The sequence below is a fragment of the Amyelois transitella genome, chromosome 22 (genome assembly GCF_032362555.1).
Source record: "Amyelois transitella isolate CPQ chromosome 22, ilAmyTran1.1, whole genome shotgun sequence".
NCBI classification, from domain to species: Eukaryota; Metazoa; Arthropoda; class Insecta; order Lepidoptera; family Pyralidae; genus Amyelois; species Amyelois transitella.
The window spans coordinates 1,345,209-1,417,297 of NC_083525.1; the positions used below are offsets into that span (position 1 = coordinate 1,345,209).

The 72,089-nt window shown below is 36.1% G+C and overlaps 1 protein-coding gene and 1 non-coding gene across 2 annotated transcripts; one reads left to right on the top strand and one right to left on the bottom strand.

The window, feature by feature from the left end:
• The first annotated feature begins 25,277 nt into the window (after positions 1 to 25,277).
• Positions 25,278 to 25,350, top strand: Trnam-cau (transfer RNA methionine (anticodon CAU)). Its single transcript has one exon. It is a non-coding gene; the product is annotated as a tRNA-Met (tRNA).
• Positions 25,351 to 36,169: 10,819 nt separating this feature from the next.
• LOC106133263 (uncharacterized) lies at positions 36,170 to 55,329 on the bottom strand. The gene is made up of 3 exons (XM_013332930.2): positions 55,174 to 55,329; positions 38,379 to 38,462; positions 36,170 to 36,467 (listed from the first exon to the last, which is right to left on the bottom strand). The coding sequence occupies exons 2-3, from the start codon at positions 38,443 to 38,445 to the stop codon at positions 36,304 to 36,306; spliced, it is 231 nt and encodes a 76-aa protein (XP_013188384.1). The 5' UTR covers positions 38,446 to 38,462; positions 55,174 to 55,329; the 3' UTR covers positions 36,170 to 36,303.
• Positions 55,330 to 72,089: the final 16,760 nt, after the last annotated feature.

Below are 72,089 nucleotides of genomic sequence, written 5' to 3' on the forward strand. Positions count from 1 at the left end.
GAAAGAGATGCCAGTCAGTAGGCACACATAAAACAGTCAAATTCGTTACTCGTGATCTTCTATGCCCTCTTAATAGTAATCAAATAATCTTCAAAGCATAGACAGTCATAATGACAGTAAGAATAGGAAGTGTAGCGCGCGTAGCGAAGCGTAGCGTAGCGGCCACAATGGCGTCGGCGACACAATAGTCGCGTGTCGCGTGACAGGCGGACAATTGACGTGACCCAAACTTACAGGATGATGTCACTAATATATCCATATGCCATACATATATTATTCAAAAGCTTTTCAAGTACATACTAAATTTGTTAATTTGAAAAGTATGCAAAAAGATCAATTCGATCATTAAGCTAAACGGAGAATATAAGTATTTTCAAGATTGTTGGCTCTGTCTATCCCACAAGGGAATTTCACATGAAAGTCGTAAAGGTGTTACAATTAAAATTTGACTGTAAAACGTCATGTTTTACATACATACATACGGTCACGTCTAGGTCCCTTGCGGGGTAGACAGAGCCAAAAGCTTGAAAAGACTGAATGGCCACGTTCAGCTATTTGGCTTAATGATAGAATTAAGTTTCAAATAGTGACATGTTGCTAGCCAATCCCAAGTGTGTAAGCCTATCCCTTAGTCGCCTTTTACGACATCCATGAGAAAGAGATGGAGGCCTTTGTATTGGTGCCGGGAACCACACGGTCATGTTTTATTTCTGTCAAATACTTTTAGACCACTGAAGCTCTTACAATTTTAAATCAACCTGTATACACAAATCTCCAGTAATCTACCTCCATTCAATATAACGAGAACAACCTGCCTCGTCGGTCACACATAGCTGGCCACATTCATAAGGAGACTATTGGGTTTCTGCACTTATATGGGTCACTGGCTTTGCCAGCTAGTGTCAAATGTCAACATACACACATACATATTGTTAGCATACTAAATTATACAATCAAAATTCCTTTTCTCAGTCCTTTCTTTAATAAATTACAATAATAAATACATACATACTTGATCAAATTAAGGATGGTAACGGGTCAGGTCAAAAGTACCCGAAACCGCCGAGCTTGCATGAAGAGAGTAATGAATGTGGATGAAGCGAAGGAAGTATGCAGAGATCGTGGCAAGTGGAAAGAGGTAGTCTCTGCCTACCCCTCCGGGAAAGTGATTTTTATGTATGTATGTATGTAATAAATACATCTTGTAGTTCGAATTCCTTATTTTCAATGACACCAAAAAACGCGGCTAAATCAAACGTCAAAAAGCCAAATCAGTATTGCCAACACATGACAATAAAATACTACTTTTTTATAATGTTAACAATATCATCATAGTCACGTCTTTATCCCGGACAGACAGAGCCAACAATCTTGAAAAGACTGATAGGAAACGGCTGTTTGGCTTAATGATGGAATTGAGATTCAAATAGTGACAGGTTGCTAGCCCATCGCCTAAAAGAGGAATCCTAAGCATATAAGACTATACCTAAGTCGCCTTTTACGACATTCATGGGAAAAGGTGGTACTATTTGCCAGGACGTCCTTAATTTGATCAAGATATGTTCGTCTAGGTCTTCCCACCCTGACCTTTCCTTCCACACTTTCTTAAAGTAAAAAAAAAAGATATCATCTCAATAAACACACGGAAGACCGTTCCTCATCAAATAACCATATCGTGGGGATTTAAAAAGTAGAAATTAGCGTAAAAGACAAACAGAGCTATCCGCGGGGCGCATCAATAATAAATAAGCCGTCTTCTTTAGAAATTAGCCCGCATTCGGGGGGTTAAACAACGAGCGAAAGAAAAAACGTATTTTTTTTGTACACCAAGCAACCCTGAGGGAAATTCTGTATAGGAACTGGTATTGACGGGAGCGTCAGAGATATATAGTCGACGTTGCTAGAAGGGACATGAAAGATTATCATTGAAAATATATTCACCATTAAATGTCGCAGTAAGATACGTGTGGTTCCCGGCATCAATATCAATCAACGGATAGGTTCGCTTCGTCTCTTTCCCGTGGATGTCGTAAAAGGCGACTAAGGGATAGGCTTATAAACTTGGGATTCTTCTTGTAGGCGATGGGCTAGCAACCTGTCACTGTTTGAGTTTCAATTCTGTCATCGAGCCAAACAGCTGAACGTGGCCAATCAGTCTTTCCAAGACTGTTGGCTCTGTCTACCCTGCAAGGGATAATATGTATGTATGTAAGTCATCGTACAGGACAATGACAATTATAACCAACAATAAATCGGTAGACACGCGCCATTACCGAATATGTTCTAGCTATCTAATTAAATGAGTTAATATGACCTGGATATCAACCACCGGTGCCGTGTGGTTCCCATCACCAATAAAAAGACGAATAGGACCACTGTAGACACCCTTCTTGGTGTACGCCATAGCAACGGGTGTAGGTACTCAACCTAGCACACCCTTTTTTTGTTCAACAATTTCATGGCAAATACTATTAAAAATAAATTATTATGCGATGTCACTTCCAGCCTCCTTATCAATTCCAGCCCCCAAAGAATAAATGAAAAATGAAATCGACTTGGAAAATTTAATATTAACAGTACAGAGGCAATTTGTCTGTTGATTAAGTATTGCTTCACTCAGAAACGATTTGCATTGATTGTCCTTTGATATTTAATTTTACATACATAATTACGTATAGTCACGTCTATATCCCTTGCGGGGTAGGCAGAGCTACTAATCTTGAAAAAGTGATAAGCCACGTTCACTCGCCTCGCCATTATGTTTTAATTCTATTCAAAATCTTTAATGAATATTATAAAGTACATCAATTGAATTACAGTTAGAGTTACAGCCGTCCAAGGCATCTAGCTGAAATAGTTAAAAACCTTTTGTAGTTTTGACACTATTGCTGCTAAATGTCCAGTTACTGTAATTATAATAAATAAATAATGGTTGTGTCAAACAACATAAGGATAATTTTTCAATCCTTTAGTCGATGTGTACCTTTCGAAAATTCAAAAATTTTATTCAATATTATGGGACACTTCATATCACTTAATAATTGTCATATCTTTTGGTTAAACAACATTGGTTGACGTCAAATAAATTAATTAAAACTAAGTTTACTGCCGCTCCCAAAGCGTCAGTGAAGAAGAAGCGGTAACAAACTGCACTGCAGCATTTTCTTCTTTCTTTCACACCTTATGATTCGTCAAATCCTTTATCATGCGAATCACTGTGATTTGGAATTCTCTCCCTCTCATCTCTCTTCTCCGATACATATAACTTGGGGATTTTCAAGGCAAGAGTTAATAGGCATTATTTGAGTTTGAGTACACTACCTTAAGCCTCGTCTTGATAAGATACTCGTAGAACGAGCAGGCTCAAATTATTACAAAAATAAATGAATAAATAAAAGATTAAAGTTTCCTAACAATTTTAAACTTAAAAAAAAATCTCCATCGCTCAGAAATTAGACTCAATACATTACAATTCTTAGCTAATTTTAAATTTCACGAAATACTTTTAACGTCCGTCAAAGTGAGTAGATACTCAAAAAACGCATCCAAACAATAGTAAGCCCGAAGGGAAATGTTGTAAAAAAATTTAGCAATCTGTTGATTAGCTACTTTTTATTTTGGGGGCGACATTAAACACAGATTAATCGACCCTCACAGTCCCATAGGAACCTCCAACTTGAAATTATGCTCAAAATTAACGACAGTTTAAAAAATTCGCCCCCGAGCCGTCCAGACTGCATTGAGCTTCATTTTTGTATCTGTTTTGTACTAGTGCTAGCCGTGTGGTTCCCGGCAGCGATAGAAAAAAGAATAGGACCACTCCATTACTTGCCCATGGATGTCGTAAAAGACGACTAAGGGATAGGCTTAAATACTTGGGATTCCTCTTTCAGGCGACCTGTCACGATTTGTATCATTGGGCCAAACAGCTGAGCGTGACCTATCAGTCTTTTGATGTCTGTTGGCTCTGACTGCCCCGCAGGGGGTGTGGACGTGATTATATGTTCATTACAAAAGTTGCATTTGTATAGATATGTCGTCTACGTAGTGCCGTAATATAATATTTCCTCTTATAATAGTTGTCACTATTATAATCCTTAGCAAAATTAACAAGCTAACTGCCACAAGCTTTCCCAAGATGAGGTTCTCGATTGTGCCTAATAATAAAATTAAATTAAAAAAAAAACACCTTTATTAACCTTACTCGACACATTCATTTTATTAAAATCATATTGATGTCCCTCTCAGCCGTAACCTAAGCCCAGAGCTCTCACTAAACTGGTCTTATCAACATCAAAATTAGCCGAAATGAATTCGTATCGAAGTGCTCAAATATTTCGACATCTACTTGTGCATTTTTTTCAAACATTAATTCCCAAGATGGATTCAGGGAGGGTGGGGGCGAGTTGTCATGTTTCCCGCTGTTTTTAAGTACTGGGTTAGGATTATTTTGTTTATGAGCATTGTTATTGAAATTTTTGACACGAGTGTACTCATCCGATTTTAGGAATTCTTAAAATCATCTTTTATATTCATTCATATGATCACGTCTTCCCTTGCTTGGGTAGACAGAGCACGCTCGGCTGTTTACTGTGTGCAGGCTTCCTCACTATGTTTTCTCACACTGTAAGAGCATCGGTTAGTATTCAAACCAATGTAGGTACATAACTTCAAAAATGGTCATTGGTACATGGCCGAGGTGTGATTCGAACCTGTGCCCCACACGTATTTCAACCGCACCTTAAAGATTCGTCCACCGACGCTCCAAACATAAAGATATACTTACACATTAATTAATTTTGAAACGATACGATATATTTAATATCTTTAATTATGGCAGTTAAATCCACAGCCTCTATCACAACGCTCCTTTCAAATACGGAAAGGAATTAGAGGCAAAGATTTTTCGCCACATTATCATTAATCCTGGAGAGAACGGGCGAACGTAATCGACCATGAAGAGGAGCATAAAAATTAACAAAAAAACAATAGAATTAACATAGAAAACATCTGCGCCTAAAATAACTGCTGGGGCGTTACCATTGGTGCGCAAAGGTTTGGTACCTACGACTTTGTAATTTTTGATAAAAATCTATTTATTTATATTTTTCATTTAAAAACTGACTGTATTGCTGATAATAATACGATAGGAAAGTAAATTGAAATGTTTAATAAGATAGAGACAAATATGAAAAAAAAATATATATATAAACTGAGTCAAATCCATCCGAGAAGAACTTTTTATAAGTATATTTTTAAATATAAAAAAAAACTGTTAATTACCTATGCAAAAATAATTAACTTTGAATTAAAACTAAAGTCATATAAACATTCAGTTAATGTTTAAGAAGTCATTTAAAATGATCCTAACATCAAATTACTTTCGAACAGGAACCAATAGTAGCGGTGTTCCTTATAAGGAAATCCAACCGCATTGATTCCTCTCCTCACACCCCTCGGGACGAATTTATCTGGCAAAAAGCAATAAACATTAAAAATAAAATGGCGGATCCACCCCCGATCGTGTCATTTTGCTTCCTGCTATTCAAGGGGACACAGTGGCTTAGACTTTTGTAATGCTTTAGAGAGAGTGCTTCTACCCTTTGTGGTAGTGTGGGTATTAAAAGCATCGATGTATTAGGCTTTTGTTACGTAGGATATTTTTGTTTTGATATTTCAAAGCGATATTAGTGTAAAAAATATGTTCTTTGATGACTTTTATAGTTCTTAACATGGTAGTTCCCCAAGGGTCAATATTGGCACCTGCGCCAGTTTTATGTAAACTAATAGTTGAACAGCAGTAGCTACGTCCTCGTAAATATAAACATATTTTACATTCCGTTTTATTTTGAGGAAATTTTAAAGGTTATTTACTGTCCTACTTTTTCAAGGAACACAAATACCCAATTTCAGCTTACGTTGTTTATCCAGTGAGTCCTTATTACTCAAGGGGTTTAGTTGGATAGTAAACCCTGAAACCAGCAATTCTTCGATAATAATACATACATACATATAGTCACGTCTATATCCCTTGCGGGCTAGACAGAGCCAACAGTTTTGAAAAGACTGACAGGCCACGTTCAGCTTTTTGGCTCGATAATAGAATTGAGATTCAAATAGTGACAGGTTGCTAGCCCATTGCCTAAAGAAAGTTTATTAGCCTATCGGAACGAGATGGAGTGGTCCTATTCTTTTTTTTATATTGGTGCCGGGAACCACACAGCACATACTATAGTATTAAATATACGAGTATTTAATACTATTTTTTTCAAAAGAATTATAAAGTTTTCAAGTACCTACTACAAGCAAGTGAATAAGGTGGTGATTACATTTCAAGCAGCACGGATGATTGAAATACCACCCCCGTAGAGGGTGATTTTTAATTAGGAGTGACAGATATTGTGCTGTAAGATTTTATGACTCAATTGGATTTTTCCAAGTTGAATGCAGTTAATTGCACGTTTAATGATCGTTAGACTTCCCCATTAGGTTATATCTGCATCTGATTATAACGGTTCCTGTATTAAAAGATAGGCGATAATTATTTTGGAATGGTCCATTGAATTTTTTGGAAATTTAAAGGTTTGGAGTATGGTTTGATTAATTTGTAAGATTTTGAGAGGCTGTATAGCGCAGCGGAAGTATGCGATGTCCAACCGCTGAGGTCTCGGGTTCGACCCTTAGGCAGGTCATGATGAATAATGAACCATTAAATACTTTTTTTAAAGAACTACGTTTAAACATACATATTTCATGAAGTCTTTATCCCTTACGGGGTACATAAAGCTAACAACTACTTTTATAACATAAATTAATTGTTATCTCATTATAATAATAAAAAAAAATTCCAAATTTAATGTTTTTTTTTTAAATTATTTTATCAAGGTTATAATTTTAAATTATAGTTAAAAAAGTCTTTCGTTAAATATGAAAACAAATTCACGCTGTTTAAAAAAAAATTTTGTCCAATCTTGATTCCAAAAAGATTTTATTTACATATTTACTTTGTAGATAACTAAATTATAATGATATTTCTAAATAGATTAGGTATTATAACAAATTATCTCGAATCTATTTATCAGTATGACACATGCCCCATAAAAGACAGAAATAAGCAATGTGGCCGGCAAAGATAGTGTTGGTAATAATACTATGACAATAAGTGAGTCCAATGGCGGTCAAAGAATTAAAGCATTACTAGATATGACCCTGCTTTTTAGATATTATTAGAAATTTTCGAAGTCGCCCAGAATGAGTGCAAACTAACATATGAATGTATACTTATATTATAAAGCTGAAGAGTTTGTTTATTTGAACGTGTTAATCTCAGGAACAACTGATTCGAATTGTGAAATTCTTTTTGTGTTGAATTGACCATTTATCTAGGAAGGCTTTAGGCTATATAACATCACGCTGCAACTATTAGGAGCGAAGAAATAATGGAAAATGTGAAAAATTATTAATCCTTGAAGTCTTCAATGATGCCCAATATAATAACTATTCCACGCGGACGAAGTCGCGAACACAGCTAGTTATACAACATAAAATGTCTTAATACATACAGCATTGCAACCGTGTGGTTCCCGGCACCAATAGAAAAAAGGCTAACACAAAAATAATTTTTCATTTTGAACCAATAGTACCTGAGATTAGCGCGTTCAAACAAACAAACTCGTCAGCTTTATAATATTATACCTAGTATAGATAAATAAATTTTCGCAATATAGGTAAAGGAAAAGCAAAACACAGAACTCCTTCCATCAATACTTCTTATTAAAGCCCCTGGGGGGGATGTTCTCGGTATTAATATATGTTAGCGAGACAGTAATGACATCGGTCGATTACCGAATATTGGAAAATATTGCCGCTCCGGTCGATATCAGCGTTTTGGGATCACGGTAAAATGGAGGGAAAGCTATTAATTTCGGACGAAGACGCGTCGTGTCGTTATTTATAATTATAGACGCAAATATACTAATACTAAAGCGCGCGACTTCGTCCGCATGGAAACCTTATCAATCCCGCGGGAACTCTCGGATGAACAGTAGCTTATATGTTATTCTGGGTCTTCAGCTACCTACATACCAAATTTCATCGTAATCGGTTCAGTAGTTTTTGCGTGAAAGAGTAACAAACATACTGAGATAATATGCGCCCTGTGGTTTCCGCCACTTTGGAATAGAACCACTCCATTTTCTTAAGGATGTCGTAGAAGCCGATTAAGAGGTAGGCTTATAAACTTGGGTTTCCTCTTATAGGCGATAGACTAACGATCTATTTGAATCTCAAGCCTTAATATCAAAACGTGGCTTTTCAAGGTGTCACAAAAGTAAGGAGTTCTGAAAGATTGAATAAAAATTTGACAGGTTGCTAATTCATCGCCTAGTAGAAGAATCTCAAGTTAATTAGCCTTTGTCACCTTTTACGACATCCATGGGTAAGATGTGGTCCATTTCTAAAATGCCTACAGCACCTAACCTATAACCAAGCGGCAAAGAATGAATGAAAACTTGATTTGGGTGTCCAATAATTACCTTAATAATAAATTCTAATACATCCTCTCCTATGCCATATGAAACATTGCCAGATATAATATCTAATAAACACCCCATCCCACACATCTTTACATTAATATAACCCTCTAAATCATATATTAGCGGCAAAATAAGTCTAATGGCCGACTTATAATCAAAGAAAGGAAGGTCTGGTCTACTACACGTGATAATAATGCATGTGACTTAGTGTATAAGCGGTAGCGATTACCATTATCCCACAAACACTCATGGCTGTACCAACCTTTCGATGATATAAGCCGAATCATGGAAGGAGTACGCTGTTCTCACGTTTGCTGTAAGCGGTAGCGTTTATAAAGATCGCCCGAGTTGAATAAGGACCTTTATATTTACCAGCAGTGTAGAATTATTATCACTCGATTTCATTCTACAAATATTGCATACATTCACATAGTCACGTCTTGAAAATACTGAAAGGCTACGTTCGTGACTATTTGCTAATAAATATTGTCACATAACATAATGATGCGATGTTACCCACAAAAGTCTACCCAGGTGGCAGGCTCCTGACACATGGACCAGTCGCAGTATTATATTAGCGTAAGACAAAGATATCGTAACCTAATTAATACATACAAACATATAATCACGTCTATATCCCTAGACTAGGGTAGGTAGCACCAACGGTTTTGAAACGTCTGAAAGGCCATGTTCAGCTCTTTTGCTCAATCATAAAACTTTACCTAATGAAAGGTACAAGAAATTAAAACTTTTGGCTAACATTTGAAGGGCATACGAAAAATCGCTTCCGAGTCTTTACTGTGGCACAACCATTAGTTTCTAAATTCTACCTAAGAAAGGTACAAGAAATTAAAACATTTCGCAAACATACTAAAAATCGCTTCCGCGTCTACACTGTGGCGTAACCATAAGTCCAAATAAAGGGGAGGCAGGACAGGGTGGACATCAAAAGCGTTAAGTGCGCCTTTGCTCATCGAATCCCATTTACGCCCCTTGCGATAAATAAGATTACGTTTGGTTATGTATTTTTGTTTGGCGTCTTGCGAATTTCGATATACAGTTATCAAGATTATTTGATTGTTTGTTGTTCCATTACACGCAAAAATCAGTGCCGTGTGGTTGCCGGCATTTTGGAATAGGACCACTCAATCTGTTCCAATATTGTCGGTGGTCGGATCGGAAAGGTTAAAATGCGTGATGCGCAGAATGGCACAGGTTCGAATCGCAACTCGGCCATGTATTAATGACTACTTTCGAAGTTATGTACATTAGTTTGAATACTAACCGATGCTCTTACGGTGAGGGAAAACATCGTGAGGAAACCTGTACATTCAGGAAACTGGATGTGTAACCACAATCGATTTAATACGGATTAGAATTCTCTGCAAAGGTTGCGGAGATCAGATGGAAGTCGCTTCGTATAAAAACCTGACTCACACAATCCAGGGTCCATGGTCAAAGGGATACCCCGGGCTCCTCCCTAGAGAGGTGTGGATGGAACCGGGACTAAAGCCAGTAGGAAGAAGAGAGTATAGTTGTATACTTAATATTTATAAATTTAATTTGAATTATTTATAATGCAACATTATAATAGTCATATCTTTTTACAAATTATTACCGAAACGGGATAAATGCTTTTTATTTCATTAATTGTATGTTATTTGCTGCAGTGTAGTTTCCGCCGTTTCTTCTAAGTGAGAGCGTGAGGCGCAGAAAGGCAAAGGTTCGAATCCCACATTGGTCATGTGCCAATGACTATTTTTAACTATTTCAATGTTATGTACATCAGTTTGACAACTGTGACACAACTCACGGTGTGGGAAAACATCGTGAGGAAACCTGCACATTCAGGCGACTGAATGTGTAATTAAGGATCCAATTCGGGTTAGGTTTACCTGCAAAGTTTGCGGAGGTCAGATGGGATTCGCTTCGTGTAAAAACCTAACTCTACCAATCCAGGATCCAAGGTCAAAGGCAAACCTTGGGTTAATATCTATTTATAAACGGAAATTCATCGTTTCTGAAAAAATGTGAATCAAGTTTCCTAGCGAGAGAGGTGTGAGTGTACATTTCATACAATAATGTCTATATCCCTTATGGGGTAGACAGAGTCTGAGACTGAAAGGCCATGTTCAGCTCTATGGCATAAGAATTGAGATTCAAACAGTGACAGGTTGCTAGCCCATCGCCTAAAAGAATAATCCCAAATTTATAAGCCTTAGTCGCCTTTTACGACATAAATCAGAACGTGACGGAGTGATTCTTTTCTTTGTTTTTATAAGTGCCGGAAACCACACGGCACACTTTTAAGTAAACGGTAGATATACAATAATATATTTGTGATATACAATAATGTACCGTGTGGTTCCCGGCACCAATACAAAAAATAAAACCGTTTAAAAAGAATAGGACCACTTCATCTCTTTCGCATGGATGTCGTAAAAGGCGAGTAAGGGATAGGCTTACAAATTTGGGATTTTTTTTAGAAGTTGTGCAAGCAACCTGTCACTATTTGAATCTCAATTCTATCATTAAGCCAAATAGCTGAGCTCTGTCTACCCCGCAAAGGATATAAATGTGACCATATGTATGTATGTATATTTGTGAATATAAATGAATCCCAAATTTCGTAGAAGCGGTATCAACAGTAAGCACACCGCAGCGAATAATCTAAAAGCCATAAGCTTCAGACGAAAAATAGACTCGTATATTCAGAGTTGGACGGCGTTAAGGCCGAGTATAGGAGCGCGGATACGAAATAAGTGCATTTTCCTTTTGACCGTGTGGTTCCCGGCACCAATATAAAAAGGTATAGGAGCACTCCATCTCTTTTACATGGATGTCGTAATAGGCGACTAAGGAATTGGTTTATAAACTTGGGATTCTGCTTTTAGGCGATGGGCTAAGAACAGAATCTCAAGCAACATACATACATACATAAAGTCACGCCTTTCTCCCGGAGGAGTAGGCAGAGTCTACATCTTTCCACTTGCCACGATCTCTGCGTACTTCCATCTATATTATATCCATCACAAGCAAGATTGTCTATTTGAATGTCAATTCTATAATTAATCCTAGCCGCTGTACGTTCCCTACCAGTCTTTCAAGACTGCTGGCTCTGTCTACCCCGCAAGGGATATAGGTGATTATATGAATGAATGGATCTTTTAAATGTTTCACTAAGTCTTTGTTTCTCGACCTGGCGTTTCGCTAAAACTCATACCTTTTTCGTTCATTGAATTTTTTTTTTCTTCATCAGTGTATCCCCGGCCTTACATAAAACCAAACACTAATCCCCCTATACACATTAACAGTTTTCCTCGTATCCGGTTTATTCGGTTGCTCTAAAAACATCTCTTTGAAACGGCTTTAATTGAATGCAGAAAAAAAAAACAAATCGCCATTTAGTTAAATATTTTATTTATTACTTCTTAAAAACATGTACGAAGAAAGTTATTCAGTTTAATTTTGTATTGTTTCCATGGTAATAAGAAGGTTCAATTTTTTTAAGAATAGAATAGATTTATTTTCAAAATTGGATACAAGGTATCACTTATTGACGTCACATCACTTAAATCTAATTATAACTACTACCGCTTCCAAAACGCATGTGACTACACATGATATATTGAACCTTCTTATTACCATGGAAACAATACAAAATTAAACTGAATAACTTTCTTCGTACATGTTTTTAAGAAGTAATGAATAAAATATTTAACTAAATGGCGATTTGTTTTTTTTTCTGCATTCAATTAAAGCCGTTTCAAAGAGATGTTTTTAGAGCAACCGAATAAACCGGATACGAGGAAAACTGTTAATGTGTATAGGGGGATTAGTGTTTGGTTTTATGTAAGGTCGGGGATACACTGATGAAGAAAAAAAAAATTCAATGAACGAAAAAGGTATGAGTTTTAGCGAAACGCCCGGTCGAGAAACAAAGACTTTGAAACATTTAAAAGATCCATTCATTCATATAATCACCTATATCCCTTGCGGGGTAGACAGAGCCAGCAGTCTTGAAAGACTGGCAGGCAACGTACAGCGGCTAGGATTAATTATAGAATTGACATTCAAATAGTGACAATCTTACTTGTGATGGATATAATATAGATGGAAGTATGCAGAGATCGTGGCAAGTGGAAAGATGTAGTCTCCGCCTACCCCTCCGGGAGAAAGGCGTGACTTTATGTATGTATGTATGTTGCTTGAGATTCTGTTCTTAGCCCATCGCCTTAAAGCAGAAACCCAACTTTATAAGCCAATTCCTTAGTCGCCTTTTACGACATCCATGTAAAAGAGATGGAGTGCTCCTATACCTTTTTATATTGGTGCCGGGAACCACACGGTCAAAAGGAAAATGCACTTATTTCGTGTCCGCGCTCCTATACTCGGCCTTAACGCCGTCCAACTCTGAATATACGAGTCTATTTTTCGTCTGAAGCTTATGGCTTTTAGATTATTCGCTGCGGTGTGCTTACCGTTGATACCGCTTCTACGAAATTTGGGATTCATTTATATTCACAAATATATTATTATATATCTACCGTTTACTTATAAGTGTGCCGTGTGGTTCCCGGCACTAATAAAAACAAAGAAAAGAAACACTCCGTCACGTTCTCATTGAGGTCGTAAAAGGCGACTAAGGCTTATAAATTTGGGATTATTCTTTTAGGCGATGGGCTAGCAATCTGTCACTGTTTGAATCTCAATCCTTAAACCATAGAGCTGAACGTGGCCTTTCAGGCTCAGACTCTGTCTACCCCATAAGGGATATAGACATTATTGTATGAAATGTACACCTCACCTCTTTCGCTAGGAAACTTATTCACATTTTTTCAGAAACGATGAATTTCCGTATATTAATAGTTATTATCTCAAGGTTTGCCTATGACCTTGGATCCTGGATTGGTAGAGTTAGGTTTTTACACGAAGCGAATCCCATCTGACCTCCGCAACATTTGCAGGTAAACCTAACCCGTATTGGATCCTTAGTAACACATTCAGTTGCCTGAATGTGCAGGTTTCCTCACGATGTTTTCCCTCACCGTAAGAGCATCGGTTAGTTGTCTAACTAATGTACATAACATTGAAATAGTAAAAATAGTCATTGGCACATGACCAATGTGGGATTCGAACCTTTGCCTTTCTGCGCCTCACGCATTTTAACCGGACACCTTACCATTTCGACCACCGACGCTCTCCCTGATTATCCATAATAGTTATTAACTTAGTTAAGTTATTAACGTAGTTATTAACTAGTGCCGTGTGGTTCCCGGCACCATTACAAAAAAGAATAGGACCACTCCATCTCTTTCCCATGGATGTCGTAAAAGGCGACTAAGGGATAGGCTTATAAACTTAGTATTCCTGTTTTAGGCGATGGGCTAGCAACCTGTCACTATTTGAATCTCAGTTCTATCATTAAGCCAAATAGCTGAACGTGGCCATTCAGTCTTTTCAAGACTGTTGGCTCTGTCTACCCCGCAAGGGATATAGACGTGACCATATGTATGTATGTATGTTATTAACTTAACATAATGGCATTTTTTTAAAACATCAAGTTTGTAGTTATTTTTCTAAATAACAAACTGTTGAATTAGCAATACGTGTCAAGTCGCCTGATCCAGCGTATCGGATGCAAATTGGATCTACTTCAGTGGATGGCTTCCGAGGGTGGTGATTGAGGTAACGTCTTGAGATGGAACTATCGAGAGATGTTAATACCAACTTTAATTTCAATGTTTAAATATTTATTTTATCTCTTACTAGAATACGCTTATATAAATTCATAAAATCACGCCTTTTTTCCAGAGAGACTACCTATATCATTTCACTTGCTACGATATTTGGTAGGATTTTTTTGGAATGAAAATGAATTGAAATGATTTGTTGGTTAGTAATGATATGATTTCATTACATACATATAATCACGTCTATATCCCTTGCGGGGTAGACAGAGCTAGCAGTCTTGAGAGACTGATATTCACGTTTAGCTAATAGGCTTCAAGATAGAATAGAGATACAAATAGTGACAGGTTGCTAGCCCATCGCCTAAATGGAAAATCACAAGTTTATGAAGCGTATCCCTTAATCGCATTTTACGACATCTAGGGGAAGGAGATGGAATGGTCATATTCTTTTTCATATTGGAACAGGAAACCACACGGCATTAAATAATAAATAAATAAATATATACGGGACAAATTACACAGATTGAGTTAGCCTCGAAGTAAGTTCGAGACTTGTGTTACGAGATACTAACTCAACGATACTATATTTTATAATAAATACTTACAAAGATAAACATCCGAGACTCAGGCCAATCAGAAAAAGTTCTATTCACATCACGTCCTGGCCGGGATTCGAACCCGGGACCAACGGTGTCACAGACAAGCGTACTACCGCTGCGCCACAGAGGCCGTCTTTTTAACTGTATGGTTTTATCAACTCTAGCAATATTTCTGGACAAGTCAAGACGTGATTGGTATTTAATTAAGCATCAATATCTGTCTGACGAAGGCTCCAATTTCTTCAGACACCTACTGACGTGGGGTCAGTAGCGTTGTTTGTTTTAAAGTTTAGCGTGACGCAGGCACGGTAACAGTCTCTATCCCTCCCGGGGTAGACAGAGCCAACATTTATGGCTCTATACAGATTATGTTTAATTTCTGTGCAGTTTATAAAATAGTATGGGTTCTGGCCGAATAGAAAAAGAACCTTTACATATCTTTGTCATTGATGTCGTAAAAGGCGAATAAGAGAAAGGCTAATTTTAGGATTCTTATTTCAGGCAATGGGCTAGCACTATTTGAATATCAATTCCATTGTTAAGCCATACAGCTGAACGTGGCCCTTAATTCTTCTTAAGACTGTTGGCTCTGGCTACCCGCAAGGTATATAGACGTGACTATATGTATGTATTTAGTGCAACACAAACTCTAACGGCAAATTTGATAGGTTAGTTTGGTTGACAGAATACACAGATTTAGTTAGCCTCGAAGTAACTTCGAGACTTGTCATACATCCAATTGCCTGAATGTGCAGGTTTCCACGCGATATTTTCCCTCACCGTAACAGCGTCAGTTAGTATTCAAACTAATGTACATGACTACGAAAATAGTCATTGGTACATGGCCGGGGTGGGATTCGAACCTGTGCCTTTTGCGCCACACACATTTTAACCGGGCACCTTACCAATTCGACCACCGTCGCTCCCTTTAACTCCCAATGTATGTAAATAAAAGATATTATTACTTCATTTCGCATAAGTATAATAACTTTATATCGATCCAAATGCATCTAGACTGCAGGACTGTAGGCAATAAGTTATAAAATTATTTACTTCGAACTTTTGTAAGCTTTCTCAAGCAAACTGAACTTTAAAAGCTTTTGCGTAAAGTTCTTATTGTACTGTCGAAAGCGCTTTCTTTGAAAGTTGGCAGTTTCAGCTCAATTAATTTTCTTCTCAATATTTCGTCAAAGACTCCAATGCATACAGCGTAAAGCGAAATTCTGTTTTGTAAATGTTTTCTTGCTGGTCTTTTAAAATATATTTTTAGGTATTAGTATACAAATATATTTTAACTAATATTATAAATGCAAAAGTAAGTTAATTTGTTTTTTACCTCTTAACGCGAGGTTATATACTGAATTAGCTGTGCTCGCGACTTCGTCCGTGTGGAATAGTTATTTTGGGCATCATTGAAGCCCTCAAGAATGAATAATTTTTCAAGAAAGAATGATTAATTTTTATTTTATTTTCCACTATTTCTTCGCTCCTAATAGTTGCAGCATGATGTTATATAGCCTAAAGTCTTCCTCAATAAATTGTCTATTCAACACAAAAATATTTTTTCAATTCGAACCATTAGTTCCTGTGATTAGCGCGTTCAAACAAACAAACGAACTCTTCAGCTTTTTAATATAAGTATAGATTAATCTCCCTGAAACATCACGTGTATATATATTTAAGAGTCCGAATAAGAGACATAGGACACCTATCATCCTGGTGAAAACTATAATTCCCGTGGGATTTGCAAAAAACCTGTATTATTTTGTAGATGGCGCTAAATTCAAGAGTAAAAATATAAATCCGCGCGGAAAAGCTAGTGATTATAAAACCACGCAGCTCGAATCTCAAGCCAAAAACAAGATTTGGAAATTATCAAGCAATTCCGGGTGATTTTAATAGTACACGGATCAGATATGAATCTTTAATTTTCCAAATTTATTAAAACGCTAAGCGAACTCGGCGTTCAAACAGCTATATTTTTAACGACCGAGGTTAGTTTAGTGTTGTAACTATGAAATTTCACGATTTATCGATAAAGATTTTGAATCCACTTTTGTTGGATACATGTAGGAGTATTATAAATTATTTTTCATTTCACTTTGTTAATAACGTTAATAAAACCCTACAAAAAGGGTCTAGAAACTTTATGAATTGGTCACAAAAATTAATCGACTTTTCGTCCAAGAAATACTGCTGCACAAGATCAAACACAATATAGTATCTTTTCCTAGTTACGTCCAAATTCCTTGCGGGGTAGACAGAACCAACAGTCATGAAAAGAGAGGCAAGGCAACGATCAGCTGTTTGCCTTATTGATAGAGTTGACATCCAAATAGTAACAGGTTGTTAGCCCATCGCCCACAATAGAAATCCCAAGTTTATAAGCATATTAGACCGGCTTTTATGACATCCATGGGAAAGATATTGATTGGTTCTAATCTTAAGTGTACCAGCAGCTCCACACGGCAAAAAATAAGACGATAAAATCATTCATCCTATTAGACCAATGACACAATAGCACAAAAATGCGCCAATAAATTTTAAATGCAATTGATGTGTGCAATACTGTACAATCAATTCAATATCAATCTATGTACGTGACATCATCCTTTGATTGTCGAATGAACTCGACCTATATTGTCGTTATTCAATTATTTATATTGATAGCAAATTGATACGTTCGTTCAAGCGTTTATTTTTCACTGTTCAGTTGACGATTTCTTTTTAGGAGCAGCCCCGCAGGATAGCACGCGCGACGCTGTTTTTATCGCGCGATAACTATCGGTATTACGCTTATTATTATGACTTATTATCCCAAATAAGGAATCATTTGATTGACTGAACATTTATTTACGTAAAATAAAAAGATTTTTTTTTATGAACGTATTTAGTCAGATATTAATATTTCTTTTATCATTTCCCTGATTGCCTATTGTTTAATATCTTCGAGCATACATTTTTGCATCATCAGCTGTAATATGTTGGAATTCAGTGTCGATAAAAATTTTAAGAGTCCAAAAAAAATGTTAATGTTTCAAATTACACAAATCACGTTTTGTTTTTTTATCGATAAAAACAAACAAAATCATCGACTTTTCCGAATCCCTTTCCGGCGATACGCGATAGGAAATTAAAATTTTCCTCTTCATTTAAAGAAGCGCGCCCGGGGCGCCCCCTTAATGCGGTCTGTATCTGTCCCGGGCCATCGATGTGGTTAATGCATGTCCGTCCTGATGTTTTGAAAGGTTTCCACGGGTTTATTTATTTTGTTTATAAGGAAATTCAGTGAGATGTTGTTGGCTAAATCCGCACTCATGGTTTAATTTATATACATATAGTCACGTCTATATCCCTTGTGAGGTAGACAGAACAGTCTTGTAAAAACTGATTGGCCACTTTCAGCTATTTGACTTTAAGATAGAATTGAGATTCAAATAGTGTCAGGTTGCTAGCCCATCGTCTAAAAAAAGATTCCCAAGTTTATAAGCCTACCCCTTAGTCGCCCTCTACGACATCCATGGGAAAGAGATATACATACAGTCAGGTCTATATCCCTTGCGAGATAGACATAGTTAACGGTCTCGAAAAGATTGAAAGACCATGTTCAATTGTATGACTTCATGATGGAATTGAGATATAGGCTGGTTGCTAGCCTATCGCGTACAAGAGGAACCCCAGGTTCATAAGCCTATCCCTTAGTCGCCTTTTACGATTTCCGTGGAAATCAGTTCGTGTAAAAATTTGACTGAACCAAGCCAGAATTTACTTGGGGTCACGGTCATCAAAGCAGAGTAATACCAATTTATATCTACCTGTGGATGTTGTAGGAGAAGACTACAGTTTAATCTCAAACTTGACTTGAAGGCCTCTATGGCACAGCGGTGCGGTAGTACGTTTTTCTGTGACACCGAAGGTCCCGGGTTCAAATCCCGGCCAGGGCAAGATGAGAAAAAGAACTTTTTCTGATTGGCCTGGGTCTTGGATGTTTATCTATATAAGTACCTATTTATTGTAAAATACAGTATCGTTGAGCTAGTATCTCGTAACACAAGTCTCGAACTTACTTCGAGGCAAACTCAATCTGTGTAATTTATCCCGTATATATTTATATTTATTTATTTATATTGGAGGAAAGACGAGGCAAGATAAATCAAAGACTGTGTAGGTACGGAAAATTATCAAAACAAACATTGGCAAATAGAAAAAAAAAGATCGTAACTTCGTTAGTGTTAATGAAAAATCAATTTTCAAAATGGCGACGCCTCAAGGCGTCATGATTCTAGCCCTCCGGAATTGAAACCATTCGTTGCAAAACATTGTGTATACAGAAATAATTTTATATAAAAATCACTAGATACAACTCGCAGGACAATGATTTGCTTATTAACCTTATGAGTCAGATACTTATAACGTCAAACTTTTTAGAATGAATTACACAGATTAAGTCTGCAGACAGTCATTTATGAAATAAACATACATACATACATAGAATCACGTAAAAAGTAATAGACAGACGTCAAAAGGCTGAAAAGACGCATTCAACTATCCGGCTTTGAATGAAATACATACATAAAATCACGCCTCTTTCCCGGAGAGGTAGGCAGAGACTACCTCTTTCCACTTGCCACGATCTCTGCATATTTCCTTTGCTTCATCCACATTCATAACTCTCTTCATGCAAGCTCGGCGGTTTCGGGTACTTTTGAATGAAATTGTGATTCAAATAGTGACAGGTTACTAGCCCATCGCCCGCAAGAGGAATCCCAAATATCATAAATTGAAATTTATTTATATTTTAAAACCTGACCAATCAGAAAAGGTCCAGTTGAAGGTGCCGTGTGGTTTCCGTCACTTTGGAATAGGGTTGCTTATTTTTTCCCTATGGTTACAATACGTAAAATGTGACTAAGGGAGAGGCTACATAATAAAGGAATTATTCTTGTAGGCGATGGGCTAGCAGTCACTATTTGAATCTCAATTTCATTTTAAGCCTGACAGCTCAACGTGGTCTTTAAGCCTTTTAAGACTGTTAGCGCCGTATTGTGTGTGTGTATGTGTATGTATCGATGTATGTATGTTTGGATGTATGTAGGTATGGATGTTTGTATGTATGCATACATACATACATACATATGGTCACGTTTATATCCCTTGCGGGGCAGACACAGCCAAAAGACTGAATGGAAACGTTCAGCTATTTGGCTTAATGACAGAATTGAGATTCAAATCGCGACAGGTTGCTTACCCATCGCCTAAAAAAAGAATCCCAAGTTTGTAAGCCTATCCCTTAGTCACCCTTTACGACATCCATGGGGAAGAGATGGAGTGGTTCTATTCTTTTTTATATTTGTGCCGGGAACCACACGGCTATGGTAATGGTTGCTATGATGTACATTTATTGTAAATAAATGATTCAAAATGTGAACACATTAAAATGTTTCATTTAACAGGATGTATGTATGTATATATGGATATATGTACCTATGGTTGTATGCATAAATGTATCTATGTAAAACATACTTCACAGAGTTTGCTCTCTGTAGCCTCAACGTTTTTTTACATCCGTTGATTACCCCCCCGATATTTATTTTTAATTAGGAAAAAAGCGGTCTTTTTCTCTCGCTAATTATTTTCAGCTTATCTCCAAGTGATTTATACGGTGCGATGGTATCGAATTTTTTTTATTTTTTTTTTTTCGATTTTTATTTCTCAGAGTTGATTTAATTATAATTTATAGGAGGGTTCTTCATAAAAATTGGAAACAGATACTATGGGAAGATACTTCAGACATTTTTTTATTTTCTTCGTAATTTATTGCTTTGCATTGTCGTGTGGTTTCTGGTAATTTAGAGTAGAACCACTCCATATCTTTTCCATGGATGTCGTAAAACGCGACTAAAGGATAGGCTTGGGATTTCTGTTGTAGGCGATGGGGTAGCAACCTGTCACTATTAAATCCTAATTACTTCATTAAGCCATACAGCTGAACGTGACCTTTCAGTCTTCTCAAGGCTGTTGACTCGGTCTACCCCGCAAGGAATATAGACGTGACTATACGTATGTATGTAATTTCTGTCTGATTTGAGACCGAAATTGGCCACTGGTCTAGTAATAATCGTAGTGATAATCGGTTATCAAATTCATAATTCCATATAGCTTACTAATATTATAAATGTGAATTTATGTCTGTCTGTTACGCTGTCACGGCTAAACCGCTGGACTGATTATGATAAAAAAATTCAAAAACTGCAATTTTTTTCTGTGATTTCCTATGAGAACTTATAAAATGAGAAATTCAATTAAATGCGAACAAAATTGGGAGTAAATACTAGTTGATGCATAGCTAAGAAAAAGTCAATGAAATTACACGGACTTTTATTTCTTTCCATGATTTTTCTGAGCAATATTTTTGTCTTTTGTCTCAGAATTTGTAACAGCTGCAGTTTGGTTTTTTTGGCCGGACATCATTTGACCGACCACGGCGAAAAGGGAGGCAGCCGGAATCATGTTTGTCGCGTCTTCGTAGGGGACGGCTGCTGGAACTAAACATATAAAGTAACATATTATGCATACATATGGTCAGTATATATGCATATCCCTTGCGGGGTAGACGGAGCCACCAGTCTTGAAAAGACTGAATGGCCACGTTTAGCTATTTGGCTTAATGACAGAATTGAGATTCAAATAGTGACAGGTTGCGAGCCCATCGCCTAAAAAAGAATCCCAAGTTTGTTAGCCTATCCCTTAGTCGCCTTTCACGACATCCATGGGAAAGACATGGAGTCGTCCTATTCTTTTTTGTATTGGTGCGGGAACCACACGGTAAGTAGGTATACAATTTTTAGGTGATAGGCTCACTTTTTGACTCTAAATTCCATTTTAAGCCCTACAGCTGAAACGTTGTCTTTATAAGACTTTTGTATGTGATATGGACCTAATTATATACATACATACGTATAATCACGCTTATATCCCTTGCGGGGTAGACAGAGCCAACAGTCTTGAAAGACTGAATGGGCACGTTCAGCTATTTGGCTTAATGATAGAATTGAGATTCAACTAGTGACAGGTTGCTGGCCCATCGCCTAAAAAAGAATCCCAAGTTTGTAAGCCTATCCCTTAGTCGCCTTTTACGACATCCATGGGAAAGAGATGGAGTGGTCCTATTCTTTTTTGTATTTATGCCGGGAACCACACAGCATATTACGGCGTGATTTACTAAGTAGGTATTTATATATTTATCTTACTGATGATTTGTCTATTTGGTCCAGGTGGACGAGGACTGAACGCTCCAGACCTTAGGTGGGTTGACTGCCATAATCCTTGCCCTGGTGCTTGCGGTCCTGGGGACAAAGCAATTGGGACTTCATGAAAGAAGAGACGCCGTGTGGTTCCAGCACTTAGAATATAATCGCTCCATATCTTTGCCGTGGATGTCATAAATGGCGAGTAAGAGACTTAAGGTTTCTCTTGTAGGCAATGTACTAGACAGATATACAAGACTGTTGGCTCTGTAACGACATCGTTTGATAAGATGTGGATAAGTTCTATTCTTAATTGCTAGGAACCACACGGTATAAAAACCAAAATCTAATCATAAAACGCACCCGCGCTCCTCTTCAGAGAGATAAGTACATAGATACATACATACAATCACGTCTATATCCCTTGTGGGGTCTGTCTACCCCGCTAACAGTCTTGTAAAGACTAATAAGCCACGTTCAACTTTTTGGCTTGACGATAGAATAGAGATTCAAATAGTGACAGGTTGCTAGCCCATCGTCTATGAGAAGAATCCCAAGTTTATAAGCCTATCGCTTAGTCGCTTTTTACGACATCCATGGGAAAGAGAAGGAGGGATCTTATTCTTCTTTTTTATCGGTGCCGGGAACCACACGGCACGGAGGTATTAAACTGCACTTAAATAATCATTTGATAATGTAATCAGGAAGCTGATTACATTATCATATTCTAGCTATTATAAAACAAAGGCCTTTCTTTTTGTTACAAGTACATATATAATATATAAGCCAAAGTTTGGGATTCCCCTCAATTTCTTTCCCAAGTATATTAATTTCAATTTTATCATACTATTGTGTAGATAATCTAATGTAGATAAAAAAAAGCAATATTATCGTAAATCTTTTATCAATAGATTTGTTTGTTATTAATTTATACATTAAAATAATATTGAGCTACTATTAATCACTGTTAAAGAAAATATACATACGTACATATAGTCACGTCTATTTTCCTAGCGGTGTAGATAGAGCCAAGAGTCTTGAAAATACTAATAGGCCACGTTCAGCTGTTTGGCTTACTGATAGAATTGAGATTCATATAATATGACAGATTGTTAGCCCGTCTCGTCGCCTAAAAGTTGAAATAATGTCTGAATGTATGTCACTCTTTCACGCAAGAACTACTGCACGGATTTTTTTTATACTTTTCAACAATATAGCTTAGACATTGGAATAAATTCTAATTAAGTTAAAATTTAAAAATATTTGAAAAGGACTAAGTCGCGGACTATAGCTAGTCTAGATTCAATCATTAATCGTTTGAAAAAAAAATTAATCTTACTTCGGTCCATTTTGCGAAAACACTTTCCTTTGTCAACTAACTGATTTTTAAATTTTCTCAAAAACGTATCTATTAAATTTCAATACAAACACTGTTACTTCGTGAATATTCAGACACGAATAAAATACCTTTATCAAAATTTGCTTTATTATTGGCAACGCGGTATTTATTTTTGTTAGTGCAGTGTTGAAAGATAAGGATACTTGGAAAAAGGGGGAATCACTGATAGGTTATTTTTAATATTATTATTTTATTTATTGTAGTGCCGTGTGGTTTCCGGCACTAATACAAAAAAGACCCCTCCATCTCTTTCCCATGGATGTCGTAAAAGGCGACTAAGGGATAGGCTTACAAACTTGGGATTCTTTTTTAGGCGATGGGCTAGCAACCTGTCACTATTTGAATCTCAATTCTATCATTAAGCCAAATAGCTGAACGTAGCCATTCAGTCTCAGTTTTCAAGACTGATGGCTCTGTCTACCTCGCAAGGGATATAGACGTGAGCATATGAATGTTTGTATGTTGTAGCAATAAGTTTGTTTGTCTCTAGTGTTTAACATTTATCTTTAGTTTCTGGTTTTTTTTTGATGTCTCAAATGTCACTGATATTTTTTATTAGGTCATTAATTAAAAGAACCCATTTCTACATACGTAGTCACGTCTATATCCCTTGCGGGGCAGACAAAGCCGAAGGCCACGTTCAGCTGTATGGCTTAATGATAGAATTGAGATTCATTTAGTGACAGGTTGCTAGCATAGTCGCCTTTTACGATATACATGGGAAAGATGGAGTGGTTCTATTCTGTGCCGTGTGGTTCCCAGCACCAATAAATAAAAGAAAAGGACAACTCCGTCTCATTCTCATGGATGCCGTAGAAGGTGACTAAGGGATAGGTTTAAAAACTTCGAATTTTCCTTCTAGATGATGGCCTAGCAACTATCTAGCCTATCAGTCTTATCAAGACTGTTGGCTCTGTCTACCCCGCAAGGGATATAGACGTATATATATCAATTTAACACATGTTGGTCCCATATCCAATAATTAAAACGCCAAACAAAATACCTAGTGACTTCACATGCAGTCAAATTCACACTATTCCAATGTGAAAATTAATTAAATACTGCCTAGTCAAAGATCTATGGTTTTTGGAAGTGGTACATCTATACTTATATAATAAAGCTGAAGAGTTTGTTTGTTGGTTTGTTTGAACGCGCTAATCTCAGGAAATACTGGTTCGAATTGAAAAATTATTTTTGCGTTGAATAGACCATTTATCGAGAAAGGCTTTAGGCTATATATAATATAACGCTGCAACTATTAGCAGCGAAGAAATAATGGAAAATGTGAAAAAAAAACGGGGAAAATTATTCCTCCTTGAGGGCTTCAATGATGCCCAAATTAACTATTCCATGCGGACGAAGTCGCGGGCACGGCTAATCATTAATAATTATTTGAATCTCAATTCTATCGTTAAGCCAAACAGCCAATTTCCTGACGATATTTTCCTCCCGTGCCATGTGATTTCTGGCACTATAAAAAAGAATCTTTCCCGTGGATGTGGTAGAAGGCGACTAAGGAATAAGCTTAACTTAAACTTGGGACTCCTCTTGTAGGCGATAGGTTTAATACTTGTCAGTATTTGAATCTCGGTTTCATCATTAAGTCATACAGCTGAACGTGGCCTGCCAGTATTCTCAAGACTGTTGGCTCTGTCTACCCCGCAAGGGATATAGACGTGTTAATATGTATGTTTAGTTAGATCATTAAACCATACAGCTGAATGTGGAATTTCAGTTTTTTTCGAAACTGTTAGCTCTACCTAGAAAAGTTGATAAGATCTCTATTTTCGGCAGCATCTTCATTGGCCTCGGTGGCGCAGTAGGCAGCGCGTAAGTCTCATAATCTTAAGGTCGTGAGTTCGATCCTCACCCGGGGCATATTTTTGGTCAATATGCTTTGGATACGATATATTTTTTTGAAATGTAAAAATTTTTATTACATAAATAATAACGTTATTCATATTGACTAAACGATATGTTCCATAATAATGAATAAAATATTTTGATTTCTTGATTTTGTTTTTTAAAATAACATAATCAAGTCTATTTCCCTTGCGGGTAGACAGAGCTAACAGTCATCAAAAGACTGAAAGGCCGAGTTCAGCTGTTTGGCTTAATAATAGAATTGAGATTCAAATAGAGACAGGTTGCTAGCCTATCGCCTAAAAAAGTATCCCAAGTATATAAGCCTATCCCTTAGTCGCCTTTCACAACATCCATGGGAAGTTTTTTTATTATTACCTCGAGCCATAACTAAGACTTATCATCACGACTTTGTCTGCGGGGCGCAAATGCAATAAGTCGATGGATTAATTAATACAATTATTAATATAAATTATTCTAATAAGCTGCCCCGCTGACGTAAGAATTTATTGTTATTATCCAATATTAATATCTTATGACAAAAGGCATTGAATATAGTGACAGATTTACAGGTCCATTAAGAAGGTAAAATTTACATTTAGCATGTTATACAATGTTAATAAATATTAAATATAAATTGTATTTATAAAAAATAATACATTTTTATTTTTGCAATTTATCATACGTGATTATAAGTTTTAAATGTCAGTTCCTAAGCTAGTAACAATCAAAACGTCAGTTCTAAATTCAAATAGAGTTTATAAATGGAAATAATCTTTGTTCTCTTCCAGTAAATAGTGCCGGTATTTGTATATAATGGCCTATTCATCATTAAAAATATACATTAATTCTTAATTCAAAACCACAAAGCTCTTAATTTTTTTAGGTTTTCGTGAATATTAATCATTGTGGCCAGTAAATTTATTTTTTTAATTATCAGTTCTTAATTCAAATAGCCAATTCTTAGTTCAAATATAAATTCTGAAGTCAAAATAAATAAATAAATTTTCTAATAAATATCATAAGTATTTTTAAAGGGTAGACAGTGATCAGTGAATTGATAAAAATAAATCATTTATCTACTTTACTTTCTTAGAACTTTTTCATGCTCTTTATATAGCACACGCAAATTATATATTTTAATTACAAATTATTAATTCCAATATTCAATTCTAAATTCAAACAGTCAATTACTCAAGTTCAAATATTTTTCAATTAATTGAAAATCAATTCTAAATTTAAAATCAATTTATGTTCCCTTCTAGTAAACATCATCGGTACTTGTATAGGGTAGACAGTGTGCCATAAATTGAGCGGGCCTGTCAATTGCACGCGCCCGCCAATAGTTGCGGTCAGTGTTGCAAACGGTTGCTTTTTGGCCTTTTGTTTATTTCTGTTTCGTTTTAAATGTTTATTTAATTATTAATAGAGGCCGCCCGGGACTTCATCCGCGTGGAATAATTCCCGCGGGGACTACGGGATAAAAAGTAGCCTATTTGTTATTCTGGATCTTCAGCTACCTACATAGCAAATTTCATCTAAATCGGTTCAGTAGTTTTTGCGTGAAAGAGTAACAAACATCCATACTGGCATACACAAAAACTTTCGCAATTATAATATTAGTAGGATTGTGGTAACGTACTGGATGCAGCAATGATCAGAATTGCTGTAAGAAAAATATTACATACATATAATCACGTCTATATCCCTTGCGGGGTAGACAGAGCCAACAGTCTTGAAAATACTGATAGGCCACGTTCAGCTGTTTGACTTTATGATGGAACTAGAGGCCGCCCGCGACTTTGTCCGCATGGAAACCCTATCAATCCCGCGGGAACTCTGGGATAAAAAGTAGCCTATGTGTTATTCTGGGTCTTCAGCTACCTACATACCAAATTTCATGGTAATCGGTTCAGTAGTTTTTGCGTGAAAGAGTAACAAACATCCATACATCCATACAAACTTTCGCCTTTATAATAGTAGTAGGATTAATATTCAAATAGTGACAGGTTGCTAGCCCATCGCCTAAATCAATATGAAGTTTATAAGTCTATCCCTTAGTCGCCTTTAACGACATCCATTGGAACGAGATGGAGTGGTCCTATTCGTTTTTTTATTGGTGCCGGGAACCACACGGCACAAAATATTTCCTGTCCCTTTATTTCCATTGAGTTTAAGGAAGGAACGTTCATTGAGGAAAGAGTTTCTAGCCCATCGTATAGAAGATACTCCCTTAATCGCCTTTTACGGCATCTGTTGGAAAAATATAGAGTGGTCCTATTCCAAAGTAAATTTACAATCAATGCCATGGAATGAGAAATTGTTTTTTTTTTTTTAATTTACAGGGTAGCGTAACCGGGCAAAAACAATAAAATTCAATGCAGAATCCCAATTCATAGTAATTGTTCTCACAACAATTACTATGTCACCAAATTGTTAAGACGTTGTGAGTCAACCAATAAAATTGTATGGAAATAATTCGATTGATGCCAATTCTCCTATGGGAACATTTGGTGGGGTCAGGGACCGTTTTAAATGAATTTGGACTTAATACAAACGTTAGAAATCCCACCTCGTACCAATTACTCTTTTCAACGTACATTAGTTGAATACTAACCGATGCTCTTACGGTGAGGGAAAACATCGTGATAAAACCTGCACATTCAGGCAACTGGATGTGCAACCATGGATCCGATACGGGTTAGGTTTACCTGCAAAGGTTTCGGAAGTCAGGTGGGAGTCGCTTCGTGTAAAAACCTGACTCACCCTATCCAGGATCCATGGCCAAAGGCATACCCTCCCCCTATCCAGAAAGGTGAGGATGCAACCGGGACTAAAGCCAGGAGGAAGAAGACAACTCTAGAAATTTAAATCGCAAAATGTATCTAGGTGCCGAACTTGCATGAAGAGTGTTATGAATGTGGATGAAGCGAAGGAAGTATGCAGAGATCGTGGCAAGTGGAAAGAAGTAGTCTCTGCCTACCCCTCCGGGAAAGAGGCGTGGTTTTATGTATGAATGTATCTGGCATCCTGGTGTAATGCCTAGGATCACATGATGCCCTCTAAACGGGCCGAGGGTCTATTGGGTCGTGTCAGAATAAAAAAGAATTTCGGCTGTTCAAGATGTATGTCTTCGTCTTGTCTTGGTGTCGATTGTCCTTTTTTTCATAAGTCTGTCAGTCAGTTTTGGTCATCTAAAAACTTAAGTCAAAGAGTCTCCAAACATGAAGGCTGAACGGCCGCTACACCCTCAAAATGACAAGAAGGGCGCACGGAGGCGTTTTAGTGGGTTAGCTGGTGCATTACGTGCCAGGAGTCCTACACTCTCCCTGGTTATCCGGGGGGTGGTCCGTAAAAAGGATTTTCCATTTTACCAAAAAAAAGGGGGATGAGTTAAAAGCAAACCGCTGAACGTGGCTTGTCAGTCTCTTCAGGACTGCTGGCTCTGTCCACCCCGCAAGCGATATAGACGTGTCTATATGTATGTATGTCAGATCACGCAGCTTGAAATCATAGTTTAAAATCATAAATTCTGTCGATAAAAGCAAACGGAATCATAAAGTCCAAGCTAAATCAAGCCTGACACGTACTGACCTCGTGCATTTTCTATTATTAAAACCATTTATTAGCCCATCATGATGACCATATCAGCTCGTGATCTGGCGACGTATCGACTTCTAAATATAGCAATGACTTTCTATATAGTGATGGGCAGTTATCGATGAAAAACGATGTAAAATAAATTAAAAAATAATAAAAATAAAATTCTATCGTTAAGCCAAATAGCTGAACGTGGCCATTCAGTCTTTTCAAGACTATTGGCTCTGTTTACCCCGCAAGGGATATAGACGTGACCATGTATGTATGTATGAAAAAAAACTTCTCGTCATATGTATGTAGGTACTTTAAAAGGATGGCAAAGTCATTATCGATAATATACAGTGAAAATGTGCCGTGTGGTTCCCGGTACCAATATAAAAAAGAATAGGAGCACTCCATCAGTTTCTTATGGATGTCGTAAAAGGTGTCTTAACGAAAGTGTTATCAACTTGAGATTATTTTTTAACCTGTAACTTTCTATGAATCTAAATTCTATCAGTTAGCCAAACAGCTGAACTGGGCCTATCAGTGTAGTATTTTCAAGACTGCTAGCTCTGTCTACCGTGAAAGGGATATAGACGTGATTTTATGTATGTAGTACAAATTTATCGTTTATAACATAAAGTATCGATAGCTATGAAGCACATCCCTACCCTTCAATGATACAATCGATGTCTTGGAGGCGTAGGTTAAACTGTGAATGAATGAAGATCAATCTGGCCTGCCTTTAGTAAGGTATGACTTCATCTTTTTAACCCCCATTCTTAAAAAGGAAGAGTGTTATTAAGTTTTGAATTATCGGAAGCATTTATTCAACTTACCTATAAGTGAATGTATTTCAATTCTATCTTTGAGTCATACATCTAAGCGGGGCTTTTTAAGACAACTGGCTCTGTCAACCCCGTCTGAGATAAAGACATGATGTTTGTATGCAACTCTTAATTTCAAAATTGATAATATATTATACAACAGATTGGATTCTTTATTTGGACTAATCCCGTTTACCTGATGGTACCCTCAGATTCGACTTCACCGATAGCTCTGTTCTAAAGTTATCTACATACATACACATATTCACGTCTATATCCCATGCGGGGTAGACAGAGCCAATGGTCTTAAATAGACTGATTCGCCACGTTCAGCTGCTTTTTATTTTTATTTGTTTCACTTAAAGTTTGTTTTTATTTGAGTAAAATGGATTTTTCTTTAGCTTCCTGCTTTGTGTGCTATTTGATGCATCTTCACACGTTCAGCTGTTTGGCTTAATGATAGAATTGAGATTCAAATATTGACAGGTTGCTACCCTGTCGCTTATATGAAGAATCCCCAGTGTATAAGCCTATCCCTTAGTCGCCTTTTACGATATCCAAGGAAAAGTGATGGTACGTGGTCCTATTGTTTGGTGCCGAAAACCACACGCCAACAACCTACTAAAAACATTTTTTAAAAACCCAAAAATCTCCGAAGAACGTAAATTATTAGCAAAGTTGCCAACTTAACAAACCTTATCTCCTTTCAATATATTATTTCCTCATTCTCATTGTCTCGCCGAAGATACCAACATTTTAATTTAAATTAAAACTTATAGATTTATGGTCCCGCCCACCCTTTTAATTACTAAGTTTGTTTTGGATTGGAAAAGTCTGTGAAATATCGGCCATTTTTAATCTTAAATCTCCGGTGGATATTAATTATATATTTTGGTTAACTTCTTTGGTTTTGGCGTTTTGATTTTTTATTTGCATCACAAAAATTTACTTAATTTCATACTGGTCTGGGAGCAAACGAAAAACATAGAATGTGCCAGCTGCTCTTCTTCCCGTGCAGATCGTAAAAGTCGATTAAGGGATAAAGCATCGTATAACCGATGCCGTGTGGTTCCCGGCACCAATACAAAAAAGAATAGGACGACTCCATCTTTTCCCCATAGATGTCGTAAAATGCGACTAAGGGATAGGTTTACAAACTTGGGATTCTTTTTTAGGCGATGGGCTAGCAACCTGTCACTATTTGAACCTCAATTCTATCATTAAGCCAAATAGCTGAACGTGACCATTCAGTCTTTTCAAGACTATTGGCTCTGTCTACCCCGCAAGGAATATAGACGTGACTATATTTATGTATGTAACCGCTGAAACTATTCGTATTCTATTTATCTTGCTCTGCGCCAACGCCAATCTCCTGTTTGGTTTCCTTCCACCCAAAGGTTGACTGGAAGAGATTGCATTAGCGATAAGTCCGCCTTTGTACCATCTCTGTCTGTTTTGTATATTTTACTCTTATGGTGCAATCAAGAGTTTTATCTATCTATCTGGTTTTCCATTTGGTTACGGAGGTCAGACGGCAGTCGCCTCGTATTATTATTCAACAACTGTAACTTTGTACCTATATTTGACAAATAAATTCATTGATTGATTGATTGAGTGTAAGAACAAGTAACCTTGTTAAATTGCCTAGAATAGGATAGAAGTAGAGGACCCCGGGCTCTGCAACAGGGCGCTGTTTATGTAACCAGAAAATGCTGCAGTGCACTTTGTTACCGCTTCTTCTGCACTGACATGACGCCTTGAAAGCGGCATTAAACTTAGTTTTAAGTAATTTATTTGACGTCAACCAATGTCGTTAAACCATACGTTTTGACAATTAAGTATTAAGCGATACGAAGTATCCTATAATAATGAATAAAAATTTTGAATTTTACCTACGCTTGGACGAAGAAGATTTTACTAATAGGATTTGACGCAATGGTTGACAATAAGTATTAACTATCTATAACTTTTAGGGTTGTGTCAACTCATATATTGTGCTATAATTATTATTATTTTATGCCTATCGTGCATATTATAAAATTTGTAAAATGTGCAATAGGTAGACGCTTAAAAAATAAATAAGTATGTACTTAAGTATTGTTTTTGGTCTCATTGTCTACGGTAACCGCTTACCAAATGAAATAGATAATAGACATAAAATAATAATATGTAGATATAGATAATAAAAATAATAATTAGTTTCTAATGATACTATATTAAAATCTAACAAACAAGAATTACTTAAAATTATATTTTATCATTTAAATAGCTAACAAATTGACTTATATTTTTAAATAAAATCAATTGAAAATGATCACGACATCTAGTAGGAAGATGGTGAACCAGTTAATTTAAAATTGATTAATCTTGAAAGTTTCAAGAAAAACCGCTAGATGGCGGTACGAAATTTTTTTATATGAGCAGAAACATTGTAAAAAATTCAGTTTTTTTTACATTTTACACATAAAATAATTATAAAAATGCCTTTTTAATGAACAGAAGATAAAAAGGTAATCATATTACTAACGCCATCTATGAAAAAAAGGTGATAAGATTCCTCACAAACTTCGATCATCGCTCGATCGAAGTTTGTAGTTGACAGCAGTGCTTTGCTTGTCATTGGCAAAATTTCTTCACAGATGTCGCTAGTAATAATATTATTACTATTATGTGTATAATATTTTTGTAGTTTTTTATTTTAATTAAAATAGTATACGAAGTAAATGGAAAGATTCAAGTACATCTTTTGTGTGGACGGATATTAGATTCAGAAATGACTGGTTGGTAGCTGATCGCCTTTCGGTTAACATTCGTACTAATGTAGGTATGTAATAAAGAAAAGAGCCTTAAATGACATATAATCACGTCCATATCCCTTGTGGGGCAGACAGAGCCAACAGTCTTGAAAATATTGATAGGCCACGTTCAACTGTTTGGCTTACTGATAGAATTGAGATTCATACTATAAAATGGCAGGTTGCTAACCCGTCGCCTAAAAGAACAATCCCAAGTTAATAAGCCTATCCCTTAGTCGCCTTTTATGACATTTATGGGAAGGGGATGGACTGGTCCTATTATTTTTTCTATTGGTTCCGGAAACCACACGGAACATACTTATACAATTATTATAAATACACAAAATCATGCTTTTTTCCCAGAAAGAGTCTAACATCTTACACTTCATACACATTCATAACTTCATGCAAATTTTTCAGTTAAGGGTTAGTTAGTAGGTACTTTACAAAATACTTGAGCCAAAAATAAAAAAAAAATATTTTAATCGGAAACTATACCTTAGTTAAATTAACGCTCAAGCCAATGAAACACAATGTAATAATGCAATGCAACTAGCAACCAAGGTCAAGTTCTGGGAATAACAATTATGCATTCTTTGCGTACCTACGTGACTAAAAATTAAAAATATATTCATTCTTAAATTATTAAGAGATCAGATTTGATTTCAAAGAATTATATTCACAACTAGAGGCCGCCCGCGACTTCGTCCGCATGGAAACCCTATCAATCCCGCGGGAACTCTGGGATAAAAAGTAGCCTATGTGTTATTCTGGGTCTTCAGCTACCTACATACCAAATTTCATGGTAATCGGTTCAGTAGTTTTTGCGTGAAAGAGTAACAAACATCCATACAAACTTTCGCCTTTATAATAGTAGTAGGATAAACTGAAACTTACCGAACTAGGCTGAACCAAAATATTACTTCAGATGATGATGACTATGATTTAGATTTATATTTGTATATTGACGTCCGATGAAAATGCTGCAGTGCAGTTTGTTCCACCGCTTCTTCAACATTATGCACTTTGGAAGCGGTAGTAGGTAGTTATAATTTTAGATTTAAGTGATGTGACGTCAATAAGTGATACCTTGTATCCAATTTTGAAAATTAATCTATTCTATTCTAATACCTATGTAAATATATCTAATATCCTTTTATAAAGTAAAGTCACCCAATTTCTCTATATGTACATATGTATGCATTAAGTCGGAAAATTGTGGACGGATTAAGTTTATATCTATAATTCACACGCCCGCGCGAAGACGGGGAGAGTCACTAGTTGTTAAAAAATTAATTAAAAAATAATAATTTGTAGGACAATCAGACTAAGTTGGTTTTTCATCATGCCGCTGCCGAATTCGAACCCGGGACCTCCGATGTCACAGACAACCGCAGAGATATGAAAAAAAAAAACAACTAAAAGGTGGTTGAAATAAAATCATTGAAGATAAGACTAAATGCATTTTATTCGATAAATCAAAACACTCGTTCTAAAATTATCCAATTTGACATTATATTTAGACTTGCAAACAAACATTTATTTACAAAAATATAAGAGTACCTATTCACACAATACAAATTTTCAGGGCATATATATCGTATAATCTAACTAAAGTACAGTGAAAAGCATGTCAACCTACAAAAATTACTGCATATTCACTTCGATCATCTCATGAAGTCTCATGCAGCGCAACTTGATATGCCGTTGACTGTACTATAGTCAAATGTAAAAACGTTTGAAAAAAATGTATACCTACTCGTTAATAAAAATTACAATTTTCATACAAAGTTTATGCATTAACAGTTTTTAATTGTCGCTCTATATTTCATTGATACCTAATAATACCTAATTTGATAAAATTTCACAAAAACATAGACTGGCGTAAAGTTATTGTTATTGGTAACTTATTTTATCGATAAAAAATTAATCCATTTTATATTCAAAATGACTGTAACACTTGAGAAATGACCTTAATAAGAATCTTACCTAACTAAGGTCGCCGTATTTAAACTATAAAAAAAGTATAGAAAAATGTTCTAGTGTATTTAAAGTAAAGATATTTTTGTTTTCCTACTATATTTATATCCGACAATGATTAAAACGGCGGCCAACAGTCTAATTTATCAATATTATTAACACAAATCCCTCTTATCATTACAAATCTGTAGATAAATGAATTAAAGGTAAACTGATAAGAAATGATAAGCTGAAATAGGTATATTTTTTACTAGCTGTGCCCGCAACTTCGTCCGCGTGGAACAGTTATTTTGGGCATCATTGAAGCCCTCAAGGATGAATAATTGACGCCGTTTTTTTTCTACATTATTTCTTTACTCCTAATAGTTGCAGCGTGATGTTATATAGCCAAAAGCCTTCCTCGATAAATGGTCTATTTAACACAAAAATAATTTTTCCATTCGAACCAGTATTTCCTGAGATTAGCGCGTTCAAACAAACAAACTCTTCAGCTTTATAATATTAGTAGATATAGATGAAACCGGTCACATCAACATACGCAAGTAATTATTATAATTACAGATAGCGTTTATCGAGATTCGTGGAAATGTGACAGTTTTGACGATACGTTTATCTTTGTTAACACATGACGACGTCTGTACCCCTACGGGACAGACAGAGTAATTAGTCATAACACTCAAAAAGCCGGCAAACGGATTACTTAATGATGACTAAGAAGAATGTGATTGAGAAATAGTGTCAGGTCAGTTTTTTCATTTCCTTTCATATTTTTTTTCTCTTATCCAACTTATACAAAATATCATGGATATCTTTCTAAATTACTGGACCGATTTTAATAAATTTTTCATGTATCTATAGTTTGGTCTTTATAGCTAATATATATGGGATAGTTTCAATCTCAAAAAATATATTAAGTCTATATTTACTCTAGTCTTCTATGTTTGTCTATGATTTTGTAATCTCTATTCATAACCATGCTGTGAAAATATTATGTATATTTTTTTACAGTTTGTTCCTGCCTTATCACTTTTAATAATGTCTTAATATTAAACAGTGGTCATTATCTATATAGACTTTACCATATAAATGCATTGATTACTTAAATTTGAATTAATTACCTATTTTGGGAAAGGCTTGCATGTCCACATGTATTCACAAATTTAGGAGTCATAGTGGACCATACTTTCTTAAAAAATTATTATAAATGCGTTTTATTTTCACTCACGATATTGCTTGGAATTATTATTATTTTGTTTCAATAAATGTATATGGACAAGTTACTTCTTTCCAAATTTTCTCAAAAAGTTAGACTGATTATTTCCTTACAAATATAGGACCCAAGAAAACTTTATCTACTTAGATATTTACAATATTAAACAGGAGATAACTTCGATTTACTGAAAAAAATTAAATTTATGAATTTACTTTTTGTCACACTAGTCTATTGATATGATAAATCAATGTCATTCAGAGAAAAATAAGGGAAATTGAATAAAATTAGGATCTTACAAATTAACTAATCTCAACCTACACATAATATCAAAGTTTTGTGAATTAAAAAACTAACGATACTAATTTCCTAACCATTGTTTGAGCGCCACAGACGCATCTGTCAAAAACTTGAAAATGGCCGAAAAAAAAAACGAAACTTTTTTCAGAAAACCTATCTTTCATTCACGCTAAAAAAAAAATTAGAAAACACCACGTTCGTTGCGTTCGAAATTTAAAAATGTTACTTAAAATAAAAAAAAAAATAACCTACAAATTTCATCGTTCACAAAACATCACGCATATTTTCCATTGTAGCTGTTCTGACGACCCCACGTGTTAGTGGAGTTTGGTCGGGAAGTTGTGAAGCTGGAAGTCACTCCTGATGGCGAGTGGGGAGGGGTCAGCGGCATCAGGTTTGTGGCCGGGTGGTACACCTTCGCCGACATACTCATGCCACCTGGAAGTGAAAAGAGAAGTTATTAAAATTCATTCATTCATATAGTCACGACTATATCCCTTGTGGGGTAGCAGAGCCAGCAGTCTTGAAAGACTGATAGGCCACGTTCAGCTGTTAGGCTAAATGATAGAATTGAGATTCAAATAGTGACAGGATGCTAGCCCATCGCCTAAAAGATGAATCCCAAGTTTACAAGCCTATCCATTAGTCCATTAGAAAGAGATGGATTGATCCTATTCTTATTTATATTGGTGCCGCGAACCACAGGGAAATTAAAATTCAAAATAACAGAATTCCATATATTGGTCAGTATGTATGCTTGGATATCCACTTGCTACAATCCTTACAGACCTCTCCCGCTTCATTCACACTCATTACTCTTACATTAGACGATTAAGGGTACCCCTAACATCTCCCTTATTTAAGACATTCAAAATTTGATAAGATGGATAGATAGATAGATAAAACTCTTTATTGCACTATAAGAGTAAAACATACAAAACAGCACAAAACAGACAGAGATGGTACAAAGGCGGATTTATCGCTAATGCAATCTCTTCCAGTCAACCTTTGGGTGGAAGGAAATCAAACAGGAGATTGGCGTTGGCGCAGAGCAAGATAAATAAATGTTTAAACATAATAAAATGCATATAGAATATATATACCTATATACAATACATACAAATACACAAAAATACGCATAAATACATAAATTTGGTCCTTGAAAGTTCTACTAAGCCGGCCCTGCCCCACTTTTACAGTCAGCTCTGCCATACTCGAAGTCATCATAAGCAAAAAAAAATTACATAGCAAAATTGAATAATAACTTTGATACGTGATATGACATCCAATTTATGTAGGTACTAATACCAACTTTATTACGTGATATTTTCTTTTTAACATTTTAAACAAAACCTACGTTTATAGGTACGTGTTTTTTTCAATCAATAAAAATGGATTTATACGTGTTTTGTATATTTTAAAGAAACACAAAAGTTATTTGCAATGGTCATCAATAATATTAAGAACACTTCATGCTCTCAATTGCCTGAATGTGCAAATTACCTCACGATGTTTTCACTCTTTGCCGTGTGGTTTCCGGAACTTTAGAATAGAAACCACTCCATATCTTTCCCATGGATGTCGTAAATGGCGACTAAGGGGATAGGCTTATAATAAACTTGGGATTCCTCTTGTAGGCGATAAGCTAGTAGGTAACTTGAACTAAACGATACAATATTTTATATTAAAAACATTTATAGATAAACCGTTCAAGACCCATGCGAATTAGATTAAGTTCGATTCTCATCTCTTGATTTGAATCCGGGACCTATGTGTCACAGACAAGCCGCACTTTCCCGCTGCGCCACAGAGGCCGTCAAAGAAGAAAACAGTTTAAAACCTTGTGATACGATCCATATCTTTCCCATGGATGTCGTAAAAGGCGACTAAGGGGATAGGCTTATAATAAACTTGGGATTCCTCTTGTAGGCGATAAGCTAGTAGGTAACTTGAACTAAACGATACAATATTTTATATTAAAAACATTTATAGATAAACCGTTCAAGACCCATGCGAATTAGATTAAGTTCGATTCTCATCTCTTGATTTGAATCCGGGACCTCCGGTGTCAGACAAGCGCACTACCGTTGCGCCACAGAGGCCGTCAAAGAAGAAAACAGTTCGAAACTTGTGTTACGAGATACTTACTCAACGATACTATATTTTACAACAAATACATATATAGTTAAACACATTAAACAGTCAAGACCCATGGGAATTAGAAAAAGTACATTCCTCATCACACTCTGGCCGGGATTCGAACCCGGGACCTCAGGTGTCAAAGACAAGCGCACTACCGCTGCGCCACAGAGGCCTTCAGTGAGACCGACGTAAAGTAAGTACACTTACTGGTGCCGTTGCTAAAAGACCGACTGTACTGATTCTTGCTGCATGCTGTGTCTCTGGTCGGAGGCATTTTTGATCTGTAATGATCTGCAACAAGGAAAATAAGATTGGTTATATACTCGGAAACATAATAACAGTAAAAGATCTCCGTGTGGTTCTCGGCACTAATAGAAAAAACTCAACTCAATCTCTTTCCCATGGATGTCGTAAAAGGCGACTAAGGTATAGGTTTTTTTAGCTAGGTCCCATGTCTAGGAAAATTCGTGACGTGAATAATTACTGAGTAGGTACCTACCTAATCCAAGTTTGGAACAGTAAAATATCAAAGCAGTCAGTCAGTTTTCAAGTCGAAGTTAGGTAAGGTTCGATTTAATTTTTTGTCTTTATCTATTTTTATGGTCTTTCTAACGTCCACCGAGCACCGCTCGGTCAACCAGCTGGTGGGCCTTATTCGTGAGAAATGGCACCCTTCAATATTATTTATAAGAAAACCAACCCTAAGACGTGGCCATTAATAATGAGGGAATCAACTTTATCTCATACCGAAGCATTGGAAGATATCCAACTCTGATTACACAATAAGGGACTTTACACAATGATAAACATACACAATCTATCTATAATTAATATTATGAAGATAAACGATTTGTGTCTTTGCATACATTAAACACATAGTTACATCTATATCCCTTGCGGGATATATAGAGCCAGCAGTCTTGAAAAGACTGATTGGCCACGTTCAGCTGTTTGGCTAAGTTTTGCTAGCTAACAACCTGTCACTATTTGAATCTCAATTCTATCATTAAGCATAAGTAAGTGATCCAAAATCCAAAACTATTTTAATAGGTACAGATTCTCATAACTTTATCTCTCTCACTCATAACTCACTATCACTCACTCTAACTCATAATGGATTGAGAAAACCTTAATAGATGATAGGTTTATTTTCATATTACTAGATTTTATCATAATTGTCACATCATTAACAAGCTATGTGGTCCCCGGCACCATAAGAAAAAATAATAGGACCATTCCATCTTTTTCCCATGGATGTCGTAAAAGGCGATTAAGGGATATGCTTATAAACTTGGGATTCTTATTTTAGGCGACAGGCTAGCAAACTACCACTATTTGAATCTCAATTCTAGCATAAAGCCAAACAGCTGGACGCGGCCTATCGGTCTCTTCAAGACTGTTGGCTCTGTCTACCCCGCAAGGGATAAAGACGTGATTGTATGTATGTATGTATTAACAAAATTTCATATAATTCAACAATTTTCATAACCTTAAAAAATTCTAACGACGTAGAAGTATATTATAACCACGTACAAGGGTGGTTACACCCTAATAGCAATTTTTTCCTTCACCGATTGTCTTAATACCAAGTTATAACGATAATTACGGCGATACAGTATTGATGACGTGAATCCGAAACGAGAGGACGTAAGAGACGAGTAAACATTAAAAAATCAACTCTATCATGTTTGAGAGAAGGTTTAAAATCATTTGAAATTGACAACTAATAAAGTTAAGTTCGATACTTTCACACAATGTTATCATATTTTTCCTTTTAAAACTCTTAAAAGCTTACACAACCAAATTCGCTTCGGTTATTTTGAATCTTGAATTGCGAGTGTCAAAGTTGAATGTTGCTTGTGTAGATTTTCGAGTTATAACATTTCAATGTTTGAACGATAATGTCTGCACAGATTTTGTTGGAAAAGAAAAAGGCTGGTATACAAAGGGATATTTGTAAAATTGATTATGTTTGGCGTCTTTTGATATCAGGCTGAAAGTGACTGAATGTTAGCGATCGACTACAATTTAATTCTTTAGGAAAGGGATTTTCTTCAGCCTTTTGATTTCTCTTTGGCGATTAAATATGCCTCAGTAGACATAGGGATTGGCTTTTTGTTTATGATTTTGGATTATTAGTAGATGAAAAGGTAATATTGCGTCGCTGGTCGAATCGGTAAAATGCCCGGTAAAGTGGTTAAAATGCGTGATGCGAGGAAAGACAAAGGTTCGAATCCCACCTCGGTTATGTGCCGATGACTATTTTCGAAAGTTACGTACATTAGTTTAAATACTAACCGATGTTCTTACGGTGAGGGAAAATATCGTGAGGAAACTTGCACATTCAAGCAACTCGATGTGTTACCATGATCGATCCAATACAACAGACGGGAGTCGCTTCCTGTAAAAACCTGACTCACTCAATACAGAGAATAGGTAAGGTTTGATGTAAGGGTTGACTAAGGTACCTGCACCTTAATCTATAAGATTTTTACATTACGACATCAGCATCCATTAAGTGTATGCCATCGTTAAATCGCGTTCGTTCGATCATCGTTAGACGCTGTTGACTCTGTCTACCCGGTTAGGAATAAAACGTAATAACATCTGTATTAGCTATTAGCTACCAGACGGCTATCCAGTCGCATTAAAAATAGAATCGCAAGTTTATTATTAAAATACATTATTATATTAATCAGTGTTGTATTTTTGTATGTTTGTCTGTTTGTGTAAGGTGCAGCAACTGTATCGAAGCTGGGAACAGCGGGAAAGTTCGTCGTAGTTTGGCTTTTGCTATTAACGACTATATTAATGTGGATACGGTTTTGTAAAAAGGAGCGTCGGTATCCTTGTCGTCGGTCGCCGTGTGGTTCCCGGCACCAATAAAAAAAAAGAATAGGACCACTCCATCTCGTTCCCATGGATGTCGTAAAAAGCGACTAAGGGATAGGCTTATAAACTTGTAATTATTCTTTTAGGCGATGGGCAATCTGCGATTGAATCTCAATTTTGTCATTAAGCCCAACAGCTGAACGTAGCCTATTGGTATTTCCGAGACAGTTGACTCTGTCCACCCCGCAAGGCATATAGACGTGATTATATGTATGTATGTATGTATGTATCTATACTAATATTATAAAGCTGAAGAGTTTGTTTTGTTTGTTTGTTTGTTTAAACGCGCTAATCTCAGAAACTACTGAACCGATTTGGATGATTCTTTCACTGTTAGATAGTCTATTTATCGAGGAAGGCTATAGGCTACATTTTATCCCGGATTTCCTACGGGAAACGTCAACAATGCAGGTGAAAGTTGAATGAGTCGGCCAACTGCGAGCTTTCAACGCGAACGCTGCGCAAACCAACAAAGATATACCTAGTAAAACAATGTACTAAAGATGTGAAGTACTCATTTTTTGCCACAAAAAAGTCCGCGAGAGCATATATCTATCTCTTAAGGTTTACTTACAATAACCACTTTTATGTTCATTTTTTAAGATTATTTTTTCATTATAAACATAAGTTATTTTGAAACCAATTTTCTTTAATTCAGTATTAATCCTTATCCAAATAAATATGTTTATTACTTTAGGCTTTTCATGTAGACCAAAATTGCCATTTACAGTATATAAATCAGACGAATAGGTTTTGAGATATAGTCGTTATAAGCAATTTGCAGCGAAAAATTTAATGCGGCGAACCAGCGTTCTTTCTAATACGCGTGGGCCAAGTCGTCATCAAGTCGCATAACAAATAGCAGCTATAATTGATAAAGCCGAGGAGGATGTTTGCAAAAATAAATATGATGCCCAAAATAACTATTCCACGCGGACGAAGTCGCGGGCACAGCTAGTAATTATGATAAATAATAAAAGTTGAAGTGTTGTTGTACAGTACATGCTGATGTTGTGATTTATCAATTTCTTATCAGTAAGTAAATTATCAATTACTTTCAATTTATCTGTACGGATTATTAAACTTATGTAGAAATCGTAACTGTTAGTAAATAAGAAATAATAATTAACTAATTTATCTTATCATATCGATATTATTCAAATGGCTTTTGCCCACGACTTCATACAACCCATGGCTTGTATTTTTTTCAAACTGATGTGCCGTGTGGTTCCCGGCACCAATACAAAAAAGAATAGGACCACTCCATCTCTTTCCCATGGATGTCGTAAAAGGCGACTAAGCTTACAAACTTGGGATTAATTTTTAGGCGATGGGCTAGCAACCTATCACTATTTGAATCTCAATTCTATCATTAAGCCAAATAGCTGAACGTGGCCATTCAGTCTTTTCAGGACTGTTCGGCTCTGTCTAGCCCTAAAGGGGTATAGACGTGACCATATGTAAGTATGTATGTAATGTGCTTATTTATCAGCGTCTGTGGTCGAATCGGTAAGGTGCCCGGTTAAAATGCGTGATGCGCAAAAAGGCACAGGTTCAAATCCCACCACGGCCATGTACAGATGACTATTTTCGAAGTTATGTACATTAGTTAGAATACTATCCGATGCCCTTACGGTGAGGGAAAACATCGTGAGGAACCTGCACATTCAGGCAACTGGATGTGTAACCATGATCGATCCAATACGGGTTAAGTTCCATTGCAAAGGTTGCGGAGGTCAGACGGGAGTCGCTTAGTGTAAAAACCTGACTCACCCAATCCAGGGTCCATGGTCAAAGACCGGGCTCCTCTCCCAGAGTGGTGGGGATGCAACCGGGACTAAAGCCAGTTGGAATAAGTACTTATTTGAAAAAGAAATTCATTGATAAGTAGGTACATAATCGAGTTAGGATTTGAACTTTGAAATTTCAATCACGCATTTCATTCGGCTCCGTTAACCCTTCGACTACCGAGGTTCCGGCAAAAATTGTACATAAATAAATAATTCGTCTTATCCATACTATGCTAACTTATGAATTGTACCGTATCCCGTGTATTTATGTATTTACTTTTCATCGGTGACAGCCATTTTGCTTATCAAGCTATGTTGTATGAATGTTTGTATGTCACGATGTATGCAACTCAGCTTTGAATGCAGTAGATTTATATCTATATATACTAAAGTTTGTTAGGATGGATGGATGTTTGGTATACTATTCACTATTTAGTGCCGTGTGGTTACCGGCACCAATACAAAAAAGAATACGACCACTCCCATCTCTTTCCCATGGATGTCGTTTTAGGCGATTAAGGGATAGGATTACAAATGTGGGATTCCTCTTTAGGCGAGCCAGCAACCTGTCACTATTTGAATCTCAATACTATCATTAAGCCACACAGCTGAACGTGACCATTCAGACTATTTAAGACTTATGGCTCTGTCTACCCCGCAAGGGATATAGATATGATTGAAATAGATTGTGTATTTGAATTTTTGTTTGTAATTAATAAAATCAAAAACGGATGTACCGTTTTAAATGAAACTTGGCGCAGAAATATGACTATGTACCTACTGTGATTTCTAGAAATTCCCACGGGAGTGAAGTTGCGGACGAAAATCTAGTAATATTACAACTGTATATTTTTAAATACAATATATTACTCCAACCCTAAATCCAATTAAACTTGAAATGCTCCTTAATATATCCAATTTTATAAGAATTCTTAAGGAGGTCCAATGTCGCCCTTAACCCCCCCAATGATCCTAAATTAACGTCGCTAGGGGGTCTAATCGACCATTTTTTTCCCCGCCTGATTACCAAGGAAGGCTAATATTGACCCAACTCCCACTCATTGGCTCAAACAAATGTTAACCCTTTATTCGCGTTCCCCTTTCGAAAAAAAACCCATAAAATATATCTAATTAAAAAATATCCCCGAGTCAAGACTGACGCTCATAAAGAATGTCAATTAAGCCTTGGGACGTTTTTTCTTTGGCTATATATTTTTTTTTCTTAATATTTTCTGTCGTTCGCGGCTTACGAAGGGTTAAGATAGCAAAATTAGTATCGGTATGAAATATTGTGTAATTTAATATTCTTGTACCCTTTGTTATGCGTTTGATGGTACTTTTTAATCTGGATTAATGTTAATTGTATTATTAAATTAGTGCCGTGTGGTTGCCGGCACCATTACAAAAAAGTATATGACCACTCCATCTCTTTCCCACGGATGTCGTAAAAGGCGACTAAGGGATAGGCTTATAAACTTGAGATTCCTCTTTTAGGCGATGGGCTAGCAACCTGTCACTATTTGAATCTCAATTCTATCACTAAGCCAAACAGCTGAGCGTGGCCTATCAGTCTTTTCAAGACTGGTGGCTCTGTCTACCCCGCTAGGGATATAGACGTGATCATATGTATGTATGTATTATTACCTTTTATGCGCAGTAGGATAAAAAATATATATTTAAATACTCTCTAATTAATACTCTTGGAATTCTTCTTGCAGGCGATATGCTAGCGACCTGTCATCATTTGATTTTCAATTGCATCATTAAGCCATGCAGCTGAACGTGGCCTTTCTTTTCAAGACTGTTGGCTCTGTCTACCCCGCGAAGGATTTAAAATAAAATATGTATGTATGTAGTCTCTAACTGATCTAGCGTTACTTCTCAATTGCATCCTCATCACATTGAAGGGGAGCCCGGGGTGCGCCTATGACCTGGATTGGGTAGGTCAGGTTTTTACACGAAGCGACTCCCGTCTGACCTCCGCGACCTTAGCAGGGTAACCTGACCCATATTGTATCTTGATTACACAAAGTTATGATTCCATGGTAATAATACTCGTAATATACATACATATGGTCACGTCCATATCCCTGGTGGGCTATACAGAGCCAAGTCTTGAAAAGACTGAATGGCCACGTTCAACTATTTGGCTTAATGATATAATTGAGATTCAAATAGATTCTTATTTAGGCGATGGGGTAGTAACCTTCTACCCCATCGCCTAAATAAGAATCTCAAGTTTGTAAGCCTATCCCTTAGTCGCCTTTTACGACTTCTTCTGGGCACACTTACGCAAATTGATGCTATGCAGGCACTGTACAATTTGTAAATTTAATTTTATTAAGTTTTTAATCATCTTTTTTTTTCTTTTTTACAAGTTGTAGGTTTTCGTTTGAATTTTGCTCATTCTCAAAATGATATATTAAATGTAAGATAATAAATATTACTTATTTGTACCATGGTAAAACTAATAATAACAATGTTGTCATGATATCAGTATGTTTGTCTGTGAACAGGAAATAGACTCGGGTCTCCGAAACACTCTTTAATGCATTTAATATTTTTCGTTATAAAAATTTATATAGCTTCATTCATATACATAATCATGTCTATAACCCTTGTGGGGTAGACAGAGCCAGCAGTCTGGAAACACTGACAGGCTTTATTTAATACACAAATAAAAATTGCAACTCAAAACTCATTATACTCCACCTGTTACGATCGAGTAAAAAGACAAGTTAAGAAATAAAAAATTACACATTGAGCCGCTTTTAAAAAAGGTGGATGAAAACCGTATTTATCCCGAATCCGTCCCTTCATTAGTTAAAAGTAAAAAAAAAAAAAATTAATTCGCCGATAGAGCCCAAAAAGACAATCACTAATTACACATTGAGCCATACAAATCGCCCAAAAATGTTTTCTAATTTACAAAATAAGCGGCAAAAAAAAAAAAGAAAAAAAAAAACGCTCACTCCCAAATGAACTTATTTAGCCGAGCGGGATTTAATAAAGATTTTTCACAGTTTCTAACTGCTGCCGTTCCGTCGAACGTGTTTTGGGGTTCTTCATGACATGTCGAGAACCGAGTTATCATCATTTTTTGACCTGCTTTTGGTGTGCACTGGCCTTTATTTAGATGTTCGGTACAAATATACGTTAAAATTACTTAACTAAATCGTTCTATATGAGTGGTTTTTCCTCATAAACATAAATAACACGACTTTCTGACTTGCAGGGTAGATAGAATCAACAGTCTTCAAGGGAATGAAAGGCCAAGTTCAGCTGTTTGGCTTAATGATAGAATTGTGATTCAAATAGTGACAGGTTGCTAGCCCATCGCCTAAAAGAGAAATTCCAAGTAAATAAACCTTTTCTTAGTCGCCTTTATTCATTCATTCATATAATCACATCTATAACTCTTGCGGGGTAGACAGAGCCAGCCGGTCTTGAAAGACTGACAGGCCACGTTCAGCTGTTTGGCTTAATGATAGAATTGAGATTCAAATAGTGACAGGTTGCTAGCCCATCGCCTAAAAGAGGAATCCCAAGTATATATTCCCCTTAGTCGCCTTTATATTTATTTATGCTACGGAACCACAAACAAGATATTCGCGTCGCGCTTTCACAGTTTTCAAACCCACGTTGGATTTTTCACTTCGCGACTAATCTTCGCGATATTTTGTAGCCGGATTGAATTAGTGCGACTGAATGAGTCTCGTTCGAGCCGAGTGCTGGTTACTTGGATTACGAGCAGCTATTGAAAATTAAACAGCTGATTTTTAAACTTATTATTTAAAAAAAAAATACATCAAAGAAGGCGGCGTAACATTTTCTTGAAATGAAATTATTCAGGTAAGCAATATATTTTGTACGTAATTACTAACTCTTGCGCGGAGCTTTGCTCCTGTGGGAAATTCTAGAAAATAAGTATACAGAATTTTAAGTTTTGAGTTTATTCGTTACAAACATATGAATGTACGCAAATACAAATTATTATTATGAGTGTCAATTGAAATGATAATTTTCAATCGTTTATACTATAAATAGGTCTTATAAACTTGGGATTCTTCTAATAAGCTGGCAACCTATCTTCACTATTAAAATATCTATAATATTTTTTTCTAGTTGCCAAGAAAAAATGCATAATTCGATAAGGCCGCCTTTTGTTCATTGCCTTAACATAAACTTAGTATTCAAAGCTTATGTTAAGGTAATATAATTATAATTTTATGTGCAATAAAAGGCTATCTATTTATATTAATGTCATTATTAAGTTATGCAGCTGACAGTGGGCTTCCAGTCTTTTCATTATTGTTGGCTCTGTCTACACCGTAAGGGATAACTACGTGATTATGTGTATTTATACTACAAACCACAGAACGATCACATCGAAAGCTTCTTAAATTATAATAATTTTTTGTAAGTAAATGACATAAATAAAATTTAATTACCCGATATTATTGTATGAATTTTAGACCACCCCGTTTTATAAACTAACGATGCCAAAATAAGTGTGCTATAAATAAATCAGCGTAACTATGACAAGATCAATGAATCTGTCGAATAAAACTTAACTTTAGACTTGAATGATTCGCAAATGAAATACTAAACTTTCAATTATACAAATATCTATTTATAGGTAAAAATATTGCACGAAATATGAAAATGTTACGTAGGTATGCGTCACAAGACAAACACACAAAGCGATAATGAACCTCCATGGGGTCAATGACTTGTGGTTTACCTTGATTTAAGGTATGCTTTAAAAAAAAATTGGCATGACCGGTTCTAAGTACATATGTATATGTAATGTATATAGTCCAACTATTTCTACAAGGAAAACTAATTAGTGGTTTATAATTACACACGCGCAGCATTAGCTTCAGCTTTCGACTTACTCGCGTGTACCTACATATATATCTAGTCACGTCTTTATCCCTTGCGGTGTAGATGGAGCCAACAGTCTTGAAAATGACTAAAAGGATCAGCTGTATGGCATAATGATAAGTTATTGAAATTCAAATAGTGACAGGTTGCTAGCTCATTGCCTACAAGAAGAATAGTACATGGCGACTAAGGGATAAGCTTATAAACTAGGCAAGCAATTTGTCACTATTTATATCTCCATACCTTCATTAAGCCCTATAAATGTTTTTAAAAATTTAAAATGGCCTTTCAGTCTTTTCAATACTGTTAGCTCTGTCAACCCCGCAAGGGATATAGACGTGACTATATGTATATGTATGTAAAATGATAGTTAACTTCAAATCAAAGTCGGATAACGTAGCCAAACAATTGACTGCTCAAAAGTGAAAACGGTTTACGGTAAAATCATACATATTGCTTCTTAAAATTTGTTTCAATTCTTAGAACCTCTTTGTTTTAATGTGAGTCACGCTATGTGGGTCATTGGCATCGGTTTACTAATTTATTATGAATCGTTGCAATTGGGTCTTTTCATCTCGCCGACTTGCATAGTTTTTATTCTTTATTGCGTTGTCGTTTTAAAAAAATTCTCTAGTTCTCTCCTGGCTTTAGTCCCGGTTGCATCCTCACCACTCTGGAGAGGAGCCCGGGGTATGCCTTTGACCGTGGATCCTGGATTGGGTTAGAGTGCCGTGTGGTTCCCGGCACCAATACAAAAAAGAATAGGACCACTCCATCTCTTTCCCATGGATGTCGTAAAAGGCGACTAATGTATAGGCTCACAAACTTGTGATTCTTTTTTAGGCGATGGGCTAGCAACCTGTCACTATTTGAATCTCAATTCTATCATTAAGCCAAATAGCTGAACGTGGCCATTCAGTCTTTTCAAGACTGTTGGCTCTGTCTACCCCGCAAGGGATATAGACTTGACCATAATGTATGTTGATTGGCTTTTACAATCTGGGAAGAGAACTGGGGCAAACTATGTTTTTTTCTTCGTTCAGAACTGTATAGATAAAATAGTCGTTTAGAAAAATTTTCGGCGAAAATTCCCATACAGGTTACACCCTCCCCTCTCTGGACTATTGGCTCTGTCTACTCCGCGAAGGATTTAGACGTGATATATGTATGAGTCTCTAACTGATCATCTATCTAGCGTTAGTTCTAATAGCATCCTCACCACACTGTAAAGGAGCCGGGATAGCGCCTTTGACGCAACAAATCACGCCTCTTTCCCTGAGGGGTAGGCTGAGACTACCTCTTTCCACTTGCCACCATCCCTGCATACTTCCTTTGCTTCATCCACATTCATAACTCTCTTCATGCAAGCTCGGCGGTTTCGGGTACTTTTGACCTGACCCTTTACCAGGACGTCCTTAATTTGATCAAGATATGTACGTCTTGACCATGATGATGATGATATTGGGCGAGTCAGGTGACCTCCGCAATCTTTGTAGAGTATCCTAACCGATGATTTTTAAACTAATGACCACGCACAATAACACCTACACAAATTTACTGTTTGTTAACGGTAAGTTGCAAAAAAAAATTGGGGACATTTCTAATGACATACATTCGGTGCCGAATACATTAACGGATTCGTATGACAAGTTTAATCATTTGACTCCACTTATATATAGATTCATGTATAATATTAATCAATGTCAATTTTATAAAAAAAATACAGTTTGAGCATTTCTGTTAAAGTCGAATGACGAGTGGGTGAAGACACTATCTATACTAATATTATAAAGCTGAAGAGTTTGTTTGAACGCGCTAATCTCAGGAACTTCTGGTTCGAATCAAATAATTATTTTTGCGTTGAATAGACCATTTATCGAGGAAGGCCTTAGGCTTTAGGCTATATAACATCACGCTGCAACTATAAGGAGCAAAGAAATAATGGACAATGTAAATACGGGAAAAATTATTCCTCCTTGAGGGCTTCAATGATGCCCAAAAGAACTATTCCACGCGGATGAAGTCGCGAGCACAGCTATATATAATAAAGTATTTACAAACAAACAATGATGCTGACGATGATGAAAAGAACATATCCATAGAATAACTACATCATCCTTTATTAGGACTATTTACACAAATTTCAAGAGGTCTTGGGTTCAGTTATAGACACGAGATCCAGCAAGTAGCAGCCTGAGGATATCAAGCTACTTCACTTGGTAAGCGCTGATGTAGACCAAAAGAAAAAAACAATAGAAACAGTGTAATCTTAAATCGTCGATATGGACGAAGACTGACGAAGAAATGCGATGACAAACAAGGTAATCAGCAATGCGATAATGACAAAAGTTAAGAAAATTAACATAATAAATACATTTAAAAATGTATTAGATTAGAACTTAACAATAAACTACAAGTATCTACCGTGTATATGTATAAAACCAACCATTAACCAAATCAAGAAATTAATATAAAATCATTTTATTAATTCAGTAACAAATTTGTGACTTGCATTTGCAAATATAAGAAGAACAAAGTGAAAACTATCAAATTCTAAAACAAGTAATAGTCTACAAGGAAAGCAATGAACGCATTAATACAGTTAACGATCAAAATAAACCTATCAATTTTGAACGCTATCAATTTGTACCGACCACCCGATAAGGGCAAAGCGTATCATTAAACACTGTTATCAGTGGGCTAGCCAAACGACCTTGTGTCGTTTGAGTAATGACAAAAACAATTACCATTAACAATTACCTATCGATTAGCCGGACCTTTAATAACATTTGACTCAAAATCATAATGGCCGGCCAGCAGAGTTGCTGGCATAGTAAGTAATTCGGTTACCTTGTTGTACTGCTGTAAACTTTCTCTTACAGAAAGATTTTCCTAGAAAATATTTGATAAAATAATCTCTATTTTAGGGTTCTCGATTACACCCACCATTTATGCCAAGGTCTGCTTTTCAACATGTCTCACCCCAAATTCAGCCTTTTGAAACCTTAATTTAAGTCCATTAGCTCACATGCCATCTTTATTACTATAATTAATATATGTTCGGTCAAATCTCTTTTGATTCTTGTTTAGTTTCTATGCTTCATAAGTGGGTGTTCTTGCTTTTGATGTTTTAGTCGTCTTTTCGATTGGAGTGGTAACATTTATAGTTTAAGAATCATTCCCTTGGCCCCTGATTATTTCATCATCCTAATTTGACATCCCATTTATTCTAAACTACTAGAATTCCATTTAACTGTCTACCCCGTCGTGAGCAGACTAAATGGGTTCAGAAATTCAGTGTCATATATAAACTCTATTTTAACCAAAACTAGATTTATATCGTTCTTGGTCCATATATTTTCTAACCTTCTTCAAAACCTTGAAAAGCCAATACTTATCAAAGGTTTCACTATCAGAAAGTCCCAAATAGGTCAAGACTTTGTGGTTTTTATACTACGTCTTACTTTCCACTGCTACCGTAGTTACCCAACCTTGGGAAATGATAGCTACTTTCTGATAAGGAGCCTTCTAATAATGAAATGAAATAATTATGTTTTATTGTATTAAATATTAAAAAAAATAATGTAAAAAAAAGGAATAATGGACAGCAGGTAAATTTTAAAAACATATAAATATCCAAAGTAGTAGAAGAAGTATGCAGAGATCGTGGCAAGTGGAAAGAGGTAGTCTCTGCCTACCCCTCCGGGAAAGAGGCGTGATTTTATGCATGTATGTATAAATATCCGCAACTATATTAATTCAAACAAATGGAACTTAAAAAATTGACAAAAGGCGGGCCAACAGCAGAAACTTTTACAAATCATTTCACTTACTCAATACAGGATTTAACTCTTAAATACTGTATTTAGAGGAAGCTTTTCAAAATCAACAGCTCAGAATTCAATGAAGAATTTACAATGATTAGAGACTTAACTACGTATGTTATTATTATAGGAATTTCAATTATATTGTTGCTTAATTGTCAATGACTCGTCTTTGTCAATAGCAAGTCCATCCTAATTATAGAAAAAAACAGTTTTAAAGTAGTTAATTGTCGTCTGACGCACTCAGGTGAGCAACTTTCTACCTGAATGTGATTCATTTGAAATGAATTCCATACTTTGTTTAGTTTTTAGAACGAGATTTTCAAACCCTTGTGGATTACACTTAGACACGTTTTATTTGTTAATCAGTTTTAGATTTTAGACAAAGAAATCATTCATGTAACCGATAACAATTCCAATAATGTATAATCTGTCGAGTCTTTGTGTAAAGCCGCCTATTACGACATCCATGGGCAAGAGAAGGAGAGGTCCTATTTTTTTTATTGGTGCCGGGAACCACACGGCACAATAAACTTAAATTAATAAAAAAATACTATGTTAAGTCTCTGATCTTTAGTATATTTGTATTTTAAGCTCCAATAAATTAAGTATTTTCTTAATTTCTAATCAATTTTTGATGGCCTCTGTGGCACAGCGGTAGTACCCACGCTTGTCTGTAAAACCGGAGATCCCGGGTTCGAATCCCGGCCAGGGCATGATGAGAAAAGAACTTTTTCTAATTGGCCTGGGTGTTGAATGTTTATCTATATAAGTATTTATTATAAAATATAGTATCGTTGAGTAAGTATCTCGTAACACAAGTCTCGAACTTACTTCGAGACTAACTCAATATGTGTAATTTGTCCCGTATATATAAAAAAAAATCTATGATGTGCAATTCCGGCTTGAGGTACTAGTTACTCCGGTAAGTCCCGGTACGATTTCCATTACAAACTGTCAACGCCATTTTATCAAACACACTGATAAAATCGATTTTATTTATTGACGTCAATAAGAGAAAGTTCTGACCTTCAGATTGACCATGATTCATCAGTAAAGTCATTTTCTAAGTTCATTTATTTCCAATCATTGTCGGCGGCCTTTCTTGGTAATCATCATCATCATGTGTGCCGTGTGGTTAACGGCTCTTTGGAATAGAACCACTCCATATATTTCTCATGGATGTCGTAAAAGGCTACTAAGTGATTGGATACTTGGCGTTCCTATTGTAGGAGATGGGCTGGCAACCTGTCACTATTAGAATCTCAAGTCCATTATAAGGGATATAGACGTGATTATATGTATGTATGTATATCCCTTGCGGGGCAGACAGAGCCAATAGTCTTGAAAAGCCTGATAGGCCACATTCAACTGTTTGGCTTTATGATGGAATTGAGATTCAAATAGTGACAGGTTGCTAGCCCAACGCCTAAAAGAAGAATCGCAAGTTTATAAGCCTATCCCTAAGTCGCCTTTTGCGACATCCATGGGAACGAAATGGAGTGGTCCTATTCTTTTTTTTATTGGTGCCGGGAACCACAAGGCACAAGGGATATATTGGTGACTATATGTATCAGAGCCGTAAGACTGGAATAGAAACACTGAACCTGGATTAGATAACGCTGTTACCTATACAGATATTTCATAATGATTTGGAATATAGCCTAATACTAAGTCATTTCTATACTATAATCAATGAATATTTTGTCTTTCTCCTAAAATTTAATGGGACTTAATGTTGACAAATTGTTACTAACAACTGGTCAGTAATTAGGTGATGACTAATTACCATTCAGTTAAACACTTAAACACGAATTATTGATCTCAAATGACTATAAGACAAAGAAACAATGAACTTGCATCAAATGATTCATATCAATAATGTTTGCCAAAATAAAATCAATATTACGCATTATGGGTTATTTGCCGTGTGGTTCCCGGCACCAATAAAAGAAGAATAGGAACACTCCATCTCTTTCCCATGGATGTCGTAAAAGGGCGACTAAGGGATAAACTCATAAACTTTTTCTTTTAGGCGACGGGCTAGCAACCTGTCACTATTTGAAGCTCAATTCTATGTTTTAGCCAAACTGCTGAACGTGGCCTGTCAGTCTTTTCAAGGCTGTTGGCTATGACTGCCCCGCAAGGGATATAGACGTGATTATATGAATGAATGAATAAATAAATCAATAAAATGAAGAAGACATTAAAATAATTGCGACAAATTCTGATGATGCCATCGATTAAAAGTTATTAATTGTTGAACCTATACACGAATTATTGAACAAATAATGGGAGATTAGAGTGAGCTGCCATTCTACATGTGAAACTTGTATCTTTAGAAAGCGTGTCAAATTTTAATTTTATGTATTAGTTGTAACTATATCCTTATTTTCTTCTCCTCCTTTTTTAGAAAAAAGCTTTAGTCCCGGTTGTGTGAGGAAACTTGCACATTCAGGCAATTGGATGTGTAACCATGGATCAAATACGGGTTAGGTTTACCTGCTAAGGTTGCGGAGTCCAGATGGAAGTCGCTTCGTGTAAAAACCTGACTCACCCAATCCAGGATCCATGGTCAAACATGGTCATGGGCATCCCCGGGATCATCTCCAGAGAGGTGAGGATGCAACCGGGACTAAAGCCGGGAGGAAAAAACTTTACTAAGAGAATATCACGTGCTCAAGTTCAAAGTAGATTATCTTTTCAATTTGGGGAACGCAATTCTTTTCTTCGCAAGGTCAGTTGCAAGTTATTTTAATTGGTTAATTAGTCTATTTTAATTTTTAGGTATAACATCATAGGTACTTCAAATCACTATCCAACTGCTCATAGAGAGAGTATGAAACATAAGAAGCGTGTTCCATGGCGGTCCAAGGTTAAAAAATAATAGTAGGTATTCCGGCATCGTGCAATCAAGTTGCTTCTCTTTACATTAATGAGCGTGTTCCATGTTTGTCTACGGTTAAAAAATAATAGTATTTCGGCATCGTGCAATCTAGTTGCTTCTCTTTTCATATGACAAAAGTCAAGAAAAAGCTCTATATACACCGTAAGGGATAATAAGAGAATAAGAGTCGCAACATCAAATCCTGTAGCCAAATTTATAGAAATAAAAATAATACTGAATGCATCCCGGAGTTCCTCTCTAGAGTGGTGAGGATGATACCGGGACTTAAAGCAAAAGGGAAAAAGACTTAATTGCAATTTGCTGTTAGTATAAGATTGATAAGCGAAGGAAGTAGGTATGTAGAGATCGTGGCAAGTGGAAAGAGGTAGTCTCTGCCTACCTCTCCGGGAAAGAGGCGTGATTTTATGTTATGTTATGTTTATAAGTCTGGTAAATGTGTCAGTATCGCGCAGAAATTTCACAAGCGAACAGTGGGGGAGAATTTTAAAAATAGTTCTGCCAAAATGGCCTTTCTCTATATTTACATGGTAATTTCAAGTTTATTTAAATGCTTTTTATATGATTAACTTAGATTACTTTTATTCTAAGTTCCTGAATATTGCAATAATAAGAAGTCTGTTAACAAAAAAAAACTGATGTATCCATCATACTTAAAGAAAAAAATAAAAAAAGAACAGAAAAAAAAAACAAATAAAACTCACATATAATCGGCAAAATCCAAAAAGCGAAATGAATGCAAACTCAAAACACTGGCAGTCAATAAAACAAAAGAAATAAATAGCAATCGATATTCGAATTCCGAACACTAGTAGTCAATACAGCCAACTGTTGTTAACTGAATGAACTGTGCGTTTTGGCACAAACCATCGCTACACGTTTCACTTTGACAAGGTTGCTTAGTAAGCAAACATTTACTTTCAACCTTATTGCTAATGACGACAAGACCGATCGCAAAACATATGTTCCAACTTAGAACTTTGTCGTATTTGCAAACTTTATTCAGGTCAGTGACGTCCTTTTTTCTTCGGACATGATAACTAGAACTCATTTTGCGGAAGCGAGACGCGAATGTCAAATCGCTTTAGTGTGAAAGAGGAGGCTGAAGGATGTTCGAAGAAAGTAGTGGACTAACTGTAGTATTCTAAATTTAAATTGCAAGAATATTGGTTACTCCTTATTCAAATCAATAGAAAAATTATGCTTCTGATTTAACTAGATGACTTCTTTCATTAACGTGGTTAAGTTACTTGGCTGTGAGGTGATGGACAAGCAACCTGTCACTGTCTGAATCTTACTTCCATCAATAAGCCATATATTGTACTACTAGCTGTGCCCGCGACTTCGTCCGCGTGGAAAAGTTATTTAATCTAGACAATGTGCATTCGTCAAAGATTTAGGTTTAAGAGAGAAAACATCGAAATATAATCAGTTAGTATTCAAACTAGTGTATGCATGTGTAGAAGTCATAATGATGTTTAGTAACATTAGGTACCATCAGGATGCGCAAGATTCATCCTTGAAACTATTGATAAGCGAGCAGTTAACAGGAAATGGCTTCTGAATATTTGATTGTACATATAAACATACATAAAGTCACGCATACATATACCTACATAAATCCCTAGCGGGGTAGACAAAGCCATCAATCTTAAAAAAGACGGATTCTACTTTTAGCTGTGATAGAAATGCGGGTTTTGGCATAATCATAGAATTGAAATTCAAATAGAGACAGGTTGCTAGCCCATCGCCTAAAAAAATACATTCATACATATAATCACGTCTATATTCCTTGCGGGGTAGACAGAGCCAACAGTCTTGAAAAGACTGAATGGCCACATTCAGCTATTTGGCTTCATGATAGAATTGAGATTCCAATAGTGACAGGTTGCTAGCCCATCGCCTAAAAAAAGAATCCCAAGTTTGTTAACATTAAGAGATGGAGTGGTCCTATTCTTTTTTGTATTGGTGCCGGGAACCACACGGCACGGCCTAAAAAAATCTGGACAGATACTTACTAATGTTAAATTATTATTCCCTACACTGCGAAATTTCATTGATTTATCTATACTAATATTATAAAGCTGAAGTGTTTGTTTGTTTGAACGCTCTAATTTTAGGAACTACTAGTTTTAATTGAAAAATTATTTTTGTGTTGAATAGACCATTTATCGAGGAAGGCTTAAGGCTATATAACATCACGCTACAACTTTTAGGAGCGAAGAAATAATGGAAAATGTGAAAAAAAATTGGTAAAATTATTCTTCCTTGAGGCCTTCAATGATGCCCAAAATAACTATTCCACGAGGACGAAGTCGCGGGCACAGCTAGTTTGCTATAAAGGTGTAGGGTTATAATTAATGTGGACGAAGCAAAGAAAGAATGCAGGGATGGTGGCAAGAGGAAAGATCTATTCTCTGCCTACCTCTCCGGGAAAGAGGCGTGATTTTATGTTTACATTTATGACATTAATGATATGCAGAATATATATTATGAATTCGTATTTGTAATAGCTAAGCTAGTTTGATGTCATAATTCTTTGCTAAAACTTGCAGTTTTATCAAACGAATTTAAAATACTCCCGCGCTTTTGGCAAAAGCAAATTTAGTTCGACGCTTGCGCATGTTGACTTGTAGTTTAACCATCTCAGGATAGATGTCGCTAGTTTAATCATTTTAATGTAAATAAAATATCATCGTATTTAAATTAAGATTAAAATAGTGACAGTTTACTAGCCAGTGCCGTGTGGGCTATTCAATTTCAAGTTCACATGGATGTCGTAAGAGGCGACTAAGGGATAGGCTAATAAACTTTGGGAGTCCTCTTTGAGGCGATGTATCTCAATTCATCATTAAGCCAAACAGCTGAACGTGGCCTATCAGTCTTTTCAAGACTTTTGGCTCTGTCTACCACGCAAGAGAAATATGTATGTATGTATGTACTAGTGGAGTAAAACATTTATTTAAGCACCTATTATTCTATTTTTATGCGAAAACACAGATGAATGTAAGAAATCAGCCGGCAAATGTGAAATAATAAATTCCGGGGCCTGACAAATTCAATATAAATAGTTCCCCGGGTCCGCCATCAAAAATCCCTCTTCTTGACTACATTTATCTGTATTATGGTTGGATGGCGTTTACTGAAGTGAACCAGTACATTTTATTCATTTTATTTTTTTTTAAAACATGATGTGTCAATATCATTCCTTTGTGACTAGTTTAGCTAAAAATATACCTTCATCCACCTGACTCCATACTGACCACTTTGAAGAGGAGCTAAGAGTACGCCCTTGACCATGGATTGGGTGAGTCAGGTTTTTACACGAAGCGACTTCCGTCTGACCTCTGCAAACTATGCAGGGAAACCTAAATCCGGTTTGGGTCATGGTTACAGAACCAGTTACCTGAATTTACAGGTTTTTACACGATGTTTTACCTCACAGAAAGTATTTAATCTATGTAGGTGCATAACTTAGAAAATAGTCATTGGTACATGGCGGAGGTAGAATTCGAACCTGTGCCTTTATGCGTATCAAGCATTTTAAGTGGGCACCTTACTTATTAAACCACCGGTGCCTTCTTGTGTTATAAAATACTAATTTAATTTTAATGTACGAGGATTTTACTTTACAAGAAATACTATCATAATAATAATACCTACATCCAAATCTCTTATGATTTTGAGTGCGAAAATCAGTTTAAAAGTCGATCGAACAAGTAATTTTTTTTTTAAATTCCTATGCTTTACACTCTGATTATTTTTTTTACATTTGTAAAACATACTGCGATTTTTTTTAATTATTAAAATATTGGTTCTATCTCGCATAAAACCGTTCAAAAGAGGCAAATCAATGTCACGTACTGCGGCCACATACATCATACCTGAAGGTTGTTTCTATTTGAATGCACAAGTATGTTTCCGTAGAAGAATAAATCCTTTATAAGTATAAATAGAAAATCCATAGTAATATCATAAATGTGAAAATGTATTTCCTTGTTCATCTTTCACGTTAAAACTGAACCGATTTCATACATACATATAATCACGTCTATATCCCTTGCGGGGTAGTCAGAGCTAACAGTGTTGAAAAGACTGAAAAGCACGTTCAGCTGTTTGGCTTAATGATTTAAGATTGAGATTGAATGAATTAAGATTCAAATAGTAACAGGTTGCTGGCCCATCGCCTAAAAAAGAATCCCAAGTTTGTAAACCTCTACTTTAGTCGCCTTTTACGACATCCATGGGAAAAAGATGGAGTGGTCCTATTCTTTTTTTGTATTAGTGCCGGGAACCACACGGCACAGGCAAAACAGGATGATGTTAAAAAAGTCGCTTTGTCACCTCCACTGCCCTGCCTTCGTCTGAGTATTAACAAAATATCGATGTACGATGGTGGACTTATACCTCACAGGGATAAGTCCGCCCTTGTATATCGATATTTTATTGTGTTTTTATGTACTACTAAAAATTTGATATGTACCTACAATAAAGTATTTACAAACAACAAACAAAATAACATTCAACACAAAAAAACAAAAACCAATTCAATATTTCCTTCAGGAAATCTTGTAACCACACGAGAAACCGCCCAAAGCTATCGGAAGCCGCCAGTTATCTGAAAAGGAACGTAAATTACACATCATTACAATTTTTCGATGTATCGAAGTGTCGTGTAAAGGGGAACATTTCTTTAACCCACTTGAAAATAAGGAAGTTACCTATTTATACATATTTTTTATACTTCGTAGTCTTATAAGGATGTTCGTGTGAAGAGATTAATATTAATAATTATATTAATTATGTTTAATATTAAACAGACTATCTTTTCTTAATATATATATACTCAAATAGTGACAGGTTGCTAGCCCATCGCCTAAAAGAAATATCCCAAGTTTATAAGCCTACCCCTTAGTCGCCTTTGTCAACATGCAAGGGAACGAGATGGAGTGGTCCTATTCTTTTTTTTTATATTTATACCAACACAAAATACAAAATCAAATGAAAATTATAATAATTGTCTGCCCTGTAAGGTATAAAAAATGTACGTACCTATGTGTAAATAAAAAATTCTCAGTATCTGTAAAGGAATCTATACTAGTATTATAAAGCTGAAGAGTTTGTTTGTTTGTTTGAACGCGATAATCTCAGGAACTACGGATTCGAATTGAAAAAGTATTTTTGTGTTGAATAGACCATTTATCGAAGAAGACTTAAGGCTATAAAACATCACGCTGCAACTATAAGGAGCGAAGAAATAATAGAAAATGTGAAAAAAAACACGGGGTAAATTACGAGTATTCATCCTTGAGGGCTTCAATGATGCCCAAAATAACTATTCCACGCGTATCAAACCTGTAATGTAATTTACGATTCTATTACCACCTTGTGTTAAATTTAAGATCTGTTACAATGGCACTGACATGTGTTTAAGACAAAAGTACCTTATTTAAAAAATCTATTCCACGCGGACGAAGTCGCGGGCACAGCCACTCTCAAAATATATGGTAATGAGATATTGATGTATCTAATGCTTCCCCTAACACGTAAGGGGTAGACAAATGTTATTTTTTTCTTTTTTGGACCAAGATGTTTGTTGATCTGTTTCCAATTGCCACAGAGCGTAGCAGATTGATTTGTGGCTGCTCTGATCTGTGGTAGGGATATCAATGTGAGATAACATTATTTGATCTGTCTGAATTAGATTCGGTTTTAAAAGGGGACTTTACAATGGATTTGTAATGCTTTTTTCTTTTATTTGAATGTTTGTTCTTACAATGTTATGAGAGATTTGTTGTACATACATACATACATAAAATCACGCCTCTGACCACCTCTTTCCACTTGCCACGATCTCTGCATACTTACTTCTTTCGATAGATTTGTTATCTTGGACTGAATTACGCCAGCATCTTCATGTGCCGTGTGGTTCCCGGCACCTACAGAAAAAAGAATAGGACCACTCCGTCTCTATCCTATGGATGTCGTAAAAGGCGACTAAGGGATATGCTTATAAACTTGGCATTCTTTTTTAAGGCGATGGGCTAGCAACCTGTCACTATTTGAATATTAATTCCATCATTAAGCCATACTTACTGTTGAGTTTGTCTTTTAGTCTTTTCGAATGTTGACTGTGTCTATTTATTTATTTCTATATATTTGTTAAGTTATTAAGCCAAACAGCTGAACGAGGCCTATCAGTATTTTTATAAGAAAAGAGTTATAAATGTGGTAAAAGCGGAAGAGGTGTGTAGGGATCGTAGCAAGAAATCCATAGTCTCTGCCTACCCCAATGTCAAAAAGGTGTGATGGTATATAAATACCAGTAGAATAAAAAATACATATAAATGTGTAAACAAAAATATAGATATATACATACATACATATGGTCACGTCTATATCCCTTGCGGGGTAGACAGAGAAAACAGTCTTGAAAAGACTGAATGGCCACGTTCAGCTATTTGACTTAATGATAGAATTGAGATTCAAATAGTGACAGGTTGCTAGCCCATCGCCTAAAAAATAATGCCAAGTTTAATATAGATATTTAATTATTTTTAATCAACGCCTAACATATGACAATAAGCAAAGTATATGGTTCATTATCGTAGGCCACATAACTCGTATTCTACGGGTTTGCTCGTAAAAATCCGCACGAACTCCGCTATAAAGCATACCAGTGCCGAATGACATATACGTGACACTGTTTGCACTTATTGTGATAGATCTGTGAAGTTGTAGACACGGCATTCGCTTTTTGCCGGAAACCACACGGCACATTACAATGTTATTCTATTTTTAATACCACTTAAACAATTTAATATAATAAATGCAGTGTGGTTCCCGGCACCAATACAAAAAAGAAAAGGAGCACTCCATCTCTTTCCCATGGACGTCGTAAAATGCGACTAATAGGCTTACAAACTTGGGATTCTTCTTTTAGGCGATGGGCTAGCAACCTGTCACTATTTGAATCTCAATTTTATCATTGAGCCAAATAGCTGTACGTGGCCATTTCAGTCTTTTCAGGACTGTTGGCTCTGTCTACCCCGCAAGGGATATAGACGTGACCATAATATGTATGTATGTATGTATAATGGGTCAATTGTTTGATTGAATATGGCAAAAACGCGTCGGCAAAGTTACCTACAAAACAAACGTAGGAGCGCCTGTCTCCAGAATATCATCTGTGTACCGTGAACCCTACAAATTCACACAATTGGATGTGTAACCATGATAGATCCAATACGGGTTAGGTTTACCTATCTGTAAAGGTTTCGGAGGTCAGACGGTTATCGCTTCGTGTAAAAACCTGATTCACCTAATACAAGGTCGGAGGCATACCTACCCCGGGCTCATCTCCAGAGTGGTGAGGATGCAACCGGGACTAAAGCCAGGAGGAAGAAGTTTATCCTTCGATTGATACAAGATATAGTTCATTTGTCTTTATTTTTATTTTTTAAAATCGGTCACCTCTACCAACGCATAGCTCTACGTATCGGCTTTTACAGGGTTAGGTAAATATAAAGGTATAAAAGTGACGAATGCCGAGGTTGAAGCGGCCATCTTGTCATTTCGTTGGACCTACGTGAGGGGAATGACTTTGGCCGAATTTCTCAACCTTTACTGGAAGCCCAAATGCGAATATTTCATATAATTATATAAAAGAATGAAAAAAATAATATTTATTTATTTACGCCAATAATACAACGGTAGTAGTACACCTCTTAAAGTATTAGGCAAGGAATTCTTATATAACAAAATAAAATCTTGACAGTCTTCATTTCAAATAAAAAGGACAAATAACAAGTACATAATATAATATGTGCAAGAAACAAAGAAGTTACTTACAGAAAAAAACAAGTTGAAGAACATTTTTCTCACAAAATAAAAAAAAATTCTTATAATCTTATTCCATCCATCCACATAAATATCACAATCAGGATGATTTAAGCCATTGATTTTCATTATGAAACTTTTTATTTAAAATTACACAAAATACTCAATCATTAGTGACTTCTGTACTGTAGGGATCGTAGCAAGTGGAAACCCATGGTCTCTGCCTACCCCATTGGGAAACAGGCGTGATGGTATGTTTATATGGACTAATGACTTGTGAAGCGCTCTACGCGTCATTTAATTTTTACATACATACATACGTACATATGTATGTAAGGGATATAGACGTGAGTCTATATCCCTTGCGGGGCAGACAGATCCAACAGTCTTGAAAAGATCGAATGGCCACGTTCAGCTATTTGGCTTAATGATAGAATTGAGATTCAAATAGTGACAGGTTGCTAGCCCATCGCCTAAAAAGAATCCCAAGTTTGTATGCCTATCCCTTAGTCGCCTTTTACGACATCCATGGGAAAAAGATGGGGTGGTCCTATTCTTTTCTGTATTGGTGCCGGGAACCACACGACGCGCTGAAATGAACAGGTTCAAATCCCACCTTTAACTAGAAATTACTTAAAATTTATTAATATTGTAAAACAACGTTTGCCGGGACAGCTAGTAATAAATAACGTTCTTATATCAGAAAAGTGTATGAATCCTCAAAAATCGTATTGAATAATTCATGGACATAATTTTCCTATTCATTTAACATCCCACCGAGTTATTATTTCGGGAGGGTAGTAAAAATTTTTACCGGGACTCTGGCCGTAAACTGTGGTCAATTCCACATATTGGGGTTTGTTTATTGACATCGTAATCTCGGGGAATAACCTCAACATAATTCCGTTGTTTTACTAAAGATGAGTTATAAAGTTATTTTGTTTGAAATGATCATAACTTTTGCTACATAAGGGTAATAAGGTAATAATAAGCATTCGCACATACAGCTGTGTAGCCTCTCAGCCTTTTTCAAGACTGTTGGCTCTGTCTACCCCGTAACGATGTGAAATAAATAACACCTGTTTTGCACCGTACGACGTAAACTCTAAAACTGAGAGTCTCCATTCCAAAACAATCAGAATAAAAAAAAAAGAAAAAAAAAAAAAAAAACAAAAAAAAATCACAACATTTCAGCGACAACTTCTCAAGAAAGCGCTGAGGTGCAAAATTTACCACATTTTTATTACCGAAGCGAGCTCGTGAGGAATGGGGTAGGAGCCATAAATAAACAATAAAAGAACTACCAATGATCACACCGGGTGGGAATAAGGGATGATGACATAATTGGGGGGGTAGTGCATTGGGCTATCAACCGAAAGGTGTCGACGATAAAACGGGACTGACAGCGGCGGATTTGAAAGCGTTGTAAACGTAAGGGCTCGGACACAAGGGCCGAGTTGGTGATGAAAATATGTTAAGTCCTTATCTTTAGGTAGGTACTAAAATTAATTTTTTAAATCAATTTAGTGGTTCCCGGCAACAATGGAAAAGAATAGGACCATCTTTCCCATGGATGTCGTAAAAAGCGACTAAGGGATAGGCTTTTAAACTTCTGATCTCGGAAAGTTGTAGACGGATTTTGTTTCTGTTTAAAATGTTGGAAAGAGCGCTTTCTAAGGAAGGTTTATTAATGCTACTCGCGTGAAGTCGGGGCGGGTCGCTAGTTTGTGAGATAAACTTATGATTAAAAGTAAAAGTAATTCTTTATGACGCAATATTTAATTTTTTGTTTTTTTCTCACGTGTATAAATTAAATGTATTGTTATTGATACGTCTTTTAGTAACAAATTTTTATTCGAAAAATATTTCAATTAGCTAAAAATATAAACTAAGCTTACATAAAAAAATTTTCAAACAGCTCACTTAAAAAAATTTTTTTTTATTAAAGCCATTTTTAAAAAACAAAAATTAAACATCATTTTTAAATTAAGTACCTACTTATATATTCTCATTTCATTTACTACGCATTAAGCTTAAACAAACAGTTTATGTCACATTGTGATCACACCCTAAGGTTGTAATCTTAACAAACTGCGCATTGATAGGACTTTTAAAATCGCTGAAAGAGCCCAAGTCTCTTCGCTCCGTCTGTCATAAACCACGCGTTACTGAGAGCTCACGTCTTTATCCCGTGCGGGGATGACGGGGCATCGTTATTAACTGGTACTTGAATATCTGTCGTAAAACAAAAGAGACTGTATTTAATGGTACAACGAGGAAAGAATTTAGTAAATTTGGTGCCGTTTGGTTCCCGGCACCATTATAAAAAAGAATACGACCACTCCATTTTTTACCCCTGGAAGTTTAAAAGGCGACTAAGGGATAGGCTTATAAACTTGCAATTCTTCTTTTAGGCGATGGGCAATATTTGAATCTCAATTCTATCATTAAGCCTAACAGCTGAACGTGGCCGGTCTGTCTTTCAAGACTGCTGGCTCTGTCTACCCCGCAAGGGAAATTGACGTGATTATATGTACCTATGTAGGTATTTTATAAATTCAACAACTAAAGAACTAAAATAATAAACGCTTAATATAAACCAACGTCAAAATTCAATTTATTCTTCTAAATTTAAAAAAATTCAGAAAAGACATCAAAACATCGAACTTCGAAATTGGCGCGCCTAATTTTGCTTTGAGAATTACCCGAATATTTTGGGTAATTCCCCTTCATATTTTCCCCGATAGCCATCGTTTTTGGCAAGTATGTAAATTACTCACTGCCAATGATCAGGTAAATTGTTTTATTGGACGCACTTCCTGTTTCCTTTTCGGAACGTTTTAGGGATCAGTTTAAATAGAATAGAAAATGCCTTTTTCATTCATTCATTTATATTATTCACGTAGATATCCTTTGTGGGGTAGGCAGAGCCAATAGTCTTCAAAAGACTAAAAGGCCACGTTCAGCTGTATGGCTTTATGATGGAATTGAGATTCAAATAGTGACAGGTTGCTAACTATCGCCTAAAAGAGGAATCCTAAGTATATAAGCCAATACTAAGCAATAAATAAGTAAATAATTTAAAAGCATACAGCCAATAATATAATTAACTAGCTGTAGGGTACTATAAGCTATAACTATGTTTACTAAATGGTCCATTCCCAAGGGAATTTCGGGAAATTTTCTATGTGCTCCTTTATCCGAACAATTCCAGCTCCTCCTTATCCTATTCCTCCTAAAGAGTTCACTACCCAAAAAATATTTACAAACACTCTTCTTTCTACAATTTACAATATAAGCAGTATGAGGATTCCCCAAAAATTCCCGCGACAATAAAAAATGCGAGTAGTCGCGAGCAATAGCTGCCACTAAAATTTTTATTCAGAACTTCACCAAAAACTCTACGGACCCCTGACTAAAAAATCGCCAACGATCCAAGGTGTTGATTGATAAAGCAGTCATCAACAAGCAGTAGAGAGCCCGCCCGTCTCCCTCGGGACTCAGGGAATTACCGCGGAGTATGCAAAATGTTGCAAACTTCTTGGACACGCCAATTTTATTGGGAGAATTGGAAGACGACTTCGTGCGAATTTTTAACACGTTTTTATCAACTCATTTTCTTGCAGGAAATTATTCGGATGATTTTCGGAATATATTTAACATAATAACATACAGCCACGTCTATATCCCTTGCCGGGTAGGCAGAGCCAACAGTCTTGAAAAGACTTATAGGGCACGTTCAGCTGTTCAGCTTAATGATAGAATAGAGATTCATGTAGTGACAGGTTGCTAGCCCAACGCCTTAAAGTTTTTGAACCTATCCATTAGTCGCCTTAACCGACATCCATGGGAATGAAATGGAGTGATCCTATTCTGTTTTCTATTGACGTCGGGAACCACACGGCACATTATTAATTGACGTTAATATCAAAATTTAATTCAAACACACTTACCAACATTATCTTCGCTCAAACACATTTCCTTAACGGTACATGTATGTCTAAGTTACTAATATTCGAGTTGGTCAAGTTAGCACACTGTTTGGAAGACGCCCAGCCGAGTGGACGAGTATTGTGCGAACTCGTACCGTGGCGTTTTGGACAACGTCCGGTTGTGTGGGGGAACTCCTTAACTTTGTCGTATGTTACTGTTCAAATAAATTATACTAGCGACCCGCCCCGGCTTCGCACGGGTGCAAAATTATAAATGTTATTATACATAAAAACCTTCCTATTGAATCACTCTACCTGTTACAAAAAACCGCATCAAAATACGTTGCGTAATTTTAAAGATTTAAGCATACAGACAAACAGACTAAAATAGCGACTTTGTTTTATACTATGTAGTGATATCTACTAACATTCATACATAAAATATATGATAGTATTGCCGTGTGGTGATTGACACTTAATTATGGGACCACTCCATCTTTAATGAGGTTGTCGTAAAAGGCGACTAAGATAAAGGTTTATAAACTATGGATTCTTCTTTAATGCGATGCACTTTCATAAATAAACACTCCATATCATTCCCATGGATGTCGTAAACAGCGATAAACGGATAGGCATATAAACATACAAAGGAATATAGACTTAAATACCAATTAATTGAATAAGAAAAAACTCCTAAGCAAACGAGGTGTGAAATTCAAACAATTCCTTCGTTTAAGGAAAAGAAATGTCCAAAGGGTTGTTAAAAAAAATTGAAGATAGACGCCCCCCATATTAAAATGTCACGTAGCCGGCCAATTTAACACCCAATTTGTATAGGAAAGGGTGCTAAATGTTTCTACAGCGCCAATTCGGAATATTCGAGTTAAAAATTCAAGTAGGGAGAGGAAGTCGTTTGGAAGGAAGGAAAAAAAATGGTTTTAAGATCTACGATTGATATTGTTATACCTGTCACTTAAGGAAAAGACCATATCCTATCTTTACCATGGATGTCGTAAACGGCGACTAAAGAGCGTCGGTGGTCGAATCGGTAAGGTGCTCGGTTTAAATGCGTGATGCGCAGAAAGGCACAGGTTCAAATCCCGCGTCAGCCATGTACCAATGACTATTTTGAAAACTATGTACATTATGACTGTTGGCTCTGTCTACCCCGCAAGGGATATAGACGTGATTACATGTATGTATGTCATTGTATGTACATTAGTTTTATTTCTAACCAATGCTCTTACGGCAAGGGAAAACATCGTGAGGAAACCTGCACATTTAGGATTTTTAATATACGAGTATATATATATATATATATTTATATTATTATGTTTATGATAGAAATGACGGAAAAATGGCAAATTATATTTATTACACACACACACAAATTTTTTTTACAAAATTTATCACAAAAAAAAAAACGCCAAAGATCATGTCATCGCGACGAAAATATTCAAATATCAATTTCCTTAACAATTCGGATAGCATTTGCAGCATCCAATTAGAATCCTCCCCCGCCGATCAACCCTCGGATATGTATAAAAAACGATTGCTTAGCTACTGGAATTGGCTCGATTTCGAACGCCAATAGTATAGGGCTGTCACTTTATACATTTACAATTTCCACTTTATAATATAAAAAACAGAATTAAAAATAAAAAAATAATTTGCCGTGTGGTTCCCGGCACGAATAGAAAAAAGAATAGGACCACTCCATCTCTTTCCCATGGATGTCGTAAAAGGCGACTAAGGGGTAGGCTTATAAACTTGGGATTCTTCTTTTAGGCGATGGGCTAGCAACCTGTCACTATTTGAATCTCAATTCCATCTTAAAGCCAAACAGCTGAACGTGGCCTATTAGTCTTTACAAGACTGTTGGCTCTGTCTACCCCGCAAGGGATATAGGCGTGATTATATGTATGTATATACATGTTAAAAAAATTACCATGTTTTTTGAGAGCTGTCACTATCTGAATTTCAATTCCATCTTTGAGCCGCAGAGGAGGCACTCGAGGTTTTTTGAAAACTTTGTATACCTCGTTAGAAATAAAAACGTAACGTATATTATTATATATAGTATATTTAAAAGCGTCGGTGGTTGAATCGGTAGTTGCGCAAAAAGGGCACAGGTTCGAATCCCACCACTACTATGTACCAATGACTATTTTTGAAGTTATGTACCTACATTAGTTTGATAACTAACCGATGCTCTTTCGGTAAGGGAAAACATCGTGAGGAAACCTGCACATTCAGAATACTGGATACTTATGTAACCATATGATCCAATATGGGTCAGGTTCACCTGAAAAGGTTACGGAGGGCAGACCTGACCTGACTTACCCAATCCAGGATCCATGGTCAAAGGAATAAGTACCCCGGGCTCCTCTCCAGAGATCCAGATGCAACCGGGTCTAAAGGCAGAAGGAAGGAGTATATGTTTATTTTCTTTTTAAAAAGACAATCAATTTGGACAACCCTATTCACAATTCCTCACAAAAGGATGTAATGCAATAAAAAACATGTTGAGAACTGCTTCCAATACGTTTGATGGTATCAAAATGTTTTTATACGAAATAGGTGCAATTTGGCATGTCCCGACATGTCTCGATGTACGATTATTTAATATTATGTCTCTCGATTCTGGAATATTTGTAAGGCTTATTTTCTTTTTGCGAGTAAGCAGGAATTGTTATAATTTTTTTTTCTTAGATTGAATAAATAGAATGTATACTCATAAAGGTTCCTAATATGTTAATAACAGCCCAATTGGTTTTTCGTAAGTAAAGATAAAAATTACTATTAAATAACACTAAATAATTTTTAAAAAATACTTAATAATTTGTGTCTTGTGGTTCTCAGAACCACTCCATATCTTATCAATGGATGTCGTAAAAGGAGACTAAAAGATAGGCTTATAAACTTGGGATCTTCATGTAGTTAGGCGACGGGTTAGCAACCTGTCACTATTTGAATCTCAATTACATCATAAACCTATGCAGCTGAACGTGACCTTTCAGTCTTTTTAGGACTTTCGGCTCTGTCTTCCCCGCAAGGCTAATAAACGCGACTATAAGTATGTATGTGCTAGTAAATACTGGTACAAAATTGGATACTTTTGGTTCTGTTACGAAATATAGTGTTAATTCGTGGTCAAAAATTTTTCTCACTATTTTCTTTACAAAGTGGACCCGAACTGCATCCCCGTCTGAATCCACTTTCCGTAATATTTTGTCCATCATAATCATTCATAAAGATGTTTGCGTCAAGATGATTTTGCTAAAAAGTTCTTTGAAGATCAAAACTACTTAAATCCGGATTTATTTCCAAAACATTTCAATAATAAAAATTCACAAACCATAAGGCAGGCGCCATTATGCACAAGAAATTGCTACAAAATGGCAGCTGCCAATAAAATTGAGATATCAATACGAGGGGCCATTCCATTGAGTTCTATGTAATGGAACAGACAAGCCATATGTTGTGTTCATATCAATATTATATAGAGAGATTTGTGTTAATTAATATTGGTAACAATTTTTTTTATTTATGTATTACACAAAATTATATACAGTATTGCCTTTAACACAGTAATTGTAGTACGAAGAAGAATCCCAAGTTTACAAGCCTTTCCCTTAGTCGCCTTTTACGACATCCATGGGAAAGAGATGGAGTGGTTTAATTCCTTCTTCTATTGGTGCCGGAAACCACACGGTAAACTGCAGTAAACTTAGTTTAAATTACTTTATTTGACGCCAACCAAAGTTGTGAAATCAAAAACATACATATAACAATTATTAAGTGATATTCAAAATGTTTTATTTAGTTAATTTTAATTTATCTACCCCATAAAGAATATAGACTTATGGTAATGTATTTTTTTATAATAATGATAGCGATTACATTATTCTGAAATACAACTGAGAACAAACAACTTTACAAACGACGCCTTTGACAACTTTATTTTTTCAATGTCCATTCTAGATTTAACACTTCAATGTGTAATGCCGATATAAATTTAAAAACATGCAACATTTAATAATAACTTACGGCGCGTTATCAGAGGGGAACTAATGCCTTCCTCTGAATATTGAAAATTGAACATCTATGCTGTGGTTAAAGGCATTTTTCTTATTATTTTCAAACCTGGTGCCGTGTGGTTCCCGGCACCAATACAAAAAAGAATAGGACCACTCCATCTCTTTCCCCATGGATGTCGTAAAAGGCGACTAAGGGATAGGCTTATAAACTTGGGATTCCTCTTTTAGGCGATGGGCTAGCAACCTGTCACTATTTGAATCTTAATTCTATCTTACAGCCAAATAGCTGAACGTGGCCTATCAGTCTTTACAAGACTGTTGGCTCTGTCTACCCCGCAAGGGATATAGACATGATTATATGAATGAATGAACGAACGTACTAAGTTGAACTAATCATGGACGTCTCGCCGAAAATTAAAAGACTTATGAAGGTAGATGAACCGACGTATGCAAGGATCGTGGCAAGCGACAAGATGTAGTCTCTGCCTACTCTCTGGGAACATACATACATACATACATACATAAAATCATGCCTCTTTCCCGGAGGGGTAGGCAGAGACTACCTTTTTCCACTTGCCACGATCTCTGCATACTTCCTTCGCTTCATCCACATTCATAACTCTCTTCATGCAAGCTCGGCGGTTTCGGGTACTCTTGACCTCTCTCTCTGGGAAAGAACCATTAATTCTCACCATAATTAATATAAAAGTTTTTACGTTTTAAACTCATACCAATAGTTTTATCGCTATCTCACTCCCTCATTTTTGCTCGGAACATAGATTTATGTCAGAAATAATTTTCCAATTTCCAAACGTAATGTTTCGTTCCGAATGCCATACGTATGCAGACGACGCCGCGTGGCAGCCACAGTCTCATTGCTGTCATAGGATTCAATCCGATTTTATATCGTCAAACGTATTTGACGTGACAACGTCTAATAATTCAATTGAGCCGGCTGCACGCACGAAAAAACATGACTCATGCGGCGTTACCTCACTCTGAGGCGTTCCATTTAAGGCTCGAAGTGCAAGCGAGAGCGCGGAAAGAGCAACAAAGAGGCACAATCTGCCTTCGCGTTCGGCAGCGTATACCTCCTTCTCTATATACATACAAATCTATTAAACAAATGAAATTAAAATTTTGCTTTTGACAAATGCTACCAATCCATCAGAATTTTCTTAAGACGTTGTCACGTTCAACTATAGTCAGTAAACCGACTTTACAGACAACCGATTTTTTTTTCAAGTAGTAAAAATTCCAAGAAAAAATTAACTTAAATATATTTAAAAAATAGTTTTGATATTCAAGAGATTTTCATTATAAAAAATTTATTGAAAAAAAAAAAACATATTGATAACATGTATAATTTCCGCCGTGGACCTTGGCTTTTATGCTCATTGGATTTTAAGAAGCTGAAAACTTTTCAGAGATAACACAAAAATACATACATGTAACCTTTTATAAGTCTTGAAAAGACTGACAGGCCACGTTCAGCAGTATGGCTTTATGATAGAACCGAAATTCATATAGTGACAGGTTGCTAACCCATCGCCTAAAAAAAGAATCCCACGTTCATAAGCCTATCCCATAGTCACCTTTTACGACATCTATGGGAAAGAGATGGAGAAGTCTTATTTTTATTTCTATTTTGAAAATCACGTTTTTTTAAAAATAGAAAACAGTATTTAATACACTGTCAGTACTCGTAATAACACATAAAATGCGGCAGTAGGAGGCATCACATCAAACGGCGGAAGCTGGAGAGATCGCATTCTTCCAATTTGAATTCCGAACTACACCGTTTCCGGG

Excerpts from the sequence above, each read along its gene's own strand:
- LOC106133263 (XM_013332930.2), bottom strand. The coding sequence starts at position 38,445 with ATGCCTCCGACCAGAGACACAGCATGCAGCAAGAATCAGTACAGTCGG. Across the intron at positions 36,468-38,378 it reads GTCTTTTAGCAACGGCACCA|GTGGCATGAGTATGTCGGCG; the intron begins GTAAGTGTACTT and ends TTTCACTTCCAG.